Genomic DNA, 72,089 nt, shown 5'->3' with positions numbered 1-72,089 from the left:
AAAACAAGAAAGAGGAGAGAGAGACAGAGGAGAAAGAGGGGAGAGAGAGACAGAGGAGAAAGAGGGGAGAGAGAGACAGAGGAGAAAGAGGGGAGAGAGAGACAGAGGAGAAAGAGGGGAGAGAGAGACAGAGGAGAAAGAGGGGAGAGAGAGACAGAGGAGAAAGAGGGGAGAGAGAGACAGAGGGGAAAGAGGGGAGAGAGAGACAGAGGAGAAAGAGGGGAGAGAGAGACAGAGGAGAAAGAGGGGAGAGAGAGACAGAGGAGAAAGAGGGGAGAGAGAGACAGAGGAGAAAGAGGGAGAGAGAGAGAGAAAGAGGAGAAAGAGGAGAGAGAGAGAAGAAAGAGGAGAAAGAGGAGAGAGAGAGAAGAAAGAGGAGAAAGAGGAGAGAAAGAGAAGAAAGAGGAGAGGCCGAGACACGAGAAAGAGGAGAGAGACCGAGACACGAGAAAGAGGAGAGAGACCGAGACACGAGAAAGAGGAGAGAGACCGAGACACGAGAAAGAGGAGAGAGACCGAGACACGAGAAAGAGGAGAGAGACCGAGACACGAGAAAGAGGAGAGAGACCGAGACACGAGAAAGAGGAGAGAGACCGAGACACGAGAAAGAGGAGAGAGACCGAGACACGAGAAAGAGGAGAGACCGAGACACGAGAAAGAGGAGAGAGACCGAGACACGAGAAAGAGGAGAGGAGAAAAAGAAGGACAGATAGAGAGGAGAGAGATGGGGTTAGACAGGGAATTCCAATTTATGAGACCAATTTGTTCCAGATTGTTAATATACACATGTAATGATTAGACTGTAGTCTTACGTTAGTCAGGTGAGTGACCACCACATCATTCCTGACCACCACTTTTCCATCCTGATGCTGGAATATAAAGTGTTTCTTCACCCCAGAGAGCAGCCTGGGGACAAACAATCATGGATCAACTGAAGCCCTAAAAGACTTTCCGGAAGATTTGCATCATTTTTAACCAGTAGCTCTGACCGTAGCGCTCAAGAGCCAAAATGGGAGTACTACGTCGTTGGCTCCCTCTTTCTCTGCTGTGTGTGCATCTTGCTAGCTGTCACTCAAATGGCGAGGGGCTGAAGCTCATTGGCTGGAACTCACATTGCTAGGGGGCTGGCGTACGAGGGGGAAACTGCACTGCACAGCTTTCAGAAAACAGTCACTTTCAAACAAAGGATTGTGTGGCTAATTAAGGTAAAACCATAATTCTGTTCATAGATTCTGCATGTATGAACTACACATTGATACATCCAGCCCAAAGCGTGAGGTTTAAAAAAATACTTACATAGACGCCAGCGTTCTGGAGCCAACTGCCCTGCGACCATTTTAAACGCATGCAACTAAAGATGTGCGAACTGTGTGAACTGCCCTGTGCCAACTGTGCTGTGTGAACTGTGCTGTGTGAACTGTGCTGTGTGAACTGTGCTGTGTGAACTGCGCTGTGTGAACTGCGCTGTGTGAACTGCGCTGTGTGAACTGCGCTGTGTGAACTGCGCTGTGTGAACTGCGCTGTGTGAACTGCGCTGTGTGAACTGTAGTGAAGTGCTGAAAGATGATTTTTTAGAAGCACACAGGCATAGAAGTCTAATTTACCTGCCAGTCCAGAGTGACAGTCCTGGTGTTTCCTGGCTATTTACATAGTATTGTAAAATAACTGATCCAAAGGGCTTTAACTTCTCAAACTTGGCAGGAAGCGAACACAAGATGATGCCCCACCCCCTTATTAATTCAGCCACTTACAATGCAACTTAAACTGAGGTGTAAGATAAAAAACGCTAAACTAATATCTTGCTGTGTTTAGTAAACACAGATCTAAAAAGCTTCTTAATGTCATTTCTGCTCCGCTTCAGACTCGTTTTGTTCTTCAGAACAGACAGCTCTGACCGACGGCTCTGACCGACGGCTCTGACCGACGGCTCTGACCGACGGCTCTGACAGACGGCTCTGACAGACGGCTCTGACCGACGGCTCTGACCGACGGCTCTGACCGACAGACGGCTCTGACAGACGGCTCTGACCGACGGCTCTGACCGACGGCTCTGACCGACGGCTCTGACCGACGGCTCTGACCGACGGCTCTGACCGACGGCTCTGACCGACGGCTCTGACCGACGGCTCTGACCGACAGCTCTGACCGACAGCTCTGACCGACAGCTCTGACCGACAGCTCTGACAGACAGCTCTGACCGACAGCTCTGACAGACAGCTCTGACAGACAGCTCTGACCGACAGCTCTGACCGACAGCTCTGACTGATGTCTAGCTACAGTTGAAGTCATTATATAGGCCATTCACCAGCCCCCACTATATCGGCCATTCACCAGCCCCCACTATATAGGCCATTCACCAGCCCCCACTATATAGGCCATTCACCAGCCCCCACTATATAGGCCATTCACCAGCCCTCACTATATAGGCCATTCACCAGCCCCCACTATATAGGCCATTCACCAGCCCCCACTATATATACACCATTCACCAGCCCCCACTATATAGGCCATTCACCAGCCCTCACTATATACACCATTCACCAGCCCTAGTCCAGAATTAAAACTATTCTATCCAGTATAAAGGCTGAAGGAGGAGAAGTCCACAGCTCATTGTCTAAGAAGGTTACCATGGTAACGACTATCCTGAGTCCAAAGCTCATTGTCTAAGAAGGTTACCATGGTAAAGACTATCCTGAGTCACGCCTGAGAGCATCAGCATGGAAATTGGACCACGATGACAACAAAAAGTCTCAGTGGAATTACACAACCTGCCAGCACGGAAATGTTGACAGTCGCTACCAAGAGAACCATCCCATCTTACCACAGTGTCTCCCGGATCAACCATCCCATCTTACCACAGTGTCTCCCGGATCAACCATCCCATCTTACCACAGTGTCTCCCGGATCAACCATCCCATCTTACCACAGTGTCTCCCGGATCAACCATCCCATCTTACCACAGTGTCTCCCGGATCAACCATCCCCTCTTACCACAGTGTCTCCCGGATCAACCATCCCCTCTTACCACAGTGTCTCCCGGATCAACCATCCCATCTTACCACAGTGTCTCCCGGATCAACCATCCCATCTTACCACAGTGTCTCCCGGATCAACCATCCCATCTTACCGCAGTGTCTCCCAGATCAACCATCCCATCTTACCACAGTGTCTCCCGGATCACTTGTGTCTCGGTGACAAAGGCTTTCTCTTCAGGCAGATACAATGGGTCAGTGTTGTACACGTGTTGGTCCCTGTGGAGTAAAAACAACGCAATAAAGCTTTAGGATTTCAATTACAATCTCTTCACAAACATCAACACAGCATGCTCAGATAACCATGTCTGCCCAGAGCCCTTTGGGCCAGGTCAAAAGTAGTGTACTATATAGGGAATCGTGTTCTATTTGGGAGTCAACCCAGGTTGCATTCTGGGTTCAGGGGTCATACCAGACGTTGAGCAGGTTGGAGTGTAGATGGAGACTGTGAGGGAAGCGGGGAGTGTGGCCCTGCCAGTACGGAGTAACCACATGTTGCTCTAACCAGGACCTGGCATCAGGCTCACCCACTGTAATCACAAAACAATAAACCAACTGTAATCACAATAAAACCACTGTAGTCACGATAAACCCACTGTAATCACAATAAACCCACTGTAATCACAATAAACCCACTGTAATCACAATAAACCCACTGTAACCACAATAAACCCACTGTAACCACAATAAACCCACTGTAACCACAAGACAATAAACCCACTGTACTCACAACACAATAAACCCACTGTAATCACAAGATTGAGCTTCAGGTATTGAGAGTATATGATCTGTACCTGTCCAGGTAACAGGGACCGTCTTCTCCTGGTCCTCCTGGGGGGTACGGTCCACCTGTATCCCAGAATCCTCTCTGCTGAGCGGCTGCTGACTGTCCTCGTCCTCGCTCTCCTCCTCAGACCACTCCTAGATAGAGAGATGTTTAACAGACCGCTCCTAGATAGAGAGATGTTTAACAGACCGCTCCTAGATAGAGAGATGTTTAACAGACCGCTCCTAGATAGAGAGATGTTTAACAGACCGCTCCTAGATAGAGAGATGTTTAACAGACCGCTCCTAGATAGAGAGATGTTTAACAGACCAGTCTTATAGTAGAGATGTTTAACAGACCGCTCCAAGATAGAGATGTTTAACAGACCGCTCCAAGATAGAGAGATGTTTAACAGACCGCTCCAAGATAGAGAGATGTTTAACAGACCGCTCCTAGATAGAGAGATGTTTAACAGACCGCTCCTAGATAGAGAGATGTTTAACAGACCGCTCCTAGATAGAGAGATGTTTAACAGACCGCTCCTAGATAGAGAGATGTTTAACAGACCGCTCCTAGATAGAGAGATGTTTAACAGACCGCTCCTAGATAGAGATGTTTAACAGACCGCTCCTAGATAGAGAGATGTTTAACAGACCGCTCCTAGATAGAGATGTTTAACAGACCGCTCCTAGATAGAGATGTTTAACAGACCAGTCTTATAGTAGAGATGTTTAACAGACCGCTCCTAGATAGAGAGATGTTTAACAGACCGCTCCTAGATAGAGATGTTTAACAGACCGCTCCTAGATAGAGAGATGTTTAACAGACCAGTCTTATAGTAGAGATGTTTAACAGACCGCTCCAAGATAGAGATGTTTAACAGACCGCTCCAAGATAGAGAGATGTTTAACAGACCGCTCCTAGATAGAGAGATGTTTAACAGACCGCTCCTAGATAGAGAGATGTTTAACAGACCGCTCCTAGATAGAGAGATGTTTAACAGACCGCTCCTAGATAGAGAGATGTTTAACAGACCGCTCCTAGATAGAGATGTTTAACAGACCGCTCCTAGATAGAGAGATGTTTAACAGACCGCTCCTAGATAGAGATGTTTAACAGACCGCTCCTAGATAGAGAGATGTTTAACAGACCAGTCTTATAGTAGAGATGTTTAACAGACCGCTCCTAGATAGAGAGATGTTTAACAGACCGCTCCTAGATAGAGATGTTTAACAGACCGCTCCTAGATAGAGAGATGTTTAACAGACCAGTCTTATAGTAGAGATGTTTAACAGACCGCTCCAAGATAGAGATGTTTAACAGACCGCTCCAAGATAGAGAGATGTTTAACAGACCGCTCCTAGATAGAGAGATGTTTAACAGACCGCTCCTAGATAGAGAGATGTTTAACAGACCGCTCCTAGATAGAGAGATGTTTAACAGACCGCTCCTAGATAGAGAGATGTTTAACAGACCGCTCCTAGATAGAGAGATGTTTAACAGACCGCTCCTAGATAGAGAGATGTTTAACAGACCGCTCCTAGATAGAGAGATGTTTAACAGACCGCTCCTAGATAGAGAGATGTTTAACAGACCGCTCCTAGATAGAGAGATGTTTAACAGACCGCTCCTAGATAGAGAGATGTTTAACAGACCGCTCCTAGATAGAGAGATGTTCAACAGACCGCTCCTAGATAGAGAGATGTTCAACAGACCGCTCCTAGATAGAGAGATGTTCAACAGACCGCTCCTAGATAGAGAGATGTTTAACAGACCGCTCCTAGATAGAGAGATGTTTAACAGACCGCTCCTAGATAGAGAGATGTTTAACAGACCGCTCCTAGATAGAGAGATGTTTAACAGACCGCTCCTAGATAGAGAGATGTTTAACAGACCGCTCCTAGATAGAGAGATGTTTAACAGACCACTCCTAGATAGAGAGATGTTTAACAGACCGCTCCTAGATAGAGAGATGTTTAACAGACCACTCTTATAGTAGAGATGTTTAACAGACCACTCCTATGGTAGAGATGTTTAACAGACCGCTCCTAGATAGAGAGATGTTTAACAGACCGCTCCTAGATAGAGAGATGTTTAACAGACCGCTCCTAGATAGAGAGATGTTTAACAGACCACTCCTATGATAGAGATGTTTAACAGACAGCTCCTATGGTAAAGAGGTAGATGAACACAGACCGCATGAGAGGAATGTACACAAGGACGAGGAATAGAGACAGTTTGTGGAAGTATGCCGTATCTACTTTGAAGAACTAGTCAAATGATTTGGTCAGACAGCTATGAAGCGTACTGAGACAGGCTAGCTAAATAGGATGACTGTTCTCCCCGTGCTGTCTTCAGAGATAACATTAGATGGTCTGACTGGCTGCTACTGCCTTAGCAGAGATGAGATGATGACTTTAAGGAATGAAAAATAATAAAGTCATCAAATACAAAATGCAATATACACAACTGAAATATTGTATTATTTCATAGGAATTTACTATTTTTCAATTGATGTCTACCCAATGTGGACCTGACAAAGACAATGGAATATTTTCTTCCACTATTTTTGGCTTTGGAAATTCAATTAAAAAGCTCTGAAATCATTTTAATGTTGTCATTTTATAATGCATTTGATGTTGTAAAAAAAAACTATAATTTTTAAATATTGGAACCGAAACCAAACCGACCTCAAAAAGCACTAATCACTCAGTAGTAAGAGAGAGAGACTCCCGTTAGAGACAGTTAACAGTTAGCATCAAAACAAGGCCAGGAAGAGGAAGGACTACACACTACAGCAAATCAGCCATCCCATTAGAACTGAATGAATCAGACAGAGGGCTTGGAGAGAGATGGCTCTGGTCAATAAGGGTGGCATTTGGACAGCACCACGGTTTCAAAACAGTACAGTAGATTCTGGTAATAATATAAATGAAGGGCTGAACATCATGGAACATGTTTGAAATGGAAAATAAGCAGAAGAAAGAGTTGAAGCATGTTTTACTCACTGGGGTGTCTGGATATGGATCTGTGTCTAGCTCTCCTTCCTGTAAATATCCACACCAGTCAAAGTCGTCTTCTTTCTCTACACAGACACAGAGGATCATGTAGTCCAGACTGAGAACACATCAGGAGTAAGAGGAACATCAGAGTAATGAAGGGGTTATGTACTCACCAGTCTCCTTCAGTCTGGGTGTCTCGCTGTAGTTGGAGTTAAGGGGAGAGTCGGAGAGGTGTAGGAGAAGGTCCAGGAGACTGTGATGAACATCAGTCTGTAACAAAACATAGGAGGACACAAGGTAGGTCATTCACTGCACTGCAAACTGAGCGTACAGGTTCATTTTATGATACAGGCAGTGTGCATTATGTTGATCATACGCGAGCCTGCCAGACGAGCTAAATGCCTTTTAAGCTAGCTTTGAGGCAAGAAACACTGAAGCATGCATGAGAGCACTAGCTGTTCCAGACGACTGTGTGATCACGCTCTCCGTAGCCGATGTGAGCAAGACCTTTAAACAGGTCAACATTCACAAAGCCGCGGGGCCAATCAGATTACCAGGACGTGAGAGCACAGACCAACCAGCAAGTGTCTTCCATTTTTACACCACAAACTGTCATGTTCCAAACACACAGAGACTGTCATGAAGAGGGCACGACAACACTGTTCCCCCCTCAGGAGACTGAAAAGATTTGGCATGGGTCCTCAGATCCTCAAAAAAATCTACAGCTGCAACATTGAGAGCATCCTGACTGGTTGCATCACTGCCTGGTACGGCAACTGCTTGGCCTCCGACCGCAAGGCTCTACAGAGGGTAGTGTATGCGGCCCAGTACATAACCGGGACCAAGCTTCCTGACATCCAGGACCTCTACACCAGGCAGTGTCAGAGGAAGGCCCCAAAGAATTGTCAAAGACTCCAGTCACGCAAGTCAAAAACTTGTCTAAGACCAAAATGTTCCTAAACAGCTTCTACCCCCAAGACAGAAGACTGCTGAACAACTAATCAAATGCCCACCCAGACTATTTACATTGACCTTTCAGTAACTGGTGCCACACTATGCTTCCTGCCCCCCCCACCCCCACCTCACACGTAATTATACAGTCTGTGTGCAGTATGTTTCTTGTCCAACCATACCTTAGTTCCATCTGTGTTGGGTAGAGGTGAGTTGAGGAACTCTTCTGTCAGTCTGACCCAACTCTCTGCTTTTCTCAGGTCTGAATGCACCATCAGTTTCTCATAGATCCTGAAACAGTGGTATTTCATCATGCTCATAGTGAACAGGTAACGTGAATTCTACATACACAAATCATATAACCTGTTTGCCAACTCACCCATTCACACTGCGTTGAACTTTATGACTATTGGCATCTAGGAAACGGTGAAACCTGCCAACACAGAGACAAACCCACGATGACCATCATAAGAGTTCATCTTTGACCAGATCACCTTTTCTAAAGCAGCTGTGTAATCATAATTAAAATGTGGCATCCTTACCTGAAATTGGACCAGGTAAATTTCAGTGCCAGTTGAAAGTTCTGCTCTTCTTCATCTTGAATCCCACTGATGTGTTTGACCAGGTTCTTCACCTCTTCCTCGGTCTCCTTTTCGAATTTGGTCCAGTGCGCCTGTGACATTGTTGTGACCAATTTGGCTAGCGTTAGCTAGTTAGCAAGCTAATACATTCACTGTGCTGTAAAATTCAACCAACGAAGAAACTGCATGTAATTGATAGCTGGACTCTTGATGCTGTATCGTCGGATAGTGCCAGCTAAATCTTTTTCAATTAGCTAGCCAGCTAATTAGCTGGCCGTTGCGTTGAAATTCATTCTGTGGAAACAGTGGGAGCTAGCTAGCTAGCTACGCGTTAGCAACGAGTAGAGGCCTAAAGACACGTCCCTTGAAGTTATGATACTAAACTAGAGAAATTAAATCGTTTCATGCATTATTTATGCATCAGAAGACGTTGCAATGAATGAATTTGTTTTAGCTCTCCGCCGTTAATGTTTATTGTGACAGCTAGCTATCTTCATGCAACAACTTCTCGACTACTAGCAACGCTAACGATGACGTCACTGTCCTATGGTAATGAGAAAACCTTCAAAATAAAAGCCCGCATTTCAAACCATTAAAAAAAATGTTTTTAATTTACTAGGCAAGTCAGTTAAGAAGAAATTCTTATTTACAATGACTGCCTACCAGAATACAAAAGGACTTGTGCGGGGATGGGGTCTGGGATAAAAAATAAAAAATATAGGAGAAACACACATGACAAGAGACACCACAACACCACCTAAAGAGAGACCTAAGACAACAACATAGCAAGGCAGCAACACATAAACACAGCATGGTAGCAACACAACATGGTAGCAGCACAAAGGGCAAGAAGGTAGAGGCAAAAATACATCACATGAAGCAGCCACAACTGTCAGTAAGAGTGTCCATGACTGAGTCTTTGAATGACAATAACAAGGCTATACACCCTGGTACCGAGTCAATGTGCGGGGGTACAGGTTAGTCGAGGTAATTGAGGGAAAATGTCAAATTAAATCATCAAATTAAATTTTAATGGTCACATACACATGGTTAGCAGATGTTAATGGAGGGTAGCGAAATGCTTGTGCTTCTTGTTCCAACAGTGCAGTAATATCTAACAAGTAATCTAACATTTCCACAACAACTGCCTTATACACACAAATCTAAAGGGATGGAATGAGAATATGTACATATAAATATATGGATTTTTATTTTGTATTTTACCCTTATTTTACCAGGTAAATCAACTGAGAACACATTCTCATTTACAGCAACGACCTGGGGAATAGTTACAGGGGAGAGGAGGGGGGATGAATGAGCCACTTGTATACTGGGGATGATTAGGTGACCGTGATGGCATGAGGGACAGATTGGGAATTTAGCCAGGACACCAGGGTTGATGATGGCTGTTTAACAGTTGGATGGCCTTGATAGAAGCTGTTTTTCAGTCTCTCGGTCCCCGCTTTGATGCACCTGTACTGACCTCGCCTTCTGGATGGTAGCGGGGTGAACAGGCAGTGGCTCGGGTGGTTGTTGTCCTTGATGATCGTTTTGACCTTCCTGTGACGTTGGGTTTTGTGGGTATCCCGGAGGGCAGGTAGTTTGCCAGGCGGCAATACAACCCGACAGGATTCTCTCAATTGTGCATCTGTAAAAGTGTGTGAGGGTTTAAGGTGACAAGCCAAATGGCTTCAGCCTCCTGAGGTTGAAGAGGCACTGTTGCGCCTTCTTCACCACACTGTCTGTGTGGGTGGACCATTTCAGTTTGTCCGTGATGTGTATGCAGAGGAACTTAAAACTTTCCATCTTCTCCACTGCTGTCCCGTCGATGTGAATAGTGGGATGTCCAGGAAGTCCAGGATCCAGTTGCAGAGGGAGGTGTTCAGTCCCAGGGTCCTTAGCTTGGTGATGAGTTTTGAGGGCACTATGGTGAACAGTGTTGTGTTAGAAACCACTTAAGGTGAGACTGATTCTTGATTCTTACTTGCAGTGCATGGCTGACAGGGTAGTGGGTTCCATCTCACACATTGTAAGAAAATAAATGGCATATATTATTATTATATTATTATTATTACTGCAGTGCTGCTGAAACATTGTTAAACATTTTAATTTAGTGGAACTTACAGCATTTCAGCAACACGACATCTTATTCAAATCTGTTCATTTACACCCCCAGGAAGAATGTGACACTTAAAAAAAAATAAACATCTGACACTTGGCCACTTATATACGGTCACTTTCACATTTTCTTAAATTCTGATGTTTGAGAATGACGTATAGTAAAGCATTTGTGAAAATTGCAATGCAGAGTGGGAAAGAGTCTTTGTGTTTGGACAAAAAATAGACACTGCAGTAAATAAAATCTAATAAAAACATCTGTCTTGTCCAGGACCAGAGTCTACACAGACCAGGGCGCTATAGCCAATCAGAGACCAGAGTCTACACAGACCAGGGCGCTATAGCCAATCAGAGACCAGAGTCTACACAGACCAGGGCGCTATAGCCAATCAGAGACCAGAGTCTACACAGACCAGGGCGCTATAGCCAATCAGAGACCAGAGTCTACCAGGGCGCTATAGCCAATCAGAGACCAGAGTCTACCAGGGCACTATAGCCAATCAGAGACCAGAGTCTACACAGACCAGGGCGCTATAGCCAATCAGAGACCAGAGTCTACACAGACCAGGGCGCTATAGCCAATCAGAGACCAGAGTCTACACAGACCAGGGCGCTATAGCCAATCAGAGACCAGAGTCTACACAGACCAGGGCACTATAGCCAATCAGAGACCAGAGTCTACCAGGGCACTATAGCCAATCAGAGACCAGAGTCTACACAGACCAGGGCGCTATAGCCAATCAGAGACCAGAGTCTACACAGTGGAATGGAAGTTTCCTGTATTTACCAAATCATGAGAGCAAACCACACACAGAGTTATCATAAAGTCCATCGTTAATTATTATGAGCTCCATCACAACCCTGTGACTCTCAGATCAATTCAGTGTCTATAAATGAATTCTCTGAGAAGCCTTACAAAACAGTTCTTAGTATCATTTATAGCCAAGACACACCCATCTCAACTCACATGACGAATAACAGATCTTAGGAAGATTACAAAGGAAGACTTTACTTGAGAGAGTGAGTATTCCATAGCCAGACAGCATTAGCTATAAATTATCGTTCAGTTTACTCTCCTAAAACGAGGTTCTACTTCTCATTCTTGGTACAACATAGTACCAAGACATTAGGATATATATCAATTGTCATTTTGACATTGTGAAGCCAAGAGATAATTGGTTCCCCCTCAATCATCCCTTCACATGGTTTAAAAGACTTCCACTACATATGAAGACAAGCTTGACCTTTACCCTCTCTGCGGCCCAAGTAACTGAACCCTGACAGAGAACAGATAACTGCAACCCTCAACAGTATTATCCAAACATAGACATTCTAATGACATATCTCACATGCAATGCAATAAAATAAATAAAACATTTTATTTATAAATGTTACCTAAATCATTCTGATTCCGCCACGACTACAGACCAGGGCGCCATAGCCAATCAGAGTTACAGTAGGCCTTTATACAAACAAGCCATTTGCCTCATGGGCCTGCCAACATTCACTTTGAACTGTGTTTACCCTCCACTACACCACTGACCCTGTGTTCCCAGTAGGGCCTGCCATCATTCACTTTGAACTGGACTGTGTGTTTACAGGCAGTAGGACCTGTCATCATTCACTATGAACTGGACTGTGTGTTAACAGGCAGTAGGGCCTGTCATCATTCACTATGAACTGGACTGTGTGTTTACGGCCACTACACCACTGTCATCATTCACTATGAACTGGACTGTGTGTTTACAGGCAGTAGGGCCTGTCATCATTCACTATGAACTGGACCCTGTAGTGTTTACGGCTCCAGTAGGGCTGTCATCATTCACTATGAACTGGACCCCACTGTGTGTTTACAGGCAGTAGGGCCTGTCATCATTCACTATGAACTGGACTGTGTGTTTACAGGCAGTAGGACCTGCCATCATTCACTATGAACTGGACTGTGTGTTTACAGACAGTAGGGCCTGTCATCATTCACTATGAACTGGACTGTGTGTTTACAGGCAGTAGGGCCTGCCAACATTCACTATGAACTGGACTGTGTGTTTACAGGCAGTAGGGCCTGTCATCATTCACTATGAACTGGACTGTGTGTTTACAGGCAGTAGGGCCTGTCCTCATTCACTTTGAATGAACCCTCTCAAACTTTTCCAGCAAGTTGGCTCTGATAAACAATGGGGAATTTACCTCCTCGTCACTGCACGCTTGCCTGCCAATGCATGTTTACCCTCCAACACCACTAACTGGCTAAAGTTGGCTAACTAGCCAGAGATAGCCAGAGTGAATTTAGTGGCCCTTAGTGTTTACCCTCCACTACACCACTACACCACTGGCCCTTAGTGTTTACCCTCCACTACACCACTGGCCCTTAGTGTTTACCCTCCACTACACCACTACACCACTGGCCCTTAGTGTTTACCCTCCACTACACCACTGGCCCTTAGTGTTTACCCTCCACTACACCACTACACCACTGACCCTTAGTGTTTACCCTCCACTACACCACTGACCCTTAGTGTTTACTCTCTACTACACCACTGACCCTTAGTGTTTACCCTCCACTACATCACTACACCACTGGCCCTTAGTGTTTACCCTCCACTACACCACTACACCACTGGCCCTTAGTGTTTACCCTCCACTACACCACTACACCACTGACCCTTAGTGTTTACCCTCCACTACACCACTGGCCCTTAGTGTTTACCCTCCACTACACCACTGGTCCTTAGTGTTTACCCTCCACTACACCACTGGCCCTTAGTGTTTACCCTTCACTACACCACTGACCCTTAGTGTTTACCCTCCACTACACCACTACACCACTGACCCTTAGTGTTTACCCTCCACTACACCACTACACCACTGACCCTTAGTGTTTACCCTCCACTACACCACTGGCCCTTAGTGTTTACCCTCCACTACACCACTACACCACTGACCCTTAGTGTTTACCCTCCACTACACTACTGGCCCTTAGTGTTTACCCTCCACTACACCACTACACCACTGGCCCTTAGTGTTTACTCAGACTGGTTCAGTCTACTCCTCTGGACCCAGAGTGAGGACATACTCAGACTGGTTCATACTGGTTCAGACTGGTTCAGACTGGTTCAGACTACTCCTCTGGACCCAGAGTTAGGAACACCTGAGGACAACTCAGACTGGTTCAGTCTACTCCTCTGGACCCAGAGTGAGGACATACTCAGACTGGTTCAGACTACTCCTCTGGACCCAGAGTTAGGACATACTCAGACTGGTTCAGTCTACTCCTCTGGACCCAGAGTGAGGACATACTCAGACTGGTTCAGTCTACTCCTCTGGACCCAGAGTGAGGACATACTCAGACTGGTTCAGTCTACTCCTCTGGACCCAGAGTGAGGACATACTCAGACTGGTTCAGACTACTCCTCTGGACCCAGAGTTAGGACATACTCAGACTGGTTCAGTCTACTCCTCTGGACCCAGAGTGAGGACATACTCAGACTGGTTCAGTCTACTCCTCTGGACCCAGAGTTAGGACATACTCAGACTGGTTCAGACTACTCCTCTGGACCCAGAGTGAGGACATACTCAGACTGGTTCAGTCTACTCCTCTGGACCCAGAGTTAGGACATACTCAGACTGGTTCAGACTACTCCTCTGGACCCAGAGTGAGGACATACTCAGACTGGTTCAGACTGGTTCAGACTGGTTCAGACTGGTTCAGACTACTCCTCTGGACCCAGAGTTAGGAACACCTGAGGACAACTCAGACTGGTTCAGTCTACTCCTCTGGACCCAGAGTTAGGACATACTCAGACTGGTTCAGTCTACTCCTCTGGACCCAGAGTGAGGACATACTCAGACTGGTTCAGTCTACTCCTCTGGACCCAGAGTTAGGACATACTCAGACTGGTTCAGTCTACTCCTCTGGACCCAGAGTGAGGACATACTCAGACTGGTTCAGTCTACTCCTCTGGACCCAGAGTGAGGACATACTCAGACTGGTTCAGTCTACTCCTCTGGACCCAGAGTGAGGACATACTCAGACTGGTTCAGACTACTCCTCTGGACCCAGAGTGAGGACATACTCAGAATGGTTCAGTCTACTCCTCTGGATATACACACACATACATATACATACACTCATGCATATACACATATATACGCGTACGCACACACATACACACACATACATACATACATACCACACAGACCCATACATATGTACACCATTTTCCTCTTCCCAGAGTGAGGACTCTCAGACTGCTTCTCTGGACCCCATCCCCATCATTGACTGTCTCTCAATACATACATTTTAAACAAACTTACAAACAGAAATTACACAAAAACATACTCAGCTCAGTTTGGACCCAGAGGTTAGGTTCCACACATGGAATGTACAGTGTAGTTCTGAAATACATAGATCCCTGGTTCAGCCATTCTAAGAGAATCCTTGCAGCATAATAGCTCATACCTCAGGTTCTAGATAATTTAGATAAGGTTCCCATACTTTGTAGAACTTTTCTGTTTTAGAATGCAATGTACATGTCAGATATTCCAGAGGCACCCATTCAAATAGTATCTTATGCCAATCTTTAAGCGAGTGAGGACATAAGGAAACTTATCACTAATCCACTGTAAAAGGATGTTTTTCCTCTGGACTGAGGACATACTCAGACTGGTAAGGATGTTGTAAAGCCTCCTTTTACAGACAGAAGTAACATGCCTACTAGGGAGACCTAACAGTAAAGAAACTGGGTCCAATTCTAGATCAACCCCATCAACCCCTATGATCTTTTCAATTTCTTGCAGGACACCAGACCAGTATCTTTGTATTTTGGTACATGACCATAAACAATGTGTTAGGATGCCTGTATCAGTTTTGCATTTAAGAGACTAGGGGGAAGAGGAAGTGGGGCTAAAAGCATGTCTGCGATTTGGGGATATATGCAATCTGTGTATTATTCTTAATTGGATTGCTCTAGTACAATTACATATAGATATTGTTTTTGCATATCTCCAAATGTCCTCCCACATCTCTTCGTCAATAGTAACAGACAATTCTTTCTTCCACACTTGTTTCACCCTCTGTGTGTTGACAGCAGAAAAGGACCTTAAAGTATCATAAAACAGACTTACAGACATTTTCCTTTGTGGGAAAAAAGCATTCTTTCAATGACAGACACATCAGGGTTGCCAATTAAGGTGGTGCTCTTCAGAATATAATGTCTTACTTGTAGGAAGTGGAAAAAGTCCTGCTTTGGGAGTCGATATTTCTCGACCATCTGCTCAAATGACAATAAAATCTTATCAGCAAATAAGTAATTTAGCCTGCGTATGCCCTTATTAAGCCAAAAGTTAAAGACAGCATCCAGCAATCCTGGACTGAAATCTGGGTTGTTAAGAATTGGGGTAAGAGCAGAGGTTAGTTTGGACCTTCCCAGGAAGCGTTGAACTGACCTCCATACTTTGAGTGTGTTAAGTGTAACTGGATTATTGCAGTGATCTTCTACAGACTTGAAACTTCTGAAAAATAAAAGATCCTGTAAGGGGTATTTTGAAAGAGAAGTCTCAATGTCTAACCAAATAGAGGAGTCATCATTTGTGATCCAGTCAGAAATATAACAAAGGTGGGCACACCATTGATAGAACTTGATATTGGGCAGGTCCAAGCCGCCCATAGAACTTGGCAGCTGCAATATTGCCATCTTAAGTCTTGGCTTGCGTTTACGCCATATAAAGGAACTTAGCCATCCATTTACATCCTCTATTACCTTATTGGAGAGTAATACTGGGATCATTTGGATTGGGTAAAGTAGTCTAGGTAAAATGTTCATTTTCAAGAGGGATATTCTACCCAACCAAGAAATCGGGAGAGAGTTCCAGCGCTCCAGATCCTTTCTTATTGTATCAAACAAGGGAACAAAATTGGCTTTGTACATTTGCTGGAATTTAGGAGTTACAAATATACCCAGATACATGAAACCTGAGGGAGACCATTTAAAAGGGAAGGGGGGAGAAGTATTAGGTACAGAGTGTAGGCTACCAAGTGGCATAGCCTCTGACTTAGTAAGGTTAATCTTGTAGCCTGAGAATTCGCTGAATAATTCAATAATATTAATAAGAGATGTAATTGAAGTCTCGGGACTAGAGATGAATATCAGGACATCAGCATACAACCTTATTTTATGGTGAACATCACCAATGAGCAACCCCTGTATATCAGGCGTTACCCTGATGGCCTCGGCCAGTGGTTCCATAACGAGTGCAAAGAGGAGAGGGGATAAAGGACAGCCCTGTCTGGTACCTCTGTGTATAGAGAAGCTATTTGACCGTAGCCCATTAGTAAGGACAGCAGCCTGAGGATCATCATATAAAACTTTCACCCATTTTATAAAGTTGTCCCCTAGACCAAATTTATTTAGAGCAAATAATAGGTAAGACCACTCCACACGATCAAATGCTTTCTCAGCATCTAGGGAGAGCACAAAACCATCCATAGCACTTTGTTGGTGGGCTTGAATTACATTAAGAAGCCGCCTGACGTTGTTGCATGACTTACGGCCCCTAATGAAGCCAGTTTGGTCTCCTTTCACAATTAGTGGCAGTGAGTCCTCTAATCTTGTGGCTAAAATTTTAGAAAGCAATTTTCTATCCACATTCAGAAGGGAACTTGGTCTATATGAGGAACAAGACTCTGGACATGTTCCCTTTTTGAGAATAAGCGTTTGAGGGAGCTGGTCATTTGAAAATGAGTGGTTAAACATATCACGCAATGGCTCAAGGATCAAGCCATGGAACTCTTTATAGAACTCACTACAAAACCCGTCTGGTCCTGGGGCCTTACCATTTTGCAGATTCTTAATTGCGAACATTATCTCTTCCTTGGTAATAGGGGCATTAAGGAGAGACCTCTGTTCTTCGGAGATAGTAGGGAGCTCCATTAATCTCTCCATTAATTTGGGTGCATCCTTTGGCAGTACTGAGGCATAAAGGTTTGTATAAGATTTCTTAAATGAGTCACTTATCAATTTATTTTCATATAAATGATTACCATCAGAATCAGAATCAGTAATAGTAGCAATTGACTGAGAGTCAGCTCTCTTTTTAGCTAGGTATGCCAAGTACTTTCCTGGCTTATCGCCATGTTCATATAGCTTTTGCCTGACACATCTCATTTTCTTTTCAGCGTCCTGTGTTAGGAGAGAGTCTAACGTTGATCTAATGACTGATATTTCCTTTAATAGGGCAGGAGTGGGCGTTTTACTGTAGTCCTTCTCTTTAGTTCCTAATTCACCCTCTAACATACGCTTTACAGGTCTCTTAGTGGCTGTGTATGACATAATCAGACCCCTGGCATACGCTTTACAGGTCTCTTAGTGGCTGTGTATGACATAATCAGACCCCTGGCATACTCTTTACAGGTCTCTTAGTGGCTGTGTAGCTGTGGCATACTCTTTACAGGTCTCTTAGAGCATAATCAGACCCCTGGCATACGCTTTACAGGTCTCTTAGTAGCTGTGTATGACATAATCAGATCCCTGACATACTCTTTACAGGTCTCTTAGTAGCTGTGTATGACATAATCAGACCCCTGGCATACTCTTTACAGGTCTCTTAGTAGCTGTGTATGACATAATCAGACCCCTGGCATACGCTTTACAGGTCTCTTAGTAGCTGTGTATGACATAATCAGACCCCTGGCATACGCTTTACAGGTCTCTTAGTGACTGTGTATGACATAATCAGACCCCTGGCATACGCTTTACAGGTCTCCCAAAGGAGCGAGGGGTTATCTGTTGATTGAGAGTTAATAGAGAAAAATGCTTTAAACTCTGTTATAAAATATGATGTGAATGTATGGTCTTTAAGAATGGTTGTGTTCAACCTCCAATGTCTTGACCGATTGAATGCCCCGTTGAGTTTTATGTCCAGGATCACCTCAGCATGATCAGATATGACTATGCTTCCCATTCTAGTGGATAAAACAGACTCCAAAGACGTCCTGGACATAACAAAGTAATCTATTCTAGTCTGACATCCATGAGGTGCAGAGAAAAAAGTGAACTCTCTGTTGGAGGGATGGAAAGCTCTCCAAACATCCGCATACCCCAGATCATCACAAATAACTTTAAGTGACTTAGCTTGAGGAGAGAGTGAAGCTATACCACTGGGAAACTTATCAATAAGGGGGTTCAACAAGCAGTTAAAATCTCCTCCAACCACTGCAGTGTCCGAGTTTAATTCTGAAAAGTCTAGAAATACCTTAGTGAGGAAATCAGGGGGGTAGGCAGGGGGGAAGTAAATATTCATTATGGAAATGTTCTGCCCTTGTAAAGTACCATGAATTATAACAAAGCGACCAAATTTATCTTTCACACAATTCAAGACCTTAAGTGGTAAGTTCTTTTTCACCAGAATTGCTACACCTCTACTTCTGGATGTAAATGATGAGAAAAACACTTGACCAAATCTCCCTTGTTGTAATTTCAGGTGCTCCTTATCATCCAAATGGGTTTCTTGTAACAGGGCAATATCAATATTTAATTTTTTCAAAAAAGACAGTACCTTCTTCCTTTTAATGGGGTTATGGCTCCCTCTAATGTTCCACGTACATACACACAGTCTGTTATCTGCCATTGTATCTTGACCATTCAATATTCAGACTGGATCCTACTGTAAAAGTGGGGTGGTACCTTTTTCCATGTGTTGAACTCTCCTCCATCTCACTGAGCATAAACGAGAAATATGAACCCTGAAGTCGAACTATACTAAACCCAAAAACATGTAAAGATCCAAAAGGGGGTTTTCCCACTAGCTAACATACAGGGGATTTCAACTCTCCAATGTAGACTCTTAAGTCCGCATTGCCGCTCAATAGCCTCATCCTTTATATATATGGAAAATAAAATCAATAGAAGAAGATTGAGGCTCTTCCACCTAAAACCAAGCCTGGGCACCAATATGGATTCACACATGTCTCAGCCTGAGCTATAGCAGCTATTACTTTAGCAAGAAAAATAATAAAGATACGAATATTACTGAGCTGGAGTACGTGAGGACTCACACCACTGTTTCATGATCAGATTCAACCAAAAATAAACAAAGTTATCCAATGCTGTGGAGGTGCAGCTTAGAGTTATTTACCCGAGAGAGTCAATAAACGCAGCAGCCTCTTCAGGTGTGTAGAGCTTTTTAGGTGATCCGTTGACCATAATTTTCAATGTGGCCGGGTACAACAGTAGTCCATCTTCATTCTCCTGAGTCGAGCCTTCGCCTCATCAAACGCTTTGCGTCTTCGTACAACCGCTGTGGAATAATCATTGAAGAATGAGACCTTTGGACTTTTACGTTGACTACCATCAGAGCCGATATTTCTAGCCGCGTCCATGACGCACTGCTTGTCGGTGAAGTTGTGGAACCTTATAACCACCGGCCGTGGGCGCTGATTGGGACCGGGTATCGGTGCTTGAGAGTGATGGGCTCTGTCCAGCTTCACATGACCAGCCTTAGTGTCCATTTGTAGGTAGCCAGGGATCCATTCCTCAAAGAATTTTACTGAACGTGTCCCTTCAGAATTTTCCGGGAGTCCCACAACACGAATATTGCATCTGCGTCCTCGATTATCTAAGTCGTCAATGTGCTCCGCCATTTCGCGCACCTGTTTCTCAAGTGCTTTTATCTTCTGGCTGCCCCCAGGTGGTAAGGATAGGTAACAACACATCCGCCATGCTGATTCTCAACATGGGGGCCCCTCAGGGGTGTGTGCTTAGTCCCCTCCTGTACTTCCTGTTCACCCATGACTGCATGGCCAAACACGACTCCAACACCGTCATTAAGTTTGCTGACGACACAACAGTGGTAGGCCTGATCACTGACAACGATGCGACAGCTTATAGGGAGGAGGTCAGAGACCTGGCAGTGTGGTGCCAGGACAACAACCTCTTCCTCAATGTGACCAAGACAAAGGAGCTGATCGTGGACTACAGGAAAAGGAGGGCTGAACAGGCCCCCATTACCATTGACGGGGTAATGGGTAGAGAGTTTCAAGTTCCTTGGTGTCCACATCACCAACAAACTATCGTGGTCCAAACACACCAAGACAGTCGTGAAGAGGGCAAGACAAAACCTATTCCCCCTCAGGAGAATGAAAAGATTTGGCATTGGTCCTCAGATCCTCAAAAGGTTCTACAGCTGCATAACATAGTTGGTCAGAAGAACGATCAGAATTATCAGTGCGATCAGTGACCCTGCAGGACACCTGGAGATTCTCTGTCCAGCAGGCAGGAAGGACTGCTTGTGTGTTGGTGTGTGTGTGTCTACGTGTGTCTATGTGTGTGTTTTACATACCTTCACCCTGCCTGAAGCCAATTTGCGTGGTCACCTGGGAGAGGCTGAGCTTGTTGTGTTTCAGTCCATTACTTTTCAACCACAGCTGAGGAGATCATGGTTGACACTTCCTCCTCCATATTTCCAGCCACCGGGCTATGCATGGACCCTGCTTGTATGGACAGAGGAGGGGGAGAGAGAGATGACAGGGGAGGAAAAGAAAGGAGGGAGTGAGAATGGAGGGTGGAGGAGGGAGAGAGAGAGAAAAGTTGAAGTCGGAAGTTTACATACACCTTGGCCAATACATCGAAGCTCAGTTTCACAATTCCTGACATTTAATCCCAGTAAAAATTCCCTGTCTTTGGTCAGTTAGGATCACCACTTTATTTTAAGAATGTGAAATGTCAGAATAATAGTAGAGATAATGATTTATTTCAGCTTTCATTTCTTTCATCACATTCCCAGTGGGTCAGAAGTTTACATACACTCAATTAGTATTTGGTAGCATTTCTTTTAAATTGTTTATCTTGGGTCAAACGTTTCGGGCAGCCTTCCACAAGCTTCCCACAATAAATTGGGTGAATTTTGGCCCATTCCTCCTGACAGAGCTGGTGTAACTGAGTCGGGTTTGTAGGCCTCCTTGCTCACACACGCTTTTTCAGTTCTGCCCACAAATTTTCTATTGAATTGAGGTCAGGGCTTTGTGACTGCCACTCCAATAACTTGACTTTGTTGTCCTTAAGGCATTTTGCCCCAACTTTGGAAGTATGCTTGGGGTCACTGCCCATGTGGAAGACACATTTGCGACCAAGCTTTAACTTCCTGACTGATGTCTTGAGATGTTGCTTCAATATATCCACATAATTTTCCTTCTCCTGATGCCATCTATTTTGTGAAGTGCACCTTCTGCAGCAAAGCACCCCACAACATGATGCTGCCACCCCCATGCTTCACGGTTGGGATGGTGTTCTTTGTCCCCATGTGCAGTTGCAAATCGTAGTCTGGCTTTTTTATGGCAGTTTTGGAGCAGTGGCTTCTTCCTTGCTGAGCGACCTTTCAGGTTATGTTGATATAGGACTTGTTTTACTGTGGATATAGATACTTTTGTACCGGTTTCCTCCAACATCTTCACAAGGCCCTTTGCTGTTGTTCTGGGATTGATTTGCATTTTTCGCACCAAAGTACGTTCATCTCTAGGATACAGAACGCGTCTGCTTCCTGAGCGGTATGAAGGCTGTGTGGTCCCATGGTGTTTATACTTGCATATTGTTGTTTGTACAGATGAACGTGGTTCCTTCAGGCGTTTTTAAATTGCTCCCAAGGATGAACTAGACTACTGGCGGTTTACAATATTTTTTCTGAGGTCTTGGCTGATTTCTTTTGATTTTCCCATGATGTCAAGAAAAGAGGCACTGAGTTTGAAGGTAGACCTTGAAATACATCCACAGCCTCACCTCCAATTGACTCAAATAATGTAAAATATCAGAAGCTTCTAAAGCCATGACATCATTTTCTGGAATTTTCCAAGCTGTTTAAAGGCACAGTCAACTTAGTGTATGTAAACTTCTGACCCACTGGAATTGTGATACAGTGAGTAATAAGTGAAATAATCTGTCTGTAAACAGTTGTTGGAAAACTTACTTGTGTCCTGCACAAAGCAGATGTCCTAACCGACTTGCCAAAACTATAGTTTGTCAATTAACAAGAAATTTGTGGAGTGGTTGAAAAACGAGTTTTAATGGCTCCAACCTAAGTGTATATAAACTTCCCAATTCAACTGAATCTCTCTCTCTCTCTCTCTCTCTATATATATATATATATAACGTTACAGTATATTCTCTAACCCCATTTTCTCTCTCTATATATAACGTTACAGTATATTCTCTAACCCCCTTTTCTCTCTCTATATATAACATTACAGTATAATCTCTAACCCCCATTTCTCTCTCTATATATAACGTTACAGTATATTCTCTAACCCCCTTTTCTCTCTATATATATAACATTACAGTGTATTCTCTAACCCCCTTTTCTCTCTATATATAAAACGTTACAGTATATTCTCTAACCCCCCTTTCTCTCTATATATACTGTTTAACGTTACAGTATATTCTCTAACCCCCTTTTCTCTCTATATATACTGTTTAACGTTACAGTATATTCTCTAAACCCCTTTTCTCTCTATATATACTGTTTAACGTTACAGTATATTCTCTAAACCCCTTTTCTCTCTCTATATATAACGTTACAGTATATTCTCTAACCCCCTTTTCTCTCTATATATAACGTTACAGTATATTCTCTAACCCCCTTTTCTCTATATATATAAAACATACAGTATATTCTCTAACCCCCTTTTCTCTCTATATATAACGTTACAGTATATTCTATAACCCCCTTTTCTCTCTCTATATATAACGTTACAGTATATTCTCTAACCCCCTTTTCTCTCTATATATTAAACATACAGTATATTCTCTAACCCCCTTTTCTCTCTATATATAACGTTACAGTATATTCTCTAACCCCCTTTTCTCTCTGTATATATAACGTTACAGTATATTCTCTAACCCCCTTTTCTCTCTATATATAAAACGTTACAGTATATTCTCTAATCCCCCTCTCCCCTTTTCTATCTCTATATATAAAGTTACAGTATAACTCTAACCCCCTTTTCTCTCTATCTAACCCCCTTTTCTCTCTCTATATATATAACGTTACAGTATATTCTCTAACCCCCTTTTCTCTCTCTATATATATAACGTTACAGTATATTCTCTAACCCCCTTTTCTCTCTGTATATATAACGTTACAGTATATTCTCTAACCCCTTTTCTCTCTATATATAAAACGTTACAGTATATTCTCTAATCCCCTCTCCCCCTTTTCTATCTCTATATATAAAGTTACAGTATAACTCTAACCCCTTTTCTCTCTATCTAACCCCTTTTCTCTCTCTATATATATAACGTTACAGAATATTATCTGACCCCCTTTTCTCTCTCTATATATAACGTTACAGTATATTCTCTAGCCCCCTCTCCCCTTTTCTCTCTCTATATATAACATTACAGTATATTCTCTGACCCCTTTTCTCTCTATATATAAAATGTTACAGTATATTCTCTAACCCCCTCTCCCCCTTTTCTCTGTCTATATATAACATTACAGTATATTCTCTAACCCCTTTTCTCTCTCTATATATATAACGTTACAGTATATTCTCTAACCCCCTTTTCTCTCTCTATATATATAACGTTACAGTATATTCTCTAACCCCTTTTCTCTCTATATATATATAACATTACAGTATATTCTCTAACCCCCTTTTCTCTCTATATATATATATAACGTTACAGTATATTCTCTAACCCCCTTTTCTCTCTATATATATATACTGTTTAACGTTACAGTATATTCTCTGACCCCCTTTTCTCTCTATATATATAATGTTACAGTATATTCTCTAGCCCCTCTCCCCCCTTTTCTCTCTCTATATATATACTGTTTAACGTTACAGTATAGTCTCTAATCCCCCTCTCCCCCTTTTCTCTCTCTATATATAACGTTACGGTATATCCTCTAATCCTCCTCTCACCCTTCACTCTCTCTCCCTCCTCCACCCTCCATTCTCACTCCCTCCTTTCTTTTCCTCCCCTGTCATCTCTCTCTCCCCCTCCTCTGTCCATACAAGCAGGGTCCATGCATAGCCCGGTGGCTGTGTAATGGTCTGGAAATATGGAGGAGGAAGTGTTAACCATGATCTCCTCAGCTGTGGTTGAAAAGGACTGAAACACAACAAGCTCAGCCTCTCCCAGGTGACCACGCAAATTGGCTTCAGGCAGGGTGAAGGTATGTAAAACACACACATAGACACACGTAGACACACACACACCAACACACAAGCAGTTCTTCCTGCCTGCTGGACAGAGAATCTCCAGGTGTCCTGCAGGGTCACTGATCGCACTGATAATTCTGATCGTTCTTCTGACCACCTATGTTATCCATAAGAAATGTGCTTAGGGAATAATTAAAGACGCACTTCAGCTATTTTGGAACGGCTCCTGTTGAAAAACAATATCCCACGTATAAATACAGTAACGTGCGTTTTTACCATAAACGCGAATCCGACCATCACCCCTGGTGAGACAAAACCGTGACACGTCAGTAAAGACCACTTTTTGCCAGTCCTGTCTGGTCCAGCGATGGTGGGTTTGTGCCCATAGGCGATGTTGTTGCTGGTGATGTATGTTGAGGACCTGCCTTACAACAGACCTACAAGCCCTCAGTCCAGCCTCTCTCAGACTATTGCGGACAGTCTGAGCACTTATGGAGGGATTGTGCGTTCCTGGTGTAACTCGGGCAGTTGTTGTTGCCATCCTGTACCTTTCCCGCAGGTGTGATGTTCGGATGTACTGATCCCGTGCAGGTGTTGTTTCACGTGGTCTGCCACTGCGAGGACGATCAGCTGTCCTTCTTGTCTCCCTGTAGCGCTGTCTTAGGCATCTCACAGTACGGACATTGCAATTTACTGCCCTGGCCTCATCTGCAGTCCTCATGCCACCTTGCAGCGTGCCTAAGACACGTTCACGCAGATGAGCAGGGACCCTGGGCATCTTTCTTTTGGTGTTTTTCAGAGTCAGTAGAAAGGCCTCTTTAGTGTCCTAAGTTTTAATAACTGTGACCTTAATTGCCTACCATCTGTAAACTGTTAGTTTCTTAACGACCGTTCCACAGGTGCATGTTCATTAATTGTTTATGGTTCATTTAACAAGCATTGGGAAACAGTGTTTAAACCCTTTACAATGAAGATCTGTGAAGTTATTTGGATTTTTATGAATTATCTTGATAGACAGGGTCCTGAAAAAGGTAAGTTCTTTTTGTTGCTGAGTTTATATAGGGGAGGTAATCAGGGAAGTGATGGAGTCCAGGTGAGTCTGATGACGCACAGGTAACGATGGTGACAGGTGTGCGCCATAACGAGCAGCCTGGTGACCTTGAGGCCAGAGAAGGAGTTGGTCCTTCTGTAGCTCAGTTGGTAGAGCATGGCGCTTGTAACGCCAGGGTAGTGGGTTCGGTTCCCAGGACCACCCATACGTAGAATGTATGCATACATGACTGTAAGTCGCTTTGGATAAAAGCGTCTGCTAAATGGCATATTAAGGAGCACAAGTGACAATATAGTTGTTAAATGGGAGTTACGAGTGTGTTGATATAACGGTAATATTGTCTAAATTCTGCTTTTGAACAACCATCAAAAATGGTTAAAAAAAGTTATGAATAAATATCTGCCGATAATTAAAAGAACGCTAAGTGATCATCTAGAAATTCTATCAAACGTTTTAAGATGTCCGGTCACATTCACCGTCTGAACCTACAGAGTTCAAAGCTGCTGATGCCTCATTGTGATTGGTCTCCATCATTTGCAACATTGTCCATGAGCATCAACACTATCTTTCCTTTGCTGCACCTCAAACTGTCGTGATTTGCAGCTGAGATAAACTTTTATGAGTTGATTTTAATCCTGGCTCAGAGTTTGTCTGGGCAGTGTACGACATCATCCTAAAATCAAATTTCAAATTAAATGTATTTATATAGCCCTTCTTACATCAGCTGATATCGCAAAGTGCTGTACAGAAACCCAGCCTAAAACCCCAAACAGAAAGCAATGCAGGTGTTGAAGCACGGTGGCTAGGAAAAACTCCCTAGAAAGGCCAAAACCTAGGAAGAAACCTAGAGAGAAACCAGGCTATGAGGGGTGGCCAGTCCTCTTCTGGCTGTGTCCCGGGTGGCAGTAGTTGTCGAAGGTGCAGCAAATCAGCACCTCAGGAGTAAATGTCAGTTGTCTTTTCATAGCCGATCATTGAGAGTATCTCTACCGCTCCTGCTGTCTCTAGAGAGTTGAAAACAGAAGGTCTGGGACAGGTAGTACGTCCAGTGAACAGGTCGGGGTTCCATAGCGCAGGCAGAACAGTTGAAACTGGAGCAGCAGCACGGCCAGGTGGACTGGGGACAGCAAGGAGACATCATGCCAGGTAGTCCTGAGGCATGGTTCTAGGCCTCAGGTCCTCCGAGAGAGAGAAAGAAAGAAAAAAAGAGAGAAAGAAAGAGAATTAGAGAGAGCATAGTTTAATTCAAACAGGACACCGGATAAGACAGGAGAAGAACTCCAGATATAACAAACTGACACCCCCCCCCCCCCCGACACATAAACTACTGCAGCATAAATACTGGAGGCTGAGACAGGAGGGGTCAGGAGACACTGTGGCCCCATCCGATGATACCCCCGGACAGGGCCAAACATGAAGGATATAACCCCACCCACTTTCCCAAAGCACAGCCCCCACACCACTAGAGGGATATCTTCAACCACCAACTTACTATCCTGAGACAAGGCCGAGAATAGCGCACAAAGATCTTCGTCACGGGACAACCCAAGGGGGGGTGCCAACCCAGACAGGAAGATCACGTCAGTGACTCAACCCACTCAAGTGACGCACCCCCTCCTAGGGACGGCATGAAAGAGCACCAGTAAGCCAGTGACTCAGCCCCTGTAATAGGGTTAGATGCAGAGAATCCCAGTGGAGAGAGGGGAACCGGCCAGGAAGAGACAGCAATGGCGGTTCGTTGCTCCAGAGCCTTTCCGTTCACCTTCCCACTCCTGGGCCAGACTACACTCAATCATATGACCCACTGAAGAGATGAGTCTTCAGTAAAGACTTAAAGGTTGAGACCGAGTTTGCGTCTCTGACATGGGTAGGCAGACCGTTCCATAAAAATGGAGCTCTATAGGAGACAGCCCTGCCTCCAGCTGTTTGCTTAGAAATTCTAGGGACAATTAGGAGGCCTGCGTCTTGTGACCGTAGCGTACGTGTAGGTATGTACGGCAGGACCAAATCAGAGAGGTAGGTAGGAGCAAGCCCATGTAATGCTTTGTAGGTTAGCAGTAAAACCTTAAAATCAGCCCTTGCTTTGACAGGAAGCCAGTGTAGAGAGGCTAGCACTGGAGTAATATGATCATTTTTTTTGGTTCTAGTCAGGATTCTAGCAGCCGTATTTAGCACTAACTGAAGTTTATTTAGTGCTTTATCCGGGTAGCCGGAAAGTAGAGCATTGCAGTAGTCTAACCTAGAAGTGACAAAAGCATGGATTCATTTTTCTGCATCATTTTTGGACAGAAAGTTTCTGATTTTTGCAATATTACGTAGATGGAAAAAAGCTGTCCTCGAAATGGTCTTGATATGTTCTTCAAAAGAGAGATCAGGGTCCACAGTAACGCCGAGATCCTTCACAGTTTTATTTGAGACGACTGTACAACCATTAAGATTAATTGTCAGATTCAACAGAAGATCTCTTTGTTTCTTGGGACCGTTTAATAGTAGAAAGTTTGCAGCCATCCACTTCCTTATGTCTGAAACACATGCTTCAATTTTGGGGCTTCACCATGTTTCATTGAAATGTACAGCTGTGTGTCATCCACATAGCAGTGAAAGTTAACATTATGTTTTCGAATAACATCCCCAAGAGGTAAAATGTATAGTGAAAACAATAGTGGTCCTAAAACGGAACCTTGAGGAACACCGAAATTTACAGTTGATTTGTCAGAGGACAAACCATTCACAGAGACAAACTGATATCTTTCTGACAGATAAGATCTAAACCAGGCCAGAACATGTCCGTGTAGACCAATTTGGGTTTCCAATCTCTCCAAAAGAATGTGGTGATCGATGGTATCAAAAGCAGCACTAAGGTCTAGGAGCACGAGGACAGATGCAGAGCCTCGGTCCGATGCCATTAAAATGTAATTTACCACCTTCACAAGTGCCGTCTCAGTGCTACGATGGGGTCTAAAACCAGACTGAAGCATTTCGTATACATTGTTTGTCTTCAGGAAAGCAGCGAATGCGCAACAGCCTTCTAAAATTTTTGAGAGGAATGGAAGATTCGATATAGGCCGATAGTTTTTTATATTTTCTGGGTCAAGGTTTGGCTTTTTCAAGAGAGGCTTTATTACTGCCACTTTTAGTGAGTTTGGTACACGTCCAGTGGATAGAGAGCCATTTATTATGTTCAACATAGGAGGGCCAAGCACAGGAAGCAGCTCTTTCAGTAGTTTAGTTGGAATAGGGTCCAGTATGCAGCTTGAAGGTTTAGAGGCCATGATTATTTTCATCATTGTGTCAAGAGATATAGTACTAAAACACTTGAGCGTCTCTCTTAATCCTAGGTCCTGGCAGAGTTGTGCAGACTCAGGACAACTGAGGTTTGGAGGAATACGCAGGTTTAAAGAGGAGTCCGTAATTTGCTTTCTAATAATCATAATCTTTTCCTCAAAGAAGTTCATGAATTTATCACTGCTAAAGTGAAAGTCATCCTCTCTTGGGGAATGCTGCTTTTTAGTTAGCTTTGCGACAGTATCAAAAAGGAATTTCGGATTGTTCTTATTTTCCTCAATTAAGTTAGAAAAATAGGATGATCGAGCAGCAGTAAGGGCTCTTTGGTACTGCACGGTACCGTCTTTCCAAGCTAGTCAGAAGACTTACAGTTTGGTGTGGCGCACTTTCCGTTCCAATTTTCTGGAAGCTTGCTTCAGAGCTCGGGTATTTTCTGTGTACCATGGAGCTAGTTTCTTATGAGACATTTTTTTTAGTTTTTAGGGGTGCAACTGCATCTAGGGTATTGCGCAAGATTAAATTGAGATCCTCAGTTAGGTGGTTAACTGATTTTTGTCCTCTGGCGTCCTTGGGTAGGCAGAGGGAGTCTGGAAGGGCATCAAGGAATCTTTGTGTTGTCTGTGAATTTATAGCACGACTTTTGATGGTCCTTGGTTGGGGTCTGAGCAGATTATTTGTTGCAATTGCAAACGTAATAAAATTGTGGTCCGATAGTCCAGGATTAGGTCCTTCTGTAGCTCAGTTGGTAGAGCATGGCACTTGTAACGCCAGGGTAGTGGGTTCGATTCCCGGGACCACCCATATGCAGAATGTATGCACACATGACTGTAAGTCGCTTTGGATAAAAGCGTCTGCTAAATGGCATATATTATTATATTATTATATTATTATGAGGAAAAACATTAAGATCCACAACATTTATTCCATGGGACAAAACTAGGTCCAGCGTATGACTGTGACAGTGAGTGGGTCCAGAGACATGTTGGACAAAACCCACTGAGTCGATGATGGCTCCGAAAGCCTTTTGGAGTGGGTCTGTGGACTCTTCCATGTGAATATTAAAGTCACCAAAGATTAGAATATTATCAGCTATGACTACAAGGTCCGATAGGAATTCAGGGTACTCAGTGAGAAACGCTGTATATGGCCCAGGAGGCCTGTAAAACAGTAGCTATAAAAAGTGATTGAGTAGGCTGCATAGATTTCATGACTAGAAGCTCAAAAGACGAAAACGTCATTTTTTTTTTGTAAATTGAAATTTGCTATCGTAAATGTTAGCAACACCTCCGCCTTTGCGGGATACACGGGGGATATGGTCACTAGTGTAGCCAGGAGGTGAGGCCTCATATAAAACAGTAAATTCATCAGGCTTAAGCCATGTTTCAGTCAGGCCAATCACATCAAGATTATGATCAGTGATTAGTTCATTGACTATAATTGCCTTTGAAGTAAGGGATCTAACATTAAGTAGCCCTATTTTGAGATGTGAGGTATCATGATCTCTTTCAGTAATGACTGGAATGGAGGTGGTCTTTATCCTAGTGAGATTGCTAAGGCGAACACCGCCATGTTTAGTTTTGCCCAACCTAGGTCGAGGTACAGACACGGTCTCAATGGTGATAGCTGAGCTGACTACACTGACTGTGCTAGTGGCAGACTCCACTATGCTGGCAGGCTGGCTAACAGCCTGCTGCCTGGCCTGCACCCTATTTCATTGTGGAGCTAGAGGAGTTAGAGCCCTGTGTATGTTGGTTGATAAGATGAGAGCACCCCTCCAGCTAGGATGGAGTCCATCACTCCTCAGCAGGCCAGGCTTGGTCCTGTTTGTGGGTGAGTCCCAGAAAGAGGGCCAATTATCTACAAATTCTATCTTTTGGGAGGGGCAGAAAACAGTTTTCAACCAGCGATTGAGTTGTGAGACTCTGCTGTAGAGCTCATCACTCCCCCTAACTGGGAGGGGGCCAGAGACAATTACTCGATGCCGACACATCTTTCTAGCTGATATGCACGCAGAAGCTATGTTGAGCTTGGTGATCTCTGACTGTTTCATCCTAACATCGTTGGTGCCGACGTGGATAACAATATCTCTATACTCTCTACACTCGCCAGTTTTAGCTTTAGCCAGCACCATCTTCAGATTAGCCTTAACGTCGGTAGCCCTGCCCCCTGGTAAACAGTGTATGATCGCTGGATGATTCGTTTTAAGTCTAATACTGCGGGCAATGGAGTCGCCAATGACTAGAGTTTTCAATTTGTCAGAGCTAATGGTGGGAAGCTTCGGCGTCTCAGACCCCGTAACGGGAGGAGTAGAGACCAGAGAAGACTCGGCCTCTGACTCCGACCCGCTGCTTAATGGGGAAAACCGGTTGAAAGTTTCTGTCGGCTGAATGAGCGACACCGGTTGAGCTTTCCTACAGCATTTCCTTCCAGAAACCGTGAGAAAGTTGTCCGGCTGCGGGGACTGTGCCAGGGGATTTATACTACTATCTGTACTTACTGGTGGCACAGACGCTGTTTCATCCTTAGTACAACGACTACAATTAGAAGGCATCATGTTAATGTTACTACTTAGCTTCGGCTGTTGGAGGTCCTGACGAATCGTGTCCAGATAAAGCGTCCGGAGTGAAAAAGTTGAGGAAAAAATAAATAAATATATGAACGGTAATTAAAAAGTGAAAACCGTAAAGTTGTCAGGTAGCAAAATAGGTTGGCAACAAAACGCACAGCAACTCGAAAACAAGCCTGATTGTCTGTGATAACTACTACAACCCAGCCTCCTCTAAATGATCTGTGATAACTACTGCAACCCAGCCTCCTCTAAATGATCTGATAAACTACTGCAACCCAGCCTCCTCTAAATGATCTGTGGTAACTACTGCAACCCAGCCTCCTCTAAATGATCTGTGGTAACTACTGCAACCTGATAAACTACTGCAACTCCTCTAAATGATCTGTGGTCAAATGATCTGCAAAACTACCAGCCTCCTCTAAATGATCTGTGGTAACTACTGCAACCCAGCCTCCTCTAAATGATCTGTGGTAACTACTGCAACCCAGCCTCATAAATAAACTACTGCCTCCTCTAAATGATCTGTGGTAAACTCTGATCTGATAACTACTGCAACCCAGCCTCATCTAAATGATCTGATAAACTACTGCAACCCAGCCTCATCTAAATGATCTGTGGTCACTACTGCAACCCAGCCTCCTCTAAATGATCTGTGATAAACTACTACAACCCAGCCTCCTCTAAATGATCTGATAAACTACTACAACCCAGCCTCCTCTAAATGATCTGTGGTAACTACTGCAACCCAGCCTCCTCTAAATGATCTGTGGTAAACTACTACAACCCAGCCTCCTCTAAATGATCTGATAAACTACTGCAACCCAGCCTCCTCTAAATGATCTGTGATAACTACTGCAACCCAGCCTCCTCTAAATGATCTGTGGTAACTACTGCAACCCAGCCTCCCTCCTCTAAATGATCTGTGGTAACTACTGCAACCCAGCCTCCTCTAAATGTCAATGCTTCTATCTGTTAAATGTAATTCCTGTATGAAGACATTATCCACCTGTTTTGATTTTAAATATGTCCAAATATTTTTCCCTCGTCACTTGGCTACAACAACCATTTATGTTCCAAGAGATTATGTTTACAGTACCATTATCCATACTTGCGCTGAGTAGTTACAGTGTGAGGGTTTTCCTGTGTTGAAGGAGAAGTGGACCAAAACGCAGGGTGGTGGTTATTCATGTTCTTTAATAAAGGAACTAGACATGAAATAACTAACACAACAATAAATGTACGAAAACCTAAACAGTCCTATCTGGTGCAAACACAGAGAGAGGAACAAACACCCACAAACACACAGTGAAACCCAGGCTCCCTAAGTATGATTCTCAATCAGAGACAACTAATGACACCTGCCTCTGATTGAGAACCATACTAGGCCGAAACATAGAAATACCCCCAAAACATAGAAAAACAAACATAGACTGCCCACCCAATTCACGCCCTGACCATACTAAAATAAATACAAAACAAAGGAAATAAAGGTCAGAACGTGACACACAGCCTGTGAAGTATCCCATTTAACAGATCACAACTGAACATCATTATATAACCATGAGTAGTTCCAGCCTGTGAAGTATCCCATTTAACAGATCACAACTGAACATCATTATATAACCATGAGTAGTTACAGCCTGTGAAGTATCCCATTTAACAGATTACAACTCTAATGAACATCATTATATAACCATGAGTAGTTACAGCCTGTGAAGTATCCCATTTAACAGATCACAACTGAACATCATTATATAACCATGAGTAGTTCCAGCCTGTGAAGTATCCCATTTAACAGATCACAACTGAACATCATTATATAACCATGAGTAGTTACAGCCTGTGAAGTATCCCATTTAACAGATCACAACTGAACATCATTATATAAATCCAAATCAAATAGTTACAGCCTGTGAAGTATCCCATTTAACAGATCACAACTCTAAAACATCATTATAAACAATGAGTAGTTCCAGCCTGGCTGAAGTATCCCATTTAAAGATCAAAACCTGAACATCATTATATAAACCATGAGTAGTTACAGCCTCTGAAGTATCCCATTTAACAGATCACAACTCTAATGAACATCATTATATAACCATGAGTAGTTACAGCCAGTCAAGTATCCCATTTAACAGATTACAACTCTAATGAACATCATTAGGTATAACCATCCTCCCAGAGAGAGAAAGAAAGAGAGAATTAGAGAGAGCATATGTGGGGTGGCCAGTAGTTACAGCCTGTGAAGTATCCCATTTAACAGATCACAACTCATAATGAACATCATTATATAACCATGCAGAACAGTTACAGCCTGGAGAAGTATCCCATTTAACAGATCACAACTGAACATCATTATATAACCATGAGACATGGTACAGCCCAGGAAGTATCCCATTTAACAGATCACAACTGGGGAACATCATTATATAACCATGAGTCCTGGGGCATGTTACAGCCTGTGAAGTATCCCATTTAACAGATCACAACTGAACATCATTATATAACCATGAGTAGTTACAGCCTGAGAAGTATCCCATTTAACAGATCACAACTCTAATGAACATCATTATATAACCATGAGTAGTTACAGCCCCATCCGTGAAGTATCCCATTTAACAGATCACAACTCTAATGAACATCATTATATAACCATGAACTTCCAGCCTGAGAAATCCCATTTAACAGATCACAACTCTAATGAACATCAAAGGGTTATATAACCATGAGTAGTTACAGCCTGTGAAGTATCCCATTTAACAGATCACAACATCATCATATATAACCATGAGTAGTTACAGCCTGTGAAGTATCCCATTTAACAGATCACAACATCATCATATATAACCATGAGTAGTTACAGCCTGTGAAGTATCCCATTTAACAGATCACAACATCATTATATAACCATGAGTAGTTACAGCCTGTGAAGTATCCCATTTAACAGATCACAACATCATTATATAACCATGAGTAGTTACAGCCTGTGAAGTATCCCATTTAACAGATCACAACATCATTATATAACCATGAGTAGTTACAGCCTGTGAAGTATCCCATTTAACAGTGACATTTAGTACTGTTTTCTCTTCTTTTTGTTTTAGTTTAGTCACATGATTTCTCAGTTTGCAGTACGTTTACCAGTTGGTTGTGCAGCCAGACTTATTTGCCATTCCTTTAACCTCATCCCTCTCAACCATGCAACTGTTCAAATCCTCATCAATCCGTGGGGATTTCAGTTTTTATAGTAATTTTCTTAGTGGGTGCGTGCTTATTAGTAGCTGGCTACTAAATCCAAAGGATTTAGATACTGCTTTAAAGCACATTTCTGCAGCATTAGTAAAGATGTGATCAATACATGTTGATGATTTCATTCCTGTGCTGTTTGTAACTACCTGGTAGGTTGACTGATAACATGATCCAGGTTACTGGCACTAGTTAGAGTTTGAAGCTTTTCCTTGAGTGGGCAGCTTGATGAAAGCCAGTCGATATTTAAATCACCCAGAAAATATACCTCTCTGTCGATATCTAATACATTATCAAGCATTTCACACATTTTATCCAGATACTGACTGTTAACACTTGGTGGTCTATAGCAGCTTCCCACCAGAATGGGCTTTAGGTGAGGCAGAGTAATCTGTAGCCATATTACTACAACAGTATTTAACATTATCCAGATACTGACTGTTAACACTTGGTGGTCTATAGCAGCTTCCCACCAGAATGGGCTTTAGGTGAGGCAGAGTAATCTGTAGCCATATGACTTCAACAGTATTTAACATTATCCAGATACTGACTGTCTATAGCAGCTTCCCACCAGAATGGGCTTTAGGTGAGGCAGAGTAATCTGTAGCCATATGACTTCAACAGTATTTAACATGAGATCCTCTCTATTGTTTACAGGAATGTGGTTCTGAATATAAACAGCAACACCTCCACCTTTGGCATTTCTATCTTCTGTCGATGTTATAACCTTCCATTGCTACCACTGTATCATCTAAGGTATTATCTAGCTGAGTTTCAGAGATGAATGTCATCTGTTACTAGGAAATGATTGATTTCATGAACCTTTTTTAGCACTTTTCTGGGATGCTTGATTGTTTTTATCACTTGACACTGTTCATTTAAAGATTTTGCTGCCTTTTCTTAGCAGATGTACATTCGTTGATTTATGGGGAGTTTCAGGCCCCGGAGTGAACATAATTGTAGACTCGCAAAGCCGACTGAAAACAAGGGTGAGGGGCTTACGTTGCAATCTTCCCTTGCTTGGCTAATCGTTTGGACCGCCCTCCAAGATGGCCACGGGGATTCCCCCAAGGGTAGGTGGACGAGGGTAAGTGGACGAGGGTAAGTGGACGAGGGTAAGTGGATGAGGGTAGGTGGACGAGGGTAAGTGGACGAGGGTAAGTGGACTAGGGTAAGTGGACGAGGGTAGGTGGACGAGGGTAAGTGGACGAGGGTAGGTGGACGAGGGTAAGTGGACGAGGGTAAGTGGACGAGGGTAGGTGGACGAGGGTAAGTGGACGAGGGTAAGTGGACGAGGGTAAGTGGACGAGGGTGTCTTTTTGGACCGCATCCGTTTTGTCCTGGGCGCGGACTTCGGTCTCACATTTTCGCCAATGCAAGGTGTTATGGGATAGCCTCCCTGGAGAAGAGAACCAAATAGTAGAAAAGGATGCTCACATGCCTGCTGTGATTTCCAGACCTCCCTACGTTTTCCAGACCAGTCCTACGCTTATAAAACTTCTAGTAAACTTAGTACAAACTTGCCTTTTTGTCTTATTATTTTTGGAATCGCACTTGATAAATGATAGTTGACTTAAGTATTCGCTATATGCTCTAGAAAGAACACAAGTATGTATTTTTTAACACACACAAAGTCGCACAACACACACTCAACTCTTATTTTGAAGGCAAGGTTTGACCAGGATATGCGTTTGGTCAACGATACAAGACTATGGATTTAGCCCAACCCACATCACCAGTAATGAGAAATGGAACCGATTTGTTATTTTCTAAGATCATTATCTACGGATGAGTGCTTTTTTGTTTTCGGCAATATAATATCTTCCAACTGAAAAATAAAACAACTTGGTTTTGGTATTTCGAATTCGAACACATGAAAAGAAAAATAAATATATTATTACATGGAAATAGAACAATCTTGTTGTTTTTATATTTTGTCCGCTCCTCAGATTTAGAGATAAGTGGGAAATAAAATCATTTTGCATTAGACAATTTACTGGCGTTGAAATTGACAAAAGGAAAAATGTGATTTAAAAAAATCATTTCCTCATTTGGCCTTGCCGAGATGAAAGGAAATTTGAATTACCCATATACCAGTTTGCATGTGTTTTCCCCCCCAGTTGCGTTAGTTTCAAAAGCACATAGACCTACGACCTGATCAATACTAGTGATTTATTGACTCTTGTCAAAGCAACAGGGTTTTTGGTGTGTGTGTGCAGTTTATAAATTGCTTGTTTAAAATATGTCTTATATTTGAATTTAGAATCCCACTAAATGTCATTAGATCAATAGTATTTTTAATGTAGAGATTCCGGTAAACTCTTTCATGTGTCCTACCAATTGCTATTGGATTATTCACCATGGCAACAAATTGTTAGAATAAAAACTCCCGGGACCACCCATACGTAGAATGTATGCACACATGACTGTAAGTCGCTTTGGATAAAAGCGTCTGCTAAATGGCATATATATATATATATATTATTATTATTATTAAAACTGAACTACAGTTATTTCTCTGTTTTCAGTCGTCTTTCGTTGGAGAACAGCTTTTCCTTTGCAGGGATATGTGTGTTTTTCACCAGTACAGGGCATTCGGAAAGTATTCAGACCACGTGACTTAAAAACATTTTTTAACCTTTATTTAATATATCTATTTAACATCTATTTATTTCAGGTAAGCTAAGAACCCATTTTTATTTACAATGATGGCCTATACAACTTTCCCCACATTTTGTTAAAGCCTTATTCTAAAATTGATTAAATGACATTTTCCCTCATCAATCTACACACGATATCTCATAATAACAAAGCGAAAAGAAAACAGGTTTTTGGAAGAAAACCCCGCAGAAATACCTTATTTTCCATATGTATTCAGGCCCTTTGATATAAGACTCTAAATTGACATTGAAACATCTATATAGGCCTAGCTATACATAAATATGATTCGAGAAAAAAAACGTTTAATGAAAAGATAAAATACAAATAAGGCTACATGAATGCACACTAGACTGAAACTCTATAACTGGGCTTTTATTTTGAACCTGTGACCGTGGGCTTTTATGTCGTCATTTGAGTGGGCGTGTCTCAGTCATTTATTGTTCAACTCTTTCTTCTTGCTGGTCTCAGCCTTCACAGAGCGGCACCGAACCCAACAACAGCCCCTGTCTATCTGTGAGAGAGGGAAATGAAAAGGAAGCTACAGAAGAAATACTTCATTTTAATTCTAGCATATTCCGTGTTACTTCTGTTAATTCCGTATATGCTGGACTACAGGAGTAAATTAGGGCATATTAAACATGGCAAGCAACAGCCGAGGTGCCCCGACCTCGATGTGTGGAATAACGGGGACAAGTTCAGCAACACTACGGGTACCGTGGAAGAGACGGTAGTCAACAGGAGCCAGTCTAAAATACACGTTTATTTACATGCTACATGGAGGACGGGGTCATCGTTCTTAGGAGAGTTATTCAATCAACACCCCGATGTGTTTTACCTCTACGAGCCCATGTGGCATATATGGCAGGCTCTCTATCCAGGAGATGCGGTCAGTCTGCAAGGAGCGGTGCGTGATATGATGAAGGCGTTATTACGATGCGACTTCTCAGTTTTAAAACTCTACACAGGGAGCCAAAATATCACCACGTCTTTTATATTTGGATGGAGAAAGAACAAAGTGATCTGCTCGGAACCTTTATGCGAGGCGTACAAGAGAAACGACGTGGGATTAATCCAAGATGACGTCTGTGGACAGTGTCCAAGGAAAGATATCAAAGAGTTAGAGAGGGAGTGCAAGAAGTACCGCGTCGTGGTAATCAAAGGTGTGCGGGTTCTGGACCTCGGTGTACTCGTCCCGTTAATGAGAGATCCCGCTTTAAATCTCCAGATCATTCAGTTGTTTAGAGACCCGCGGGCAGTTCACAATTCACGACTGAAATCGAAACAAGCTCTGGTCAAGGAGAGCATACAGGTACTGAGAAGTAAAAAACAGACGGAGAAATACAAGCGTCTACTGGTGCCAAACAACAGGGGGAACCGGGCGGAGAATTATGTCTCTAGCGCAATGGAGCTGATATGTGACAACTGGCTGAACGACATGATGCTCATGATGAACGCGCCCCCCTGGGTGAAGAGGAATTACATCAAGATCCGCTACGAGGACTTGGTTCTACACCCCATGGAGGAACTCAGGAGACTCTACAGCTTCTCCAAACTCTCCTCCTTTCCTGCCATGGATAAGTTCGTGTTGAACATGACCCACGGACACGGTTACTCCTCAGACAAACCGTTTGTAATATCGTCCAGGGACGCTAAGGAAGCCATCTTCGCATGGAGAGAGCGGTTGAACATTGAGCAGATCTCCCAAGTGGAAGACTACTGCAGTGAGGTCATGAGACAACTGGGCTATCAGAAGAACAGTGTGGATCAAACATAGACATTACAGCATCGAGATGGTGGTGATGGAGGTATGTAGGCCTGTGATGATGGTATGTAGGTCTGTGGTGATGATGACGATGGTATGTAGCCCTGTGATGATGGTATGTAGGCATGTGATGATGATGACGAAGGTATGTAGCCCTGTGATGATGGTATGTAGCCCTGTGATGATGATGGTTTGTAGGCCTGTGATGATGATGCTTTGTAGGCCTGTGATGATGATGATGGTGAAGGATTTCACCATGAGGCCAATGGTAACTTTAAAACAACATTGTAGTTACTCCATAATATTGACCTAAATGACAGAGTGAAAAGAAGGATGCCTAAACAGAATACAAATATTCCAAAACAAGCATCCTGTTTGCAACAAAATATTTTATAACATTCCACCCATGAGGCCATTCGGTCATTTGACTGCAGGAAAGGGCTACATCGGCTTGGAAATGTCTGTTTAGCAATGATCAACAGATATGTGGCTTGACAGAGCCTGAAGAATGGCTTACCAAGAAAAACTTACAAAAGGACTTATTCAAGCATTTAAAAAAATAATTCACAGCTGTAATCGCTCTTAGAGACCCAGAGAGACTCACAGCTGTAATCGCTCTTAGAGACCCAGAGAGACTCACAGCTGTAATCGCTCTTAGAGACCCAGAGAGACTCACAGCTGTAATCGCTCTTAGAGACCCAGAGAGACTCACAGCTGTAATCGCTCTTAGAGACCCAGAGAGACTCACATCTTTACTCACGCTGCAGAACTCTGCTCTAAAGCAGCATCCAGATCCATAGGATGTAGTGATCACAGCTACTCTTCCTGGGGTTACATTTACATTTAAGTCATTTAGCAGACGCTCTTATCCAGAGCGACTTACAAATTGGTGCATTCACCTTATGACATCCAGTGGAACAGTCACTTTACAATAGTGCATCTGAATCTTAAAGAGAGAATCACAGCTGTATCCTATCCTAGGTATTCCTTAAAGAGACTGGGGTTTCAGGTGTCTCCGGACCCAGAGATTGACTCACAGCTGTCCTGGCTTAGAGGGAGTTTGTTCCAGATTGAGGGGCTCAGAGCAGCTGTAACAGTTTTGACTGGGCTGACAGCTGTACTTCCTCAGTGGTAGGGAGAGCAGGCCAGAGGTGGATGACAGTGCCCTTGTTTGGGTGTAGGGACTGATCAGAGGACTCACAGCTGTTCCCCTCAGAGCTCCAGAGAGACTCACCATGCTTGTAGCGGATGCGCTCTGGAAGCCAGTGGAGAGACTCAGGAGCTGGGTGACGTGAGAGAACCAGGGACTCACAGTTGAACACCAGAGGGCCCAGAGAGACTGGATGAGTTGAAGGGCTTAATGGCACAGGCAGGGAGCCCAGCCAACAGCTCTTGCAGAATCCAGACGGGAGATGACAAGTGCCTGGATTTAGGACCTGAGAGACTCACAGCTGTAATCCTGTGTGAGACCCAGGAGACTCACAGCTGATGTTGTAGAGACAGAGAGACTCACAGCTGTAATCGCTCTTAGAGACCAGAGAGACTCACAGCTGTAATCGCAGCTACTCTTCCTGGGGTTTATTATGGATCCCCATTAGTTCCTACCAAGGCAGCAGCTACTCTTCCTGGGGTTTATTATGGATCCCCATTAGTTCCTACCAAGGCAGCAGCTACTCTTCCTGGGGTTTATTATGGATCCCCATTAGTTCCTACCAAGGCAGCAGCTACTCTTCCTGGGGTTTATTATGGATCCCCATTAGTTCAGGCAGCAGCTACTCTTCCTGGGGTTTATTATGGATCCCCATTAGTTCCTACCAAGGCAGCAGCTACTCTTCCTGGGGTTTATTATGGATCCCCATTAGTTCCTGCCAAGGCAGCAGCTCTCTTCCTGGGGTTTATTATGGATCCCCATTAGTTCCTGTCAAGGCAGCAGCTCCTCTTCCTGGGGTTTATTATGGATCCCCATTAGTTCCAAAGGCAGCAGCTCCTCTTCCTGGGGTTTATTATGGATCCCCATTAGTTCCTGCCAAGGCAGCAGCTACTCTTCCTGGGGTTTAGCAACATTAAGGAGTTATACATGTTAAAAACATTAGTTCCAGATTTCACAACAAGGCAGTGTGTTCTACCCTTCCTGGGGTTTATTATGGATCCCCATTAGCAACCTGACAACAAGGCATGCAGCTCCTCTTCCTGGGGTTTATTACATGGATCCCCATTAGTTCACATGACAACACAGGCAGCAACTCAACTCTTCAACTGGCATGGTTTATTAACATGACCCAGCATGGTAGCAACCTGCAACATGACATGACAACACAGCATGGTAGCAACACATGACAACACAGCATGGTAGCAACACATGACAACACAGCATGGTAGCAACACAACATGACAACACAGCATGGTAGCAACACATGACAACACAGCATGGTAGCAACACAACATGACAACACAGCATGGTAGCAACACAACATGACAACAACATGACAACACAGCATGGTAGCAACACAACATGACAACACAGCATGGTAGCAACACAACATGGTAGCAACACAACATGACATGACAACACAGCATGGTAGCAACACAACATGACATGACAACACAGCATGGTAGCAACACAACATGACAACACAGCATGGTAGCAACACAACATGACAACACAGCATGATAGCAACACAGCATGACAACACAACATGACAACACAGCATGGTAGCAACACAACATGACAACACAGCATGGTAGCAACACAGCATGACAACACAACATGACAACACAGCATGGTAGCAACACAACATGACAACACAGCATGGTAGCAACACAACATGACAACATAGCATGGTAGCAACACAACATGACAACACATTATAACATGGGGTGTAAAGCCATAACACATGTTTTTCCAACAACAGACTATGATCAATAATGTCAAAAGCCGCAACAATTCTAATAAAAACAGACCCCACAATCGTTTTATCATACATTTTTCACAGCCAATCATCAGTCATTTGTGTAACTGAGCTTGAAGTTTACTAAGGGTTGGTAACAGGCTGATTGGTCAGCATGTTAGGGTTGGTAACAGGCTGATTGGTCAGCTATTTGAGCCAGTAAAGGGGCTTTACTATTCTTAGGTAGCAGATTGACTTTCGCTTCACTCCAGGCCTGAGGGCCACACTCTCTAGTAGGTTTAGATTGAAGATATGGCAAATAGGAGTGGCAATATCGTCCACTATTATACTCAAACATTTTCCATCCAGATTGTCAGACCCCGGTGGCTCGTCATTGTTGATGGACAACAATAATTTGTTCTTCCATACTAACTTTACGGAACTAAAAATGTAAATGCTCGTCTTTCATAAGTCAGTTGTACTTGTGCAGTGTCAGCGTTTGTTGCTGGCATGTCGTCTCTAAGTTTGTCATGCCAATGAAAAAAATCATTGGAGTAGTTGGAAAGATCAGTGGGTTTTGCGATGAATGAGACATCTGATTCAATAAATTGATTTAATGTTTTACTTATCTTTGTTTCATAGTGTCGTTTCTTCCCCTTTCAGTTCAGTCACATGATTTCTCAATTTGTAGTACGTTTGCAATTTTGATTGTACAGCCAGATTTATTTTCCATCTATTTTGCCTCATACCTCTACACCAGTTTCCTATTCCTCATCAATCCACAGGGATTTAACTGTTTTTACAGTCATTTTCTTAATGGGTGTTTATTAGTAACTGGGATAGGCAAATGTGTCAAGTACAGCGTCTGGTTGCTCCTCATTACACACCACAGACCAGCAGCGTCTGGTTGCTCCTCATTACACACCACAGGCCATCAGCATCTGGTTGCTCTGGTTGCTCATTACTCACCACAGACCAGCAGCGTCTGGTTGCTCCTCATTACACACCACAGACCAGCAGCGTCTGGTTGCTCTGGTTGCTCCTCATTACTCACCACAGACCAGCAGCATCTGGTTGCTCCTCATTACACACCACAGACCAGCAGCGTCTGGTTGCTCCTCATTACACACCACAGACCAGCAGCGTCTGGTTGCTCCTCATTACACACCACAGACCAGCAGCGTCTGGTTGCTCCTCATTACACACCACAGACCAGCAGCGTCTGGTTGCTCCTCATTACACACCACAGACCAGCAGCGTCTGGTTGCTCCTCATTACACACCACAGACCAGCAGCGTCTGGTTGCTCCTCATTACACACCACAGACCAGCAAATATGATTTACATCAACAACATAGGAATCACAACAAAACGTCTTATATGACCTCTTATACACTATATTAGTTCCAGCCTGACCTCTTATACACTATATTAGGCCCAGCCTGACCTCTTATACACTATATTAGGCCCAGCCTGACCTCTTATACACTATATTAGACCCAGCCTGACCTCTTATACACTATATTAGACCCAGCATCAGCCTGTCCTCTTATACACTATAGAGGCCAAGCCTGACCTCCTCATACACTATATTAGACCCAGCCTGACCTCTTATACACTATATTAGACCCAGTCTGACCTGGTTGCTCCTCATTACACTATATTAGACCCAGCCTGACCTCTTATACACTATACAGACCAGCAGCCTGACCTCTTATACACTATACAGACCAGCAGCCTGACCTCTTATACACTATATTAGACCCAGCCTGACCTCTTATACACAACAGACCCAGCCTGACCTCTTATACACTATATTAGGCCCAGCCTGACCTCTTATACACTATATTAGGCCCAGCCTGACCTCAACACTATATTTACATCAACAGCCTGACCTCTTATAACATATTAGACCCAGCCTGACCTCTTATACACTATATTAGACCCAGCCTGACCTCTTATACACTATATTAGACCCAGCCTGACCTCTTATACACTATATTAGGCCCAGCCTGACCTCTTATACACTATATTAGACCCAGCCTGACCTCTTATACACTATATTAGACCCAGCTTGACCTCTTATACACTATATTAGACCCAGCCTGACCTCTTATACACTATATTAGACCCAGCCTGACCTCTTATACACTATATTAGACCCAGCCTTTGGCACTTAGGTTTTCCTGGTTATGGCTACTATATTGTGATCACTACATCCTATGGATCTGGATGCTGCTTTAGAGCCCAGTTCTGACCATTATAAACTATATCACTAGGCATCCTAGGATCTGGATGCTGCTTTAGAGCAGAGTTCTGCAGCGTGAGTAAAGATGTGATCACTCTCCTATGGATCTGGACTATATTAGACCAGAGTTCTGACCTCTTAAAGATGTATATTAGATCCAGGATCTGATGCTCTTATACACTAGAGTTCTGCAGCGTTAGAAAGATTATACACTATATTGGATGCAGCCTGACCTCTTCTGCAGCTATAAAGATGTGATCACTACATCCTATGGATCTGGATGCCTTTATAGCAGAGTTCTGCAGTTGAGTAAAGACCTGATCACTACATCCTATGGATCTGGATGCCCTTTAGACAGAGTTCTGCAGTTATAAACTATGATCACTATATTAGGCCCTAGGATCTGATGCTCTTATACAGAGTTCTGCAGCATTAGTAAAGATGTGACACTACTCCTATGGATCTGGATGCTATTTAGACCCAGTTCTGAGCATTAGTAAAGATATATTACTACATCCTATGGATCTGACCTCTTATACACTATATTAGTAAAGATGTGACACTCTCCTATGGATCTGGATGCTGCTTTAGAGCCAGTTCTGAGCTCTGAGTAAAGATGTGATCACCTGACATCCTATGGATCTGGATGCTGCTTTAGAGCAGAGTTCTGACCTCTTAGTAAACTGTATCACTTCATCCTATGGATCTGGATTTGCTTTATGAGCAGAGTTCTGCAGTGTGAGTAAAGATGTCACTACATCCTATGGATCTGGATGCTGCTTTAGAGCAGAGTTCTGCAGTGTGAGTAAAGATGTGATCAATACATCCTATGGATCTGGATGCTGCTTTAGAGCAGAGTTCTGCAGCATTAGTAAAGATGTGATCAATACATCCTATGGATCTGGATGCTGCTTTAGAGCAGAGTTCTGCAGCATTAGTAAAGATGTGATCACTACATCCTATGGATCTGGATGCTGCTTTAGAGCAGAGTTCTGCAGCATGAGTAAAGATGTGATCAATACATCCTATGGATCTGGATGCTGCTTTAGAGCAGAGTTCTGCAGCATTAGTAAAGATGTGATCACTACATCCTATGGATCTGGATGCTGCTTTAGAGCAGAGTTCTGCAGCGTGAGTAAAGATGTGATCACTACATCCTATGGATCTGGATGCTGCTTTAGAGCAGAGTTCTGCAGCATTAGTAAAGATGTGATCACTACATCCTATGGATCTGGATGCTGCTTTAGAGCAGAGTTCTGCAGCGTGAGTAAAGATGTGATCACTACATCAATACATGTTGCTGATTTCATTCCTGTGCTGTTTACAGTTTGAAGCTTTATCTTGAGTGGGCAGCTTGATGAAAGCCAGTCGATATTTAAATCACCCAGAAAATATACCTCTCTGTCGATATCTAATACATTATCAAGCATTTCACACATTATCCAGATACTGACAGTTATCACTTGGTGGTCTATAGCAGCTTCCCACCAGAATGGGCTTTAGGTGAGGCAGATTAACCTGTAGCTATATTACTTCAACAGTATTTAACATTATCCAGATACTGACTGTCTATAGCAGCTTCCCACCAGAATGGGCTTTAGGTGAGGCAGATGAACCTGTAGCCATATTACTACAACAGTATTTAACATTATCCAGATACTGACTGTTAGCACTTGGTGGTCTATAGCAGCTTCCCACCAGAATGGGCTTTAGGTGAGGCAGATTAACCTGTAGCCATATGACTTCAACAGTATTTAACATTATCCAGATACTGACTGTCTATAGCAGCTTCCCACCAGAATGGGCTTCAGGTGAGGCAGATGGACCTGTAGCTATATGACTTCAACAGTATTTAACATGAGATCCTCTCTATTGTTTACAGGAATGTGGTTCTGAATATAAACAGCAACACCTCCACCTTTGGCATTTCTATCTTCTCTGTCGATGTTATAACCTTGTATTGCTACCACTGTATCATCTAAGGTATTATCTAGCTGAGTTTCAGAGATGAATGTCATCTGTTACTAGCAAATTATTGATTTCATGAATCATGTTTCTTAAGCTACATATATTACCGCGGGCTATTTTTAACACATTTCTGGGATGCTTGGTTGTTTTTATTACTTTACTGGGAAGCTTAGCAGAGGTAGACAGACATACTCAGGTTGTTTTTATTACTTTACTGGGAAGCTTAGCAGAGGTAGACAGACATACTCAGGTTGTTTTTATTACTTTACTGGGAAGCTTAGCAGAGGTAGACAGACATACTCAGGTTGTTTTTATTACTTTACTGGGAAGCTTAGCAGAGGTAGACAGACATACTCAGGTTGTTTTTATTACTTTACTGGGAAGCTTAGCAGAGGTAGACAGACATACTCAGGTTGTTTTTATTAATGCAGGGTGAGATGCACACAGTGGTCTTCCTATAGGACACAACACCTCAGTGGTCTTCCTACTAGGACACACCTCCTCAGTGTTAACAGTGGTCTTCCTATAGGACACAACACCTCAGTGGTCTTCCTACTAGGACACACCTCCTCAGTGTTGTTTTCCTATTAGGACACACCTCCTCAGTGTTAACAGTGGTCTTCCTATAGGACACAACACCTCAGTGGTCTTCCTACTAGGACACACCTCCTCAGTGTTAACAGTGGTCTTCCTACTAGGACACACCTCCTCAGTGTTAACAGTGGTCTTCCTATAGGACACAACACCTCAGTGGTCTTCCTACTAGGACACACCTCCTCAGTGTTAACAGTGGTCTTCCTACTGGGACACACCTCCTCAGTGTTAACAGTGGTCTTCCTATAGGACACAACACCTCAGTGGTCTTCCTACTAGGACACACCTCCTCAGTGTTAACAGTGGTCTTCCTACTGGGACACACCTCCTCAGTGTTAACAGTGGTCTTCCTATAGGACACAACACCTCAGTGGTCTTCCTACTAGGACACACCTCCTCAGTGTTAACAGTGGTCTTCCTACTAGGACACACCTCATTAGTGCTAACAGTGTAACTCTGGTTCATAGGCACATGATTACTGCATTCAATAGCTGTAGGATCAACAGAGGCTTTCAGGCCAGTTAGAGGGACATATATTAGGTGACGTACATAGTGTCTACCAACACCCCTGGTGTAATGTACATTTGCCTGAAGCATTATGCAAACTCAGCGTCACAATGGTAGGGATTAACTGAGCTGGACTTGGGTCATTGATAAATCATTGTCTCAACGCAGCCTTCTAATGTAGATTAACAGCAACAAGATATCATGATGAAACAGCAGTTTGAATTTGTAATTCTAATGGTCATATTGGTAACAATAAATAGTGATGTAGTCTTTTCAACATTTTATTAGTGAAAAAGCTGTGTGCATTAATTAAATAGATGCCTGGGGATCACTGTCCCGAGCCAATGCATATCTCCGGAGTAGTCGGTCGGCCTATTTCACTGTAGTCAGGGAATGGACTCTGTTCCATGTCGGTTAGTATCTAAGTCCTGACTAACCACTAGAGTCCACAGACTATGAAGTAACCACACACAACCACAGGAGTGTCTGATATCTCACACATATCTGTTATCACGCATGAATTAACCGGTTGAACAAGCCAAGCTGTGCCCTTCGCTCTGCGGTGACTTTGTCCAACCCAGTATGATTAGAAATATCACCTCAGTCTGAGATCAGCATGAAACATCTCAGGATGAGATCAATGGATTGTAGAACCACACTAGTACTGCAGTAAGACCCATAAACCCACTAGTACTGCAGTAATACCCATAAACCTCACAGTACTGCAGTAATACCCATAGACCTCACAGTACTGCAGTAAGACCCATAAACCCACTAGTACTGCAGTAATACCCATAAACCTCACAGTACTGCAGTAAGACCCATAAACCTCACAGTACTGCAGTAAGACCCATAGACCCACTAGTACTGCAGTAAGACCCATAAACCCACTAGTACTGCAGTAAGACCCATAGACCTCACAGTATTGCAGTAAGACCCATAGACCCACTAGTACTGCAGTAAGACCCATAGACCTCACAGTATTGCAGTAAGACCCATAGACCCACTAGTACTGCAGTAAGAACTATAGACTCACTAGTACTGCAGTAAGACCTATAGACTCACTAGTACTGCAGTAAGACCCATAGACCTCACAGTACTGCAGTAAGACCCATAGACCCACTAGTACCGCAGTAAGACCCATAGACCCACTAGTACCGCAGTAAGACCCATAGACCCACTCGTACTGCAATAAGAACCATAGACCCACTAGTACCGCAGTAAGACCTATAGACCCACTAGTACTGCAGTAAGACCCATAGACCTCACAGTACTGCAGTAAGACCTATAGACCCACTAATACTGCAGTAAGACCCATAGACCCACTAGTACCGCAGTAAGACCTATAGACCCACTAGTACCGCAGTAAGACTCATAAACCTCACAGTACTGCAGTAAGACTCATAGACCCACTAGTACCGCAGTAAGACCCATAGACCTCACAGTACTGCAGTAAGACCCATAGAGTCACTAGTACCGCAGTAAGACCCATAGACCCACTAGTACTGCAGTAAGAACCATAGACCCACTATTACTGCAGTAAGAACCATAGACCCACTAGTACCGCAGTAAGACCCATAAACCTCACAGTACTACAGTAAGACCCATAGACCTCACAGTATTGCAGTAAGACCCATAGACCTCACAGTATTGCAGTAAGACCCATAGACTCCCTAGTACTGCAGTAAGACCCATAGGCTCACTAGTACTGCAGTAAGACCCATAGGCTCACTAGTACTGCAGTAAGACCCATAGACTCACTAGTACTGCAGTAAGACCCATAGACTCACTAGTACCGCAGTAAGACCCATACTCACAGTACTGCAGTAAGACCCATAGACCTCACAGTACTGCAGTAAGACCCATAGACCCACAGTACTGCAGTAAGACCCATAGACCCACTAGTACCGCAATAAGAACCATAGACCCACTAGTACCGCAGTAAGACCTATAGACCCACTAGTACTGCAGTAAGACCCATAGACCTCACAGTACTGCAGTAAGACCCATAAACCTCACAGTACTGCAGTAAGACCCATAAACCTCACAGTACTGCAGTAAGACCCATAAACCTCACAGTACTGCAGTAAGACCCATAGACCTCACAGTACTGCAGTAAGACCCATAGATCCACTAGTACTGCAGTAAGACCCATAGATCCACTAGTACTGCAGTAAGACTCATAGACCCACTAGTACCGCAGTAAGACCCATAAACCTCACAGTACTGCAGTAAGACTCATAGACCCACTAGTACCGCAGTAAGACCCATAGACCTCACAGTACTGCAGTAAGACCCATAGACCTCACAGTACTGCAGTAAGACCCATAGACTCACTAGTACCGTAGTAAGACCCATAGACCCACTAGTACTGCAGTAAGACTCATAGACCCACTAGTACCGCAGTAAGACCTATAGACCCACTAGTACCGCAGTAAGACCCATAAACCTCACAGTACTGCAGTAAGACTCATAGACCCACTAGTACTGCAGTAAGACCCATAGACCTCACAGTACTGCAGTAAGACCCATAGACTCACTAGTACCGTAGTAAGACCCATAGACCCACTAGTACTGCAGTAAGAACCATAGACCCACTAGTACTGCAGTAAGAACCATAGACCCACTAGTACCGCAGTAAGACCCATAAACCTCACAGTACTGCAGTAAGACCCATAGACCTCACAGTACTGCAGTAAGACCCATAGACTCACTAGTACTGCAGTAAGACCCATAGACTCTCTAGTACTGCAGTAAGACCCATAGACTCACTAGTACTGCAGTAAGACCCATAGACCTCACAGTACTGCAGTAAGACCCATAGACCCACTAGTACTGCAGTAAGACCCATAGACCCACTAGTACTGCAGTAAGACCCATAGACCCACTAGTACTGCAGTAAGACCCATAGACCCACTAGTACTGCAGTAAGACCTATAGACCCACTAGTACTGCAGTAAGACCTATAGACCCACTAGTACTGCAGTAAGACCTATAGACCCACTAGTACTGCAGTAAGACCCATAGACCCACTAGTACTGCAGTAAGACCTATAGACCCACTAGTACTGCAGTAAGACCTATAGACCCACTAGTACTGCAGTAAGACCTATAGACCCACTAGTACTGCAGTAAGATCCATAGACCCACTAGTACTGCAGTAAGACCTATAGACCCACTAGTACTGCAGTAAGACCTATAGACCCACTAGTACTGCAGTAAGACCTATAGACCCACTAGTACTGCAGTAAGACCTATAGACCCACTAGTACTGCAGTAAGACCTATAGACCCACTAGTACTGCAGTAAGACCTATAGACCCACTAGTACCGCAGTAAGACCCATAGACCCACTAGTACCGCAGAAAGACCCATAGACCTCACAGTACCGCAGTAAGACTACTGTACTATGACTACTACTACTACTACAGACTACTGTACTATGACTACTACTACTACAGACTACTGTACTATGACTACTACTACTACAGACTACTGTACTATGACTACTACTACTGTCACATACACATGGTTAGCAGATGTTAATGCGAGTGTAGCGAAATGCTTGTGCTTCTAGTTCCGACAATGCAGTGATAACCAACAAGTAATCTAACTAACAATTCCAAAACTACTGTCTTATACACAGTGTAAGGGGATAAGGAACATGTACATAAGGATATATGAATGAGTGATGGTACAGAGCAGCATACAGTAGATGGTATCGAGTACAGTATATACATATGAGATGAGTGTGTAGACAAAGTCAACAAAGTGGCATAGTTAAAGTGGCTAGTGATACATGTATTACATAAGGATGCAGTCGATGATGTAGAGTACAGTATATACATATGCATATGAGATGAATAATGTAGGGTAAGTAACATTATATAAGGTAGCATTGTTTAAAGTGGCTAGTGATATATTTACATCATTTCCCATCAATTCCCATTATTAAAGTGGCTGGAGTTGGGTCAGTGTCAATGACAGTGTGTTGGCAGCAGCCACTCAATGTTAGTGGTGGCTGTTTAACAGTCTGATGGCCTTGAGATAGAAGCTGTTTTTCAGTCTCTCGGTCCCAGCTTTGATGCACCTGTACTGACCTCGCCTTCTGGATGATAGCGGGGTGAACAGGCAGTGGTTCGGGTGGTTGATGTCCTTGATGATCTTTATGGCCTTCCTGTAACAACGGGTGGTGTAGGTGTCCTGGAGGGCAGGTAGTTTGCCCCCGGTGATGCGTTGTGCAGTCCTCACTACCCTCTGGAGAGCCTTACGGTTGAGGGCGGAGCAGTTGCCGTACCAGGCGGTGATACAGCCCGCCAGGATGCTCTCGATTGTGCATCTGTAGGAGTTTGTGAGTGCTTTTGGTGACAAGCCAAATTTCTTCAGCCTCCTGAGGTTGAAGAGGCGCTGCTGCGCCTTCTTCACGACGCTGTCAGTGTGAGTGGACCAATTCAGTTTGTCTGTGATGTGTATGCCGAGGAACTTAAAACTTGCTAACCTCTCCACTACTGTTCCATCGATGTGGATAGGGGGGTGTTCCCTCTGCTGTTTCCTGAAGTCCACAATCATCTCCTTAGTTTTGTTGACGTTGAGTGTGAGGTTATTTTCCTGACACCACACTCCGAGGGCCCTCACCTCCTCCCTGTAGGCTGTCTCGTCGTTGTTGGTAATCAAGCCTACCACTGTTGTGTCGTCCGCAAACTTGATGATTGAGTTGGAGGCGTGAGTGGCCACGCAGCGGTGGGTGAACAGGGAGTACAGGAGAGGGCTCAGAACGCTCCCTTGCGGGGCCCCCGTTTTGAGGATCAGCGGGGAGGAGATGTTGTTGCCTACCCTCACCACCTGGGGGCGGCCCGTCAGGAAGTCCAGTACCCAGTTGCACAGGGCGGGGTCGAGACCCAGGGTCTCGAGCTTGATAACGAGCTTGGAGGGTACTATGGTGTTGAATGCCGAGCTGTAGTCGATGAACAGCATTCTCACATAGGTATTCCTCTTGTCCAGGTGGGTTAGGGCAGTGTGCAGTGTGGTTGAGATTGCATCGTCTGGACCTATTTGGGCGTTAAGCAAATTGGAGTTGGTCTAGAGTGTCAGGTAGGGTGGAGGTGATATGGTCCTTGACTAGTCTCTCAAAGCACTTCATGATGACGGAAGTGAGTGCTACGGGGCGGTAGTCGTTTAGCTCAGTTACCTTAGCTTTCTTGGGAACAGGAACAATGGTGGCCCTCTTGAAGCATGTGGGAACAGCAGACTGGTATAGGGATTGATTGAATATGTCCGTAAACACACCGGCCAGCTGGTCTGCGCATGCTCTGAGGGCGCGGCTGGGGATGCCGTCTGGGCCTGCAGCCTTGCGAGGGTTAACACGTTTAAATGTCTTACTCGCCTCGGCTGCAGTGAAGGAGAGTCCGCATGTTTTCGTTGCAGGCCGTGTCAGTGGCACTGTATTGTCTTCAAAGCGGGCAAAAAAGTTATTTAGTCTGCCTGGGAGCAAGACATCCTGGTCCGTGACTGGGCTGGGTTTCTTCTTGTAGTCCGTGATTGACTGTAGACCCTGCCACATGCCTCTTGTGTCTGAGCCATTGAATTGAGATTCCACTTTGTCTCTGTACTGACGCTTGGCATGTTTAATAGCCTTGCGGAGGGAATGGCTGCATTGTTTATATTCGGACATGTTACCAGACACCTTGCCCTGATTAAAAGCAGTGGTTCGCGCTTTCAGTTTCACGCGAATGCTGCCATCAATCCACGGTTTCTGGTTTGGGAATGTTTTTATCGTTGCTATGGGAACGACATCTTCGACGAACGTTCTAATGAACTCGCACACCGAATCAGCGTATTCGTCAATATTTTCAATTGACGCAATACGAAACATGTCCCAGTCCACATGATGGAAGCAGTCTTGGAGTGTAGAGTCAGCTTGGTCTGACCAGCGTTGGACAGACCTCAGTGTGGGAGCCTCTTGTTTTAGCTTCTGCCTGTAGGCAGGGATCACAAAATGGAGTCGTGGTCAGCTTTCCCGAAAGGGGGGCGGGGCAGGGCCTTATATGCGTCGCGGAAGTTAGAGTAACAATGATCCAAGGTTTTACCACCCCTGGTTGCGCAATCGATATGCTGATAAAATTTAGGGAGTCTTGTTTTCAGATTAGCTTTGTTAAAATCCCCAGCTACAATGAATGCAGCCTCCGGATAAATGGTTTCCAGTTTGCAAAGAGTTAAATAAAGTTCGTTCAGAGCCATCGATGTGTCTGCTTGGGGGGGGATATATACGGCTGTGATTATAATCGAAGAGAATTCTCTTGGAAGATAATGCGGTCTACATTTGATTGTGAGGAATTCTAAATCAGGTGAACAGAAGGATTTGAGTTCCTGTATGTTTCCTTCATCACACCATGTCCCGTTAGTCATGAGGCATACGCCCCCGCCACTCTTCTTACCAGAGAGATGTTTGTTTCTGTCGGCGCGATGCGTGGAGAAACCCGTTGGCTGCACCGCCCTGGATAGCGTCTTCCCAGTAAGCCATGTTTCCGTGAAGCAGAGAACGTTGCAGTCTCTGATGTCCCTCTGGAATGCCACCCTTGCTCGGATTTCGTCAACCTTGTTGTCAAGAGACTGGACATTGGCATTGGTCCTTCTGTAGCTCAGTTGGTAGAGCATGGCGCTTGTAACGCCAGGGTGGTGGGTTCGATTCCCGGGACCACCCATACGTAGAATGTATGCACACATGACTGTAAGTCGCTTTGGATAAAAGCGTCTGCTAAATGGCATATATAAGAAGAATGCTGGGAAGTGGTGCGCGATGTGCCCTTTTTCGGAGTCTGACCAGAACACCGCCTCGTTTCCCTCTTTTTCAGAGTCGTTTTTTTGGGTCGCTGCATGCGATCCATTCCGTTGTCCTGTTTGTAAGGCAGAACACCGGATCCGCGTCGCGGAAAACATATTCTTGGTCGTACTGATGGTGAGTTGACGCTGATCTTATATTCAGTAGTTCTTCTCGACTGTATGTAATGAAACCTAAGATGACCTGGGGTACTAATGTAAGAAATAACACATAAAAAAACAAAAAACTGCATAGTTTCCTAGGAACGCGAAGCGAGGCGGCCATCTCAGTCGGTACAGACTACTGTACTATGACTACTACTACTACAGACTACTGTACTATGACTACTACTACAGACTACTATACTATGACTACTACTACTACTACAGACTACTGTACTATGACTACTACTACAGACTACTGTACTATGACTACTACTACTACTACTACAGACTACTGTACTATGACTACTACTACTACTACAGACTACTGTACTATGACTACTACTACTACTACAGACTACTGTACTATGACTACTACTACTACTACAGACCTCTGTACTATGACTACTACTACAGACTACTGTACTATGACTACTACTACTACAGACTACTGTACTATGACTACTACTACTACAGACTACTGTACTATTACTACTACTACTACAGACTACTGTACTATGACTACTACTACTACTACAGACTACTGTACTATGACTACTACTACTACTACAGACTACTATACTATGACTACTACTACTACTACTACAGACTACTGTACTACTACTACTACTACAGACTACTGTACTACTACTACTACTACAGACTACTGTACTATGACTACTACTACAGACTACTGTACTATGACTACTACTACAGACTACTGTACTATGTAGAGGCTTTACTGAGTCCTTCTGACGGGAAACGGAATGGTAGGGAAGTATATTTTTCCTCATTTATTTAAAAAAATAAGTTTTATTTCACCTTTTATTTAAGCAGGCCAGTTGAGAACACCTTTATTTAACAACCTTTCATGGTTAGCCACATTTTTTATTTCACCTTTATTTAACCAGGTAGGCTAGTTGAGAACACCTTTATTAAACCAGGTAGGCTAGTTGAGAACACCTTTATTTAACCAGGTAGGCTAGTTGAGAACACCTTTATTTAACCAGGTAGGCTAGTTGAGAACACCTTTATTTAACCAGGTAGGCTAGTTGAGAACACCTTTATTTAACCAGGTAGGCCAGTTGAGAACACCTTTATTTAACCAGGTAGGCCAGTTGAGAACACCTTTATTTAACCAGGTAGAACACCTTTATTTAACCAGGTAGGCCAGTTGAGAACACCTTTATTTAACCAGGTAGGCTAGTTGAGAACACCTTTATTTAACCAGGTAGGCTAGTTGAGAACACCTTTATTTAACCAGGTAGGCTAGTTGAGAACACCTTTATTTAACCAGGTAGGCTAGTTGAGAACACCTTTATTTAACCAGGTAGGCTAGTTGAGAACACCTTTATTTAACCAGGTAGGCTAGTTGAGAACACCTTTACTTAACCAGGTAGGCTAGTTGAGAACACCTTTAAACCAGGTAGGCTAGTTGAGAACACCTTTATTTAACCAGGTAGGCTAGTTGAGAACACCTTTATTTAACCAGGTAGGCTAGTTGAGAACACCTTTATTTAACCAGGTAGGCTAGTTGAGAACACCTTTATTTAACCAGGTAGGCTAGTTGATAACACCTTTATTTAACCAGGTAGGCTAGTTGAGAACACCTTTATTTAACCAGGTAGGCTAGTTGAGAACACCTTTATTTAACCAGGTAGGCTAGTTGAGAACACCTTTACTTAACCAGGTAGGCTAGTTGAGAACACCTTTATTTAACCAGGTAGGCTAGTTGAGAACACCTTTATTTAACCAGGTAGGCTAGTTGAGAACACCTTTATTTAACCAGGTAGGCTAGTTGAGAACACCTTTACTTAACCAGGTAGGCTAGTTGAGAACACCTTTATTTAACCAGGTAGGCTAGTTGAGAACACCTTTACTTAACCAGGTAGGCTAGTTGAGAACACCTTTACTTAACCAGGTAGGCTAGTTGAGAACACCTTTATTTAACCAGGTAGGCCAGTTGAGAACAAGTTCTCATTTACAACTGCGACCTGGCCAAGATAAAGCAAAGCAGTGCGACACAAACAACAACACACATGTGTTACACATGGAGTAAACAACAACACAGAGTTACACATGGAGTAAACAACAACACAGTGTTACACATGGAGTAAACAACAACACAGTGTTACACATGGAGTAAACAACAACACAGTGTTACACATGGAGTAAACAACAACAGAGTTACACATGTAGTAAAACAAACATACAGTCAATAATACAGTATAAATATCCATGTACAGTATGTGCAAATAGAGTAAGGTTAGGGAGGTAAGGCACTAATGAGGGACTGACGTTTACAAAGGCCTCTGGTGGGGGGGTTGGCAGGGACTGAATCACACCCCCAGGCAGCAGCAGGCCTGCCCTGCTGGCGAGAACTGAACATAGGGACCATTGTATGAGTCTGGGCTCAGCCTGTCACCATACATCTCCTCTGACAAGCCCAGCCTTCAGGGCCAGGGGGGAGGGAGACCAGCACCAGACACCAGTCACAGGGGAGGAGGGAGACCAGCACCAGACACCAGTCACAGGGGAGGAGGGAGACCAGCACCAGTCACAGGGGAGGAGGGAGACCAGCACCAGACACCAGTCACAGGGGAGGAGGGAGACCAGCACCAGACACCAGTCACAGGGGAGGAGGGAGACCAGCACCAGAGGAGGGAGACCAGACACAGTCACAGGGGGGAGGGAGACCAGACACCAGTCACAGGGGAGGAGGGAGACCAGACACCAGTCACAGGGGAGGAGGGAGACCAGACACCAGTCACAGGGGAGGAGGGAGACCAGACACCAGTCACAGGGGAGGAGGGAGACCAGACACCAGTCACAGGGGAGGAGGGAGACCAGACACCAGTCACAGGGGAGGAGGGAGACCAGACACCAGTCACAGGGGCGGAGGGAGACCAGACACCAGTCACAGGGGAGGAGGGAGACCAGACACCAGTCACAGGGGAGGAGGGAGACCAGCACCAGACACCAGTCACAGGGGAGGGAGACCAGAACCAGACACCAGTCACCAGCACCAGTCACAGGGGAGGAGGGAGACCAGCACCAGACACCAGTCACAGGGGAGGGAGGGAGACCAGAACCAGACACCAGTCACAGGGGAGGGAGACCAGCACCAGTCACAGGGGAGGAGGGAGACCAGCACCAGTCACAGGGGAGGAGGGAGACCAGCACCAGACACCAGTCACAGGGGAGGAGGGAGACCAGCACCAGACACCAGTCACAGGGGAGGAGGGAGACCAGACACCAGTCACAGGGGAGGAGGGAGACCAGCACCAGACACCAGTCACAGGGGAGGAGGGAGACCAGCACCATACAACTGTCACAGGGGAGGAGGGAGACCAGCAACAGACACCAGTCACAGGGGAGGAGGGTGACCAGCACCAGACACCAGTCACAGCGGAGGAGGGAGACCAGCACCAGACACCAGTCACAGGGGAGGAGGGAGACCAGCACCAGACACCAGTCACAGGGGAGGAGGGAGACCAGCACCAGACACCAGTTACAGGGGAGGGAGGGAGGGAGACCAGAACCAGACACCAGTCACAGGGGAGGAGGGAGACCAGCACCATACACCAGTCACAGGGGAGGAGGGAGACCAACACCATACACCAGTCACAGGGGAGGAGGGAGACCAGCACCAGACACCAGTCACAGGGGAGGAGGGAGACCAGCACCAGTCACAGGGAAGGAGGGAGATCAGCACCAGTCACAGGGAAGGAGGGAGATCAGCACCATACACCAGTCACAGGGGAGGGAGAACAGCACCATACACCAGTCACAGGGGAGGGAGACCAGCACCATACACCAGTCACAGTGGAGGGAAACCAGCACCATACACCAGTCACAGGGGAGGGAGAACAGCACCGTACACCAGTCACAGGGGAGGGAGAACAGCACCGTACACCAGTCACAGGGGAGGGAGACCAGCACCGTACACCAGTCACAGGGGAGGGAGACCAGCACCGTACACCAGTCACTGGGGAGGGTGACCAGCACCAGACACTGGGGAGGGTGACCAGCACCAGACACTGGGGAGGGTGACCAGCACCAGACACTGGGGAGGGTGACCAGCACCAGACACTGGGGAGGGTGACCAGCACCAGACACTGGGGAGGGTGACCAGCACCAGACACTGGGGAGGGTGACCAGCACCAGACACTGGGGAGGGTGACCAGCACCAGACACTGGGGAGGGTGACCAGCACCAGACACTGGGGAGGGTGACCAGCACCAGACACTGGGGAGGGTGACCAGCACCAGACACTGGGGAGGGTGACCAGCACCAGACACTGGGGAGGGTGACCAGCACCAGACACTGGGGAGGGTGACCAGCACCAGACACTGGGGAGGGACCAGGCCTGTTACACAGAGCAGCAGGCCTGGGCAGCAGGCCTGACCAGAGCACCAGACACTGGAGCAGAGGGCCTGACCAGAGCACCAGAGCACTGGAGAGCGGGCCTGTTACTTACTACCCATTGAGCAGCCAGCCTGTTACTACCCATTGAGCAGCGGGCCTGTTACTACCCATTGAGCAGCGGGCCTGTTACTACCCATTGAGCAGCGGGCCTGTTACTAACTACCCATTGAGCAGCGGGCCTGTTACTAACTACCCATTGAGCAGCGGGCCTGTTACTTACTACCCATTGAGCAGCGGGCCTGTTACTTACTACCCATTGAGCAGCGGGCCTGTTACTTACTACCCATTGAGCAGCGGGCCTGTTACTGAGCAGCGGGCCTGTTACTACCCATTGAGCAGCTGGGCCTGTTACTACCCATTGAGCAGCGGGCCTGTTACTACCCATTGAGCAGCGGGCCTGTTACTACCCATTGAGCAGCGGGCCTGTTACTACCCATTGAGCAGCGGGCCTGTTACCCCATTGAGCAGCGGGCCTGTTACTACCCATTGAGCAGCGGGCCTGTTACTACCCATTGAGCAGCGGGCCTGTTACTACCCATTGAGCAGCGGGCCTGTTACTACCCATTGAGCAGCGGGCCTGTTACTACCCATTGAGCAGCGGGCCTGTTACTACCCATTGAGCAGCGGGCCTGTTACTACCCATTGAGCAGCGGGCCTGTTACTACCCATTGAGCAGCGGGCCTGTTACTACCCATTGAGCAGCGGGCCTGTTACTACCCATTGAGCAGCGGGCCTGTTACTACCCATTGAGCAGCGGGCCTGTTACTACCCATTGAGCAGCGGGCCTGTTACTACCCATTGAGCAGCGGGCCTGTTACTACCCATTGAGCAGCGGGCCTGTTATTTTAGCTTGAGAAGGAATTTGCTAACTTTAGCTGTGCCATTTTTTTCCTTTTCATCCAGGTGCCTGAAATTGATGGGAGAAACTACGATGTCAGGACTGGTGCCAAGGGAAGAGGAACTGAGAAGCAGCTAGACTGTTATAGGGTCGGTTTTCTTCTTCAGCCAATCCTGTATGACCTGAAGGAGAGAGGACACACAGGGAGGGAGTCTGTCACGGGCTGGACAGAAGCATGTCAACATGAAGAGGACTTAGAGGGACAGAATTGTGCTTGAGATGCTAAAATGAGTTGTGCTTCCTGTTTGTGGATCTGTCAAGTGTTTGATACTGCTTTTTTTATTGAACAAGTTGTCCTCCACTGGCCTGAGCTCATGACATCAATCACCATGTCCGGAGTCCGAATGTCTTGAAGTACGTAAAGGTGTTCCCCAGGGATCCATACTAGAACCTGCTCTTTTCATTATTTATATAAATGCTATTGGTAAATTTGTTTAATAAAATGATTTAACTCCTGTTTAATACGGGGGCAACTACATGTTGTCTTCTAATGATCTCAGATGATTCTATAATTAGACCAGGCCCATAAATCAGCCTTTCATTTCCGTGCACCTTACTTGAGGAGTGATCTACAATACACTTTAAATTGGAGGAATTTATGCCTCTAGAGCATTTCAGACAGTTATTAGGTCTGTTTTTTTTTTATAATTGGGTTTTGCTTTTCGTGTATAAGAACAGGTATTTTAATATGTACACTATCAGCCAAAGGTTTGGACACGCTTACTCATTCAAGGGTTTTAGAACACCTACTCATTCAAGGGTTTTAGAACACCTACTCATTCAAGGGTTTTAGAACACCTACTCAGTCAAGGGTTTTAGAACACCTCATTCAAGGGTTTTAGAACACCTACTCATTCAAGGGTTTTAGAACACCTACTCAGTCAAGGGTTTTAGAACACCTACTCAGTCAAGGGTTTTAGAACACCTACTCATTCAAGGGTTTTAGAACACCTACTCATTCAAGGGTTTTAGAACACCTACTCATTCAAGGGTTTTAGAACACCTACTCATTCAAGGGTTTTAGAACACCTACTCATTCAAGGGTTTTAGAACACCTACTCAGTCAAGGGTTTTAGAACACCTACTCATTCAAGGGTTTTAGAACACCTACTCATTCAAGGGTTTTAGAACACCTACTCAGTCAAGGGTTTTAGAACACCTACTCATTCAAGGGTTTTAGAACACCTACTCATTCAAGGGTTTTAGAACACCTACTCATTCAAGGGTTTTAGAACACCTACTCATTCAAGGGTTTTAGAACACCTACTCATTCAAGGGTTTTAGAACACCTACTCATTCAAGGGTTTTTCAAACTATTTTCACATTTTAGAACACCTAATTGAAGACATTTAAACACCTACTGAAATTTTAAACACCTGGAATCATTAGTTTTTTTCAAAAGCTTCTGATAAAGACATGGTTTAGCTGCCTGAAAACAGAAATAACACATGGAATCATGTAGTAACTAAAAGCTGCTGATAAAGACATGGTTTAGCTGCCTGACAGAAAGACGACATGGTTTAGCTGCCTGACAGGAAGACGACAAGGTTTAGCTGCCTGACAGAAAGACGACATGGTTTAGCTGCCTGACAGGAAGACGACATGGTTTATCTGCCTGACAGGAAGACGACATGGTTTAGCTGCCTGACAGGAAGACTACATGGTTTAGCTGCCTGACAGAAAGACAACACGGCTCTCCAGAGGGTAGTGAGGTCTGCACAACGCATCACCGGGGGAAAACTACCTGCCCTCCAGGACACCTACACCACCCGATGTCCCAGGAAGGCCATAAAGATCATCAAGGACATCAACCACCCGAGCCACTGCCTGCTCACCCCGCTTCCATCCAAAAGGCGAGATCAGTACAGGTGCATCAAAGCTGGGACCGAGAGACTGAAGAACAGCTTCTATCCCAGGGCCATCAGACTGTTAAACAGCCATCACTTGCAGAGAGGCTGCTGCCTACATACAGACTTGAAATCATTGTCCACTTTAGTAAATGGAACACTAGTCACTTTAATAATGTTTACATATCTCGCGTTACTCATCTCATATGTATATACTGTATACTGTATCCTTCACTATTCTTCACCATCTATTGCATCTTAGCCACTCTGTCTCTGCTTATCCATATAGTTTATACTTATATTCTCATCCCATGCTTTTACTATATTGTTAGATATTAGGTTTTGTTGTGAATTGTTAGATATGACATGTTAGATACTGCTGATCTAGAAGCATTTCACTACACTCACAATAACATCTGCTGACCATGTGACCAATAACATCTGCTAAGCATGTGTATGTGACCAATAACTTCTGCTAACCATGTGACCAATAACATCTGCTAAGCATGTGTATGTGACCAATAACTTCTGCTAACCATGTGACCAATAACTTCTGCTAACCATGTGACCAATAACATCTCCTAACCATGTGTATGTGACCAATAACTTCTGCTAACCATGTGTATGTGACCAATAACTTCTGCTAACCATGTGTATGTGACCAATAACATCTGCTACCCATGTGTATGTGACCAATAACATCTGCTAACCATGTGACCAATAACTTCTGCTAACCATGTGACCAATAACATCTGCTAACCATGTGTATGTGACCAATAACATCTGCTAACCATGTGACCAATAACATCTGCTTACCAATGTGACCAATAACATATGCTAACCATGTGTATGTGACCAATAACATCTGCTAACCATGTGACCAATAACATCTGCTAACCATGTGACCAATAACATATGCTAACCATGTGTATGTGACCAATAACATCTGCTTACCAATGTGACCAATAACATCTGCTAACCATGTGACCAATAACATCTGCTAACCATGTGACCAATAACTTCTGCTAACCATGTGACCAATAACATCTGCTAACCATGTGACCAATAACATCTGCTAACCATGTGACCAATAACATCTGCTAACCATGTGACCAATAACTTCTGCTAACCATGTGACCAATAACATCTGCTAACCATGTGACCAATAACATCTGCTAACCATGTGACCAATAACATCTCCTAACCATGTGTATGTGACCAATAACTTCTGCTAACCATGTGTATGTGACCAATAACATCTGCTACCCATGTGTATGTGACCAATAACATCTGCTAACCATGTGACCAATAACTTCTGCTAACCATGTGACCAATAACATCTGCTAACCATGTGACCAATAACATCTGCTAACCATGTGACCAATAACTTCTGCTAACCATGTGACCAATAACATCTGCTAACCATGTGACCAATAACATCTGCTAACCATGTGACCAATAACATCTGCTAACCACGTGACCAATAACATCTGCTAACCATGTGACCAATAGCATCGGCTAACCACATGTATGTGACCAATAACATCTGCTAACCATGTATATGTGACCAATAACATCTGCTACCCATGTGTATGTGACCAATAACATCTGCTAACCATGTGACCAATAACTTCTGCTAACCATGTGACCAATAACATCTGCTAACCATGTGTTTGTGACCATTAACATCTGCTCACCATGTGACCAATAACATCTGCTCACCATGTGACCAATAACATCTGCTAACCATGTGTATGTGACCAATAACATCTGCTCACCATGTGACCAATAACATCTGCTAACCATGTGACCAATAACATCTGCTAACCATGTGTATGTAACCAATAACATCTGCTAACCACGTGTATGTGACCAATAACATCTGCTAACCATGTGACCAATAACATCTGCTAACCATGTGACCAATAACATCTGCTAACCATGTGTATGTGACCAATAACATCTGCTAACCATGTGGTCAATAACATCTGCTAACCATGTGCATGTGACCAATAACATCTGCTAACCACGTGTATGTGACCAATAACATCTGCTAACCACGTGTATGTGACCAATAACATCTGCTAACCATGTGTATGTGACCAATAACATCTGCTAACCATGTGTATGTGACCATTAACATCTGCTAACCATGTGTATGTGACCAATAACATCTGCTAACCATGTGACCAATAACATCTGCTAACCATGTGTATGTGACCAATAACATCTGCTAACCATGTGTATGTGACCAATAACATCTACTAACCATGTGTATGTGACCAATAACATCTGCTAACCATGTGACCAATAACATCTGCTAACCATGTGACCAATAACTTATGCTAACCATGTGACCAATAACATCTGCTAACCATGTGACCAATAACATCTGCTAACCATGTGACCAATAACATCTGCTAACCATGTGACCAATAACATCTGCTAACCATGTGACCAATAACATCTGCTCACCATGTGACCAATAACATCTGCTCACCATGTGACCAATAACATCTGCTACCCATGTGTATGTGACCAATAACATCTGCTAACCATGTGACCAATAACATCTGCTAACCATGTGTATGTGACCAATAACATCTGCTAACCATGTGACCAATAACATCTGCTAACCATGTGACCAATAACTTCTGCTAACCATGTGACCAATAACATCTGCTAACCATGTGACCAATAACATCTGCTAACCATGTGACCAATAACATCTGCTAACCATGTGACCAATAACATCTGCTAACCATGTGACCAATAACATCTGCTCACCATGTGACCAATAACATCTGCTACCCATGTGTATGTGACCAATAACATCTGCTAACCATGTGACCAATAACATCTGCTAACCATGTGACCAATAACATCTGCTAACCATGTGTATGTGACCAATAACATCTGCTAACCACGTGTATGTGACCAATAACATCTGCTAACCATGTGACCAATAACATCTGCTAACCATGTGACCAATAATATCTGCTAACCACGTGTATGTGACCAATAACATCTGCTAACCATGTGGCCAATAACATCTGCTAACCATGTGTATGTGACCAATAACATCTGCTAACCATGTGTATGTGACCAATAACATCTGCTAACCACGTGTATGTGACCAATAACATCTGCTAACCATGTGTATGTGACCAATAACATCTGCTAACCATGTGTATGTGACCATTAACCTCTGCTAACCATGTGTATGTGACCAATAACATCTGCTAACCATGTGACCAATAACTTATGCTAACCATGTGACCAATAACATCTGCTAACCATGTGACCAATAACATCTGCTAACCATGTGACCAATAACATCTGCTAACCATGTGACCAATAACATCTGCTAACCATGTGACCAATAACATCTGCTAACCATGTGACCAATAACATCTGCTCACCATGTGACCAATAACATCTGCTACCCATGTGTATGTGACCAATAACATCTGCTAACCATGTGACCAATAACATCTGCTAACCATGTGACCAATAACATCTGCTAACCATGTGTATGTGACCAATAACATCTGCTAACCATGTGACCAATAACATCTGCTAACCATGTGACCAATAACTTCTGCTAACCATGTGACCAATAACATCTGCTAACCATGTGACCAATAACATCTGCTAACCATGTGACCAATAACATCTGTGACCAATAACATCATGTGACCAATAACATCTGCTAACCATGTGACCAATAACATCTGCTCACCATGTGACCAATAACATCTGCTACCCATGTGTATGTGACCAATAACATCTGCTAACCATGTGACCAATAACATCTGCTAACCATGTGACCAATAACATCTGCTAACCATGTGTATGTGACCAATAACATCTGCTAACCACGTGTATATGACCAATAACATCTGCTAACCATGTGACCAATAACATCTGCTAACCATGTGACCAATAACATCTGCTAACCATGTGTATGTGACCAATAACATCTGCTAACCACGTGTATGTGACCAATAACATCTGCTAACCATGTGGCCAATAACATCTGCTAACCATGTGTATGTGACCAATAACATCTGCTAACCACGTGTATGTGACCAATAACATCTGCTAACCACGTGTATGTGACCAATAACATCTGCTAACCATGTGTATGTGACCAATAACATCTGCTAACCATGTGTATGTGACCATTAACATCTGCTAACCATGTGTATGTGACCAATAACATCTGCTAACCATGTGACCAATAACATCTGCTAACCATGTGTATGTGACCAATAACATCTACTAACCATGTGTATGTGACCAATAACATCTACTAACCATGTGTATGTGACCAATAACATCTGCTAACCATGTGACCAATAACATCTGCTAACCATGTGACCAATAACATCTGCTAACCATGTGACCAATAACTTATGCTAACCATGTGACCAATAACATCTCCTAACCATGTGTATGTGACCAATAACTTCTGCTAACCATGTGTATGTGACCAATAACTTCTGCTAACCATGTGTATTTGACCAATAACATCTGCTAATAATGTGTATGTGACCAATAACATCTGCTAACCATGCGACCAATAACATCTGCTAACCATGCGACCAATAACATCTGATTTGGGTTAGCTGCCTTACAGAGGGGGATCACGTTGATTTGTGCTGCCATCCCATAGGACGAGAGGCCTAATGCTTCCATCCAGTAGGCTATGCTCTATCCGTCCGTCGGCCAATCAGCCAGGCCCTGTCCGTCCGTCCCGGTCACTGGTGTCATCAGCACTAATCTGTCTTCAATCCCCAGCAAAGACAACAAGGCCACAGTCATAATAAGCCTCAGCCTGACTCGGGGTGGCTCCAGCTGGCCCTACCTCCCCTCCCCCTGCCCTGGCCTGACATGCCTGGCTCCAGCTGGCCCTACCTCCCCTCCCCCTGCCCTGGCCCGACCTGCCTGGCCATACCTCCCCTCCCCTGGCCCGACCTGCCTGGCTCCAGCTGGCCCTACCTCCCCTCCCCCTGCCCTGGTCCGACCTGCCTGGCTCCAGCTGGCCCTACCTCCCCTGGTCCTACCTCCCCCTGCCCTGGCCCGACCTGCCTGGCTCCAGCTGGCCCTACCTCCCCTCCCCCTGCCCTGGCCCTACATACCCTCCCCCTCCTGGCCCTGACCTGCCTGGCTCCAGCTGGCCCTACCTCCCCTCCCCATGCTCTGGCCCTGGCCCGACCTGCCTGGCTCCAGCTGGCCCTACCTCCCCTCCCCTGCCCTGGCCCAACCTGCCTGGCTCCAGCTGGCCCTACCTCCCCTCCCCCCCGCCCTGGACCTACCTCCCCTGCCCCTGCCCTGGTCCGACCTGCCTGGCTCCAGCTGGCCCTGCCCTGGCCCTACCTCGCCCCTGGCCTGCCTGTCTCCAGCTGGCCCTGCCCTGGCCAAACCTCTCCCCTGGCCTGCCTGTCTCCAGCTGGCCCTGCCCTGGCCAAACCTCTCCCCTGGCCTGCCTGTCTCCAGCTGGCCCTGCCCTGGCCAAACCTCTCCCCTGGCCTGCCTGTCTCCAGCTGGCCCTGCCCTGGCCAAACCTCTCCCCTGGCCTGCCTGTCTCCAGCTGGCCCTGCCCTGGCCAAACCTCTCCCCTGGCCTGCCTGTCTCCAGCTGGCCCTGCCCTGGCCAAACCTCTCCCCTGGCCTGCCTGTCTCCAGCTGGCCCTGCCCTGGCCAAACCTCTCCCCTGGCCTGCCTGTCTCCAGCTGGCCCTGCCCTGGCCAAACCTTGCCCCTGGTCTGTCTGGGTGGCTCCAGCAGATGAGTGTGGTTTCCAAGGTGTACAGCATAGGAGAGGAGATAAGCCATAGAGCTTTAAAATGAACAACTGTATGGAGTCAACAGTTGTCCCCCCTCCTTCCTCCTCCCCCTCCTTCCCATTCCCCCACCCCCTCCCTCCCCCTCCCCCTCCTTCCCCCACCCCCTCCCTCCCCAGTCTACCACAGGAATCCAGCCAGCTGCAGCTCCACTGTTACTGAAAACACTCTCACATTAGTGTTAAATACAGAAATACCTGGGGTACCAGACCAGCCCACCAACCAGCCATCCAGCCCACCATCCAGCCCACCAGCCATCCAGCCAGACCACCAGCCATCCAGCCAGACCAGCCATCCAGCCATCCAGCCATCCAGCCATTCAGCCCACCAGCCATCCAGCTAGACCAGCCATCCAGCCAGACCAGCCATTCAGCCATCCAGCCAGACCAGCCATCCAGCCCACCAGCCATCCAGCCAGACCAGCCATCCAGCCAGACCACCAGCCAGCCAACCAGCCATCCAGCCAACCAACCATCCAGCCATCCAGCCAACCAACCAACCAACCAACCATCCAGCCATCCATCCAGCCCACCAGCCAACCAACCAGCCAGCCAGCCAGACAGCCAGACAGCCAGCCAACCAGCCAGACCGCCATCCAGCCAACCAACCAACCAGCCATCCAGCCAACCAACCATCCAGCCATCCATCAAGCCAACCAGCCAACCATCCAGCCAACCAACCAGCCAACCAGCCATCCAGCCAACCAACCAGCCATCCAATCAGCCAACCAACCAGCCAGCCAACCAAACAGCCATCCAGCCAACCAACCAGCCAGCCAGCCAGCCAGACCACCAGCCAACCAACCATCCAGCCAACCAACCAGCCAGCCAGCCAACCAACCAGCCAGTCCGCCAACCAACCAGCCAGCCATCCATCCAGCCAGCCAGCCAACCAAGCAGCCAGCCAACCATCCAGCCAACCAACCAACCAGCCAGCCAGCCAGCCAGCCAGCCAGCCAGCCAGACCACCAGCCAACCAGCCAGCCAGCCAGCCAGCCAGTCAACCAACCAGCCAGTCCGCCAACCAACCAGCCAACCAACCAGCCAGTCCGCCAACCAACCAGCCAACCAACCAGCCAGCCAGCCATCCATCCAGCCAGCCAACCAAGCAGCCAGACAACCATCCAGCCAACCAACCAACCAGCCAGCCAGCCAGCCAGCCAGCCAGCCAGCCAGACCACCAGCCAACCAGCCAGCCAGCCAGCCAGCCAGTCAACCAACCAGCCAGTCCGCCAACCAACCAGCCAACCAACCAGCCAGTCCGCCAACCAACCAGCCAACCAACCAGCCAGCCAGCCATCCATCCAGCCAGCCAACCAAGCAGCCAGACAACCAGCCATCCAGCCAACCAGACCGCCAGACCGCCAGCCAGACCGCCTTCTCCAAGACATTGAAGCCAGGCAGACACAGAACTGCTAACAACCATCACATGACGCGTTAAATCCATGAGTTCTACCAAACATTTCATTAGCCTTTATTCACAGACCGTGAAGAACCATTACATGAATCATCCAGCCACACACATACACTGACTGCACAAAACATTAGGAACACCTGCTCTTTCCATGACAGACCGACCAGGTGAATTCAGGGTATGGTAGTAGGTGCCAGGTGCACCGGTTTGTGTCAAGAACTGCAACGCTACCGGACTTTTCTCACTCAACAGTTTCCTGTGTGTATCAAGAATGGTCCACCACCCAAAGGACATCCAGACAACTTGACAACTGTGGGAAGCATTGGAGTCGACATGGACCAGCATCTCTGTGGAGCGCTGGACACCCCGTAGAGTCAACATGGTCCAGCATCCCTGTGGAGCGCTGGACACCCCATAGAGTCCACATGGACCAGCATCCCTGTGGAGCACTGGACACCCCGTAGAGTCCACATGGACCAGCATCCCTGTGGAGCGCTGGACACCCCATAGAGTCAACATGGACCAGCATCCCTGTGGAGCACTGCTGGACACCCAGCATCCCTGTGGAGCGCTGGACACCCCGTCAAACATGGTCCAGCATCCCTGTGGAGCGCTGGACACCCCATAGAGTCAACATGGACCAGCATCCCTGTGGAGCGCTGGACACCCCGTAGAGTCAACATGGTCCAGCATCCCTGTGGAGCGCTGGACACCCCGTAGAGTCAACATGGACCAGCATCCCTGTGGAGCACTGGACACCCCGTAGAGTCAACATGGTCCAGCATCCCTGTGGAGCACTGGACACCCCGTAGAGTCCACATGGACCAGCATCCCTGTGGAGCGCTGGACACCCCGTAGAGTCCACATGGACCAGCATCCCTGTGGAGCGCTGGACACCCCATAGAGTCCATGCCCCGACTAATTGAGGTGGTTCTCAGGGCAAAAAAAGGGTGCAACTCAATATTAGGAAGGTGTTCCTAATGTTTTGTGCTTTCAAAGTATATTGGGACTATTGATTAAACTTTAATGTAGTGCTGTCTGTAATCATATTGATTCAACTTGAATGTAGTGCTGTCTGTAATCATGGCCTCTGCTGTCTCAGTGCTGTGACAGTCAATAGGAGGGGAGTGGAATGTCAGTATTCTCATTGTTCTGTCTCCAAAGTGACGGATATCTAGAACAAACACCCTGGAATCATCTGTGAAAGAATAAAACCCTTATGATTAAATGATAAACACTTCAATGAAGAGATTGTTCATAGTAAAATAGTGTGGATGTTGTTGGTACTGAGAAGCATGCAGAGTACAGGATTTGATAACACTGCTATGACAACCGGACATGACAGGTAGAGAGATTAGGGAAGCATTTAGAATGGTCATTTATTGACATGCAGAACATTGCAGGTAAAACTTTGCAGTCAGTTGTTGCTACAGGAGAGGTGTGACAGAAAGAGAGAGAGAGAGATAGATGGGAGGTGTGACAGAGAGAGAGAGATATAGATGGGAGGTGTGAGAGATAGATGGGAGGTGTGACAGAGAGAGAGATAGAGAGATAAATGAGAGGTGTGACAGAGAGAGAGATAAATGAGAGGTGTGACAGAGAGAGAGAGAGATAGAGGTATAAGAGGTGTGACAGAGAGAGAGATATAGATGGGAGGTGTGACAGAGAGAGAGATAGATAGATGGGAGGTGTGACAGAGAGAGAGAGATAAATGGGAGGTGTGACAGAGAGAGAGAGATGGGAGGTGTGACAGAGAGAGAGATATAGATGGGAGGTGTGACAGAGAGAGAGATAGATAGATGGGAGGTGTGACAGAGAGAGAGAGATAAATGGGAGGTGTGACAGAGAGAGAGAGATGGGAGGTGTGACAGAGAGAGAGAGATGGGAGGTGTGACAGAGAGAGAGATGTGAGGTGTGACAGAGAGACAGAGAGAGAGATATAAGAGGTGTGACAGAGAGAGAGAGAGAGAGAGAGATAAATGTGAGGTGTGACAGAGAGAGAGAGAGATGTGAGGTGTGACAGAGAGACAGAGAGAGAGGTATAAGAGGTGTGACAGAGAGAGAGAGAGAGAGAGATAAATGAGAGGTGTGACAGAGAGAGGGAGAGAGATATAAATGAGAGGTGTGACAGAGAGAGATGAGAGGTGTGACAGAGAGAGGGAGAGAGAGATAAATGAGAGGTGTGACAGAGAGAGGGAGAGAGATATAAATGAGAGGTGTGACAGAGAGGGAGAGAGAGGTGTGAGAGAGATGGGAGGTGTGACAGAGAGAGATGAGAGGTGTGACAGAGAGATAGAGAGATACATGAGAGGTGTGACAGAGAGAGAGATGTGAGGTGTGACAGAGAGAGAGATATAAGAGGTGTGACAGAGAGACAGAGAGAGAGATATAGATGGGAGGTGTGAGAGATAGATGGGAGGTGTGACAGAGAGAAAGAGAGAGATAGATGGGAGGTGTGACAGAGAGAGGGAGAGAGAGATAAATGAGAGGTGTGACAGAGAGAGAGAGATGTGAGGTGTGACAGAGAGAGAGATAAGAGGTGTGACAGAGAGAGAGAGAGAGAAATGAGAGAGAGAGAGATAAATGAGAGGTGTGACAGAGAGACAGAGAGAGAGATAAGAGGTGTGACAGAGAGAGAGAGAGAGATGTGAGGTGTGACAGAGATGTGAGGTGTGACAGAGAGACAGAGAGAGAGATGAGAGGTGATGGGACAGAGAGACAGAGAGAGAGGGAGGTGAGAGGTGTGACAGAGAGAGAGAGATGAGATATAGAGGTGTGACAGAGAGAGAGAGATAAATGAGGTGTGACAGAGGTGTGAGGTGTGACAGAGAGACAGAGAGATAAATGAGAGGTGTGACAGAGAGAGATAGATAGATGGGAGGTGAGAGAGGGAGAGTGTGACAGAGAGAGGGAGAGAGAGATAAATGTGACAGAGAGAGTGACAGAGAGACAGAGAGGGAGATGAGAGGTGTGACAGAGAGAGAGAGATACATGAGAGGTGTGACAGAGAGAGAGAGATGAGATGGGAGGTGTGACAGAGAGAGAGATGAGAGGTGTGACAGAGAGATGAGAGGTGTGACAGAGAGAGAGATAGAGAGATAAATGAGAGGTGTGACAGACAGAGAGAGAGAGATGGGAGAGAGATAGATGGGAGGTGTGACAGAGAGTGACAGAGAGAGAGATAAATGATACAGAGAGGTGTGACAGAGAGAGAGATAGAGGTGTGACAGAGAGAGAGGTGTGAGAGAGAGAGAGATAGATGAGAGATGTGACAGAGAGAGTGAGAGAGAGAGAGAGAGA

The 72,089-nt window shown here is 45.0% G+C and overlaps 2 protein-coding genes across 2 annotated transcripts in view; one reads left to right on the top strand and one right to left on the bottom strand.

Moving 5' to 3' along the window:
- tubgcp5 (tubulin, gamma complex associated protein 5) overlaps nt 1–8,872 on the bottom strand; it is a 50,831-nt gene extending 41,959 nt beyond the window's left edge. Inside the window, exons 1-9 of the mRNA XM_046299501.1 lie at nt 8,294–8,872; nt 8,131–8,184; nt 7,934–8,042; nt 6,974–7,070; nt 6,807–6,883; nt 3,827–3,953; nt 3,445–3,562; nt 3,162–3,251; nt 813–906 (exon numbers count right to left, since the gene is read on the bottom strand). Of these exons, the coding sequence (XP_046155457.1) occupies nt 813–906; nt 3,162–3,251; nt 3,445–3,562; nt 3,827–3,953; nt 6,807–6,883; nt 6,974–7,070; nt 7,934–8,042; nt 8,131–8,184; nt 8,294–8,433 (906 nt within the window). The 5' untranslated portion in view covers nt 8,434–8,872. The remainder of the gene's footprint in view (nt 1–812; nt 907–3,161; nt 3,252–3,444; nt 3,563–3,826; nt 3,954–6,806; nt 6,884–6,973; nt 7,071–7,933; nt 8,043–8,130; nt 8,185–8,293) is intronic.
- Nucleotides 8,873–37,857: 28,985 nt separating this feature from the next.
- On the top strand, nt 37,858–60,160 carry chst7 (carbohydrate (N-acetylglucosamine 6-O) sulfotransferase 7). Its single transcript, XM_046292168.1, has 2 exons — nt 37,858–39,219; nt 59,688–60,160. Exon 1 carries the CDS (start codon nt 37,941–37,943, stop codon nt 39,186–39,188), a length of 1,248 nt encoding a protein of 415 aa, XP_046148124.1. The 5' UTR covers nt 37,858–37,940; the 3' UTR covers nt 39,189–39,219; nt 59,688–60,160.
- Nucleotides 60,161–72,089: the final 11,929 nt, after the last annotated feature.

This window comes from Oncorhynchus gorbuscha, linkage group LG02 (genome assembly GCF_021184085.1).
Source record: "Oncorhynchus gorbuscha isolate QuinsamMale2020 ecotype Even-year linkage group LG02, OgorEven_v1.0, whole genome shotgun sequence".
Taxonomy (NCBI): Eukaryota; Metazoa; Chordata; class Actinopteri; order Salmoniformes; family Salmonidae; genus Oncorhynchus; species Oncorhynchus gorbuscha.
The sequence above is the reverse complement of the archived record's forward strand: the minus strand, read 5'-3'. Positions and strand labels throughout refer to the sequence as shown.

Excerpts from the sequence above, each read along its gene's own strand:
- chst7 (XM_046292168.1), top strand. The coding sequence starts at position 37,941 with ATGAAAAGGAAGCTACAGAAGAAATACTTCATTTTAATTCTAGCATAT.